The 72,089-nt window shown below is 40.6% G+C and overlaps 4 protein-coding genes across 4 annotated transcripts; 1 reads left to right on the top strand and 3 right to left on the bottom strand.

The window, feature by feature from the left end:
* Positions 1 to 29,076: 29,076 nt before the first annotated feature.
* On the bottom strand, positions 29,077 to 31,902 carry LOC131244043 (putative pentatricopeptide repeat-containing protein At3g11460, mitochondrial). Its single transcript, XM_058243710.1, has 2 exons — positions 31,577 to 31,902; positions 29,077 to 31,326 (listed from the first exon to the last, which is right to left on the bottom strand). The coding sequence occupies exons 1-2, from the start codon at positions 31,900 to 31,902 to the stop codon at positions 30,546 to 30,548; spliced, it is 1,107 nt and encodes a 368-aa protein (XP_058099693.1). The 3' UTR covers positions 29,077 to 30,545.
* Positions 31,903 to 33,002: 1,100 nt separating this feature from the next.
* Positions 33,003 to 40,292, top strand: LOC131242546 (oxysterol-binding protein-related protein 1C-like). The gene is made up of 5 exons (XM_058241254.1): positions 33,003 to 33,236; positions 33,317 to 33,457; positions 38,446 to 38,676; positions 38,805 to 38,918; positions 39,763 to 40,292. Exons 1-5 carry the CDS (start codon positions 33,018 to 33,020, stop codon positions 39,931 to 39,933), a joined length of 876 nt encoding a protein of 291 aa, XP_058097237.1. The 5' UTR covers positions 33,003 to 33,017; the 3' UTR covers positions 39,934 to 40,292.
* A 2,777-nt stretch (positions 40,293 to 43,069) lies between these two features.
* Positions 43,070 to 46,659, bottom strand: LOC131242545 (putative pentatricopeptide repeat-containing protein At3g11460, mitochondrial). Its single transcript, XM_058241253.1, has one exon. The coding sequence runs from the start codon at positions 46,419 to 46,421 to the stop codon at positions 44,487 to 44,489; it is 1,935 nt and encodes a 644-aa protein (XP_058097236.1). The 5' UTR covers positions 46,422 to 46,659; the 3' UTR covers positions 43,070 to 44,486.
* Positions 46,660 to 49,128: 2,469 nt separating this feature from the next.
* On the bottom strand, positions 49,129 to 66,736 carry LOC131242544 (oxysterol-binding protein-related protein 1C-like). The gene is made up of 10 exons (XM_058241252.1): positions 66,014 to 66,736; positions 65,556 to 65,912; positions 63,357 to 63,456; positions 61,513 to 61,961; positions 58,350 to 58,505; positions 56,115 to 56,282; positions 55,894 to 56,034; positions 50,768 to 50,998; positions 50,535 to 50,648; positions 49,129 to 49,670 (listed from the first exon to the last, which is right to left on the bottom strand). The coding sequence occupies exons 1-10, from the start codon at positions 66,542 to 66,544 to the stop codon at positions 49,500 to 49,502; spliced, it is 2,418 nt and encodes an 805-aa protein (XP_058097235.1). The 5' UTR covers positions 66,545 to 66,736; the 3' UTR covers positions 49,129 to 49,499.
* Between the last annotated feature and the right edge of the window lie 5,353 nt (positions 66,737 to 72,089).

The raw sequence follows: 72,089 nt of genomic DNA, 5'->3' as shown, positions 1-72,089 counted from the left end.
TGGGGCACTATGGTGTTTGTGAGAAATCTACGCCCTTCACATGTTTTTTCAAATCATTTTATGATATGAGCCCAAAAATGAGGTAGATCCAAAGCTCAAGTGGACCATTGTAGACACCACACTCATGCTAGCAACTTGACAAAGTGTGGACGATGCTTATGGACTAAACCTAAACCCTGAACCCTACTTAAAACCTTAGCCATTTCTAAGCTTAACCCAAACCGTAGCCGAACATGAGCCATTATCCTACACCCTAGCCGAACCCGAACCATTATCCCAAACCCTAGCCAAACCCGAGCCATTATCCCAAACCCTAACTGAACCCGAGCCATACCCACGCCATCACCCAAAGTTGAGCCATATTTGAGCCATCTTCGAGCCAAATCTCCAAAAGCAAGCCCCTAGCCACTCTTGGAGCCAAACAAGCCCATCGGCTAAACCACGAAAGCAAACAGAGAGAGGCGGTAATCCAATTACCGCCCGACTGAATTTCGAATAAGTACAATCAAGGGCGGTAATCCAATTACTGCCTCCTCTCGAAAAATGTGCCCCCAAGCTACAGTTGTTACTCCTTTCAAAAGTCAACTATGTTGCGTTATTTGACCCCAAAATTCCTCGTATTTATCATTTTACTAAGCCCTTTAAACCTATAAAGAAGTGTCATGTGGCATCTCCCTTCCCTCCACCAATTCAAAGCTGTCACATCATCATTTACCCACCATAATTTCTAGAATTACCAGAAAACCATCACAAGATGTTATAAATATTGCCTTCCTTTCTTCATTTCAGAAAACCAACAACTACCAACCAACAAAGAGAAAGAGAATAAGGGAGAGAAAAAGAGAAAGAAAGTAAGTGAGTGAGAGTGAGAGGGAGTGCCTGAATACCCAAGCTCCCATCTTTTTTAGCCCACTGCCCTCTAACCTCTTCAACCATCTTTTACCCTACCAATCCCACTTAGGTCAATCCTTTCCAACCATGGTATGCCTAAACATCTAAGCCATTTCAAGTGCAAGCCAAAGATTGAGCCATCATCAATAACATTCATACTTTGTTAAATCGCATCATTACTTTCCATCTCAACCCCCCTGCTCCTTTAAGTTTTCCATTAAATGTATGCTCTGTGACTTGCAAGAACTTCGGATCTTGTCACATTAGAAATTCATGGTAGCCTAGTTATCTTACATATCATGCTTGTATCATCACATCTCCTCTTAACCTCATTTCTACTCTAGACATTTTTTGTACGTATGCTCTGTGGCTTGTCGGGATTCCGGACTCTGCTACATCAAAAATCTTAGTCCGTCTAGTCTCATTTTAATGTTTTACATCCAATCATCTTATCCCCCAAGATCACCTTACCACACGAAGTAAACACTTTACACCCATACGGGCAGAGAAGGTGCCTAATACCTTTCCTCTTTGTAACTGAGGTCCCTTACTCGAAATCCCATGTCGCAGATTAGAATTCAACTGAAAGCAAGAGAGTCTCCAGATTCTTCGGCTTCTACAGATTTTGCAAGTTCTAGCCGATTGCGGGATTTCGAACTAATTGGCTAGTGGTGACTTCAAGTCTACTACATCAATTCTAATAAGCCGATACAGCCCTGAAACAAAGATAAAAAGCGTGGGCGCTGATTTCCACCGTTCACAACCACATAACTGAAAATAGCAAAGATCATACACATGTAGTTGAAAAATTCATGGGGTTGCAAAAGCTTTAGATCAGGCTAATATTTTTATTCTTTTAGTTTATCCTCGTGATAAAGACCTTATGAGCATTTGAGCCACTTTATGAACGACTTAGATTGCATGTAAACATCAATGGAGGCTGTGGAGCTCAGAAAGGTTTAAATGGTAAGCAACCCATTTCCACTATTTCCAGTCATATGACCCACTTGAGCTTAAGATCTATCTAATTTTTTAGTCTCATGTCTTAACATGATCTTTCAAAACGGATGGACGGAGTGAATTTCCCACAAACATTATGATGGGACCAACATGGCTTCCAGTGGTAGGAACTTACTGCAAAGGCTTTTGCTCGAAATACGCATTAACGTCATGGGATGTGATGTGGATTGGGGAGCGGGACCTAGTAAGAGACGACTGGCCCACTAGGCCCCACAATGATGTATGTATTTTATCCACCCCGTCCATCCATTTTGAAATATCATTTTAGGGCATGAGCCAAAAAATGAGGCATATCAAAGGCTCAAGTGAACCACACCACATAAAGTAGTGAGATTGAAAACCTACTATTGAAAACTTCTTTGGGGCCATAGAATTTTTTAATGTAACTCATTCTTTGGCCCATGAAATTAAATTCTGAATCTAATGGATGGAGAGGATTTGACACATATCTAACGATGGGCCCCACAACCCTTAACACATGACAATCTCGACCCTTAACATATGACAGCCACGACGTAGACCCTTAACACATGACAACCACGACCTAGACCCTTAACACATGACAACCTCGACCCTAAAAAAATTATATATGTTCATTCTCCTTTAAGGCAATACATTATAAAATTCAAATTCTATCTCCTTCATTGTCTTCCAAATTATTGATAAAGTGTCTTTAGTCTGGTGCAGTGATGTTTGGTCGACCGAGGAATCTTTGGGTCAACTGAAGTACACTGTAATATTCCCGATTGACTGAGATCTATTTCGGTTGACCGAGAGACTCCGTTGATGTCTTGGTCGATCGAAAGTGTGATCGAGCAGAATGCATATATAAGCACGGGTTTTTGTTTCTAATTTCGTATGAAAGTGTATAAATATCTTTATAATACGGTATTAAGATTAAGAATGAAAGTATAGCTTAGCACGTTTTCAAGAGTTTTAAGGGAGAAGTTAGGGTTTCTCATTTGTAAGTTGTTTCAAAATTTGTAACTTTCTGATTACAATAGATTATTTGTCGCTTGGTGCCATGGTATTTTCCACAAGAGTTTTTCTATGTAAAATTTGTGTTTTCTTTATGGCTGTTTGAATTTTTCTTTTCCTATTGCGTTGTGTGATTTCATCTGAGGTTGTTTTTGTGATGGACAAGTCCTATTAGAGCTTATCGCGTCCTCAACACATATGATAACCACAACCATTCCATTCCACCTCAAATCCCTTCCAACAATTACTCCTTCACATGACAACAACGACCATCCCTCTTTATCCATAATCAAAAGTGGCTTTCATCTCTAAAAAAATATCATTTTATATATAAAAAAATCATTCAAAATGTTTTCCACTTATCAATGGCTTCCATCTTTGAGAAACGTGATCGTCGAAGTAAAAATAACACTCGTTTTAAAGGTTGTAAAAGTTGTTGGTGATGCTCATATGTCGGTGAAGTTTATGGCGGTGACTGTATGCCGGAAAACATATTTGAAAAGGAAAAAAAAGAAAGTTACAGATAAATAGCAAATGAAGAAGAAGAAGATCCGTGGCAAGGACAATTTCATTTCAATTCAAAAAAAAAAAAATGATCAAAGAACCATTAAAGGCATTTAAAAAAAATAAAGGCTTGCTTTTGAGGTTGTTTGGCATGACCACGAGAGTAATTTGATCAGAATCTCTTTTTATTTATTTTTTATTTTTTTAAAGACACATCAAAGACATTCAAGCCATGACCTCAAAGGTTTTTTTTTTTATATATATATATCTAATCCAGCCGGCCAAACAGGCCCTTAGAGTCTACCAGCCGCGAAAGCACGAGGACCTAACAATGACCTCTTGTTGAAACAAACGGTTGAGTGTTGAAACAAATGCTTGAATAGTGCAATCTATTGATTTGAGCTGTCCAATAGGTTGGCACACGTGTCATAAGCTAGCATGAAAAATCACATCGATGGGAGGATTCGAACCACCTGATAAATGGACGGTCAACACGAGGTCATGAGTTATATGATACTCCGGCAGACTTTGATGAATGATACACAAGCATTCAGAATTTATATACAAGGTATACATTAGCTCAAATTAAATGGACGGACATGTTGAACCCACTGTCGATTAGTCGGGCTGAAAATCAGATAGGTTAAACCATCCTAACCTTTGATTGCTAGACACCTGCTTTGAACGGTTTACTTTGACTTACTCGCACGCCACCTATGAAATTTCAACCTAATTTCTAGGTGCCTGTGTATCATCCATCACACTCTGTCAGAGCATAGAAGATTTTTAACTTTTCTGAATGGGAGTTTCACTGCATCATTCTCTTATTATTAAGATGCTAGTTAAAAAGAAGATAAAGGTGGGTGATATTTGAACGAGCCCACATGTGAGTTTTGCAGCGTTTAAAAATGGTGGTGACTCATTCTATTAAGATAGAACTAACGGACATTTATTCAGACCATCCAAATTGCTGGTCCCATTGTGGATGGGTTATATCTGTAAAATCAGACTGATCCGTGGTCTTACCATCCAATTCACGGCTCTCAGATGGATGATTAAAATTAAAACAGTGAGTGGTCCAAGTTGATTTGAAAATTCGTATTTTTATTATCATATTGTCACTCCATATTTTCTTTCCTGTTCCATCCACATTTGGGTCAGTGATTTGGACGGTCTGGATTGTCATACAAGTATGCCGTGCACACGTTTGACAGTGACCTCTATTTCTTAAACGATGCAAAACTAATAAAGAAGTATGTCCGTCCGCATGAACCTTTCTTTTGCTGTGGTGAATAAGCAGGGTGTCCCCCCAATTCTAAAAGTGGATGAAGGAAAGAAATGGATGGTAAGTTCTGCGGGCCACCATACCAAGTTACTCACCTGTTAAGTGAATTTATTGGTCGCAATCCAGCACAATCTGCGATTTAAAAGAGGTGGGCCATATTGATTTCACAATGCGAGTCAGCGTGCGAGCTACACATGAGCAGTAGACAATGAAAAGAAGTTTGCAGTTCCATTAATAAATTTAGAGATGTACAAGAGTGGAACGGAGTCAAGCTTGGCACAGTTTTACTCGGCTCGGCTCGGTCCTCCTCGTGCCTGACGGCCCGCTTAGCTCGGTTTAGGTAGCACCTCAGGCCAGTTTAAGACAAGTTTGAGTTGGTGGGGGCATTTTTCTTAAACACTTTAAGTACACTTTTTATTTCTCACTATATATAAAACAGCAGCAACAATTTACGTGTATTTTATTAAACATTCAGTGGATGGCATGAAAATCAAGACCCAAAGGTAATTTTACCATATAAAGTTTTTCTTTTAATAGTGATTTGTTTCATATCCAAACCTTCTTCGTTACCAACCGATTCCATGGAGAATGCATGCACCCAAAACAACACTTAATTGAGTCATTTCATCAAACACCTAGTAAGCAACATCATTATCAAAATAGATGAGTCATCAAACTAGTTCAATCCGAGTACAATTCAAGTTGGGGTCCAATTTGAATCAATTCAAGGTCGGCCAAGCTTAAACTTGGCTAGAAATCTTTTCAAGCTTAAAAGATCAACACAACTAGGCTCGAACTCAATTCTTAACAGAGTCTAATCAAACTTTTTCGCAGCAAGTCGCGCGAGTTAACTGAGCTAACTCGTTCATGTAAAACTCCATCCATCGCCGATAGAGACTAGCCAACCAAACCCTACCGTTGGACTGCACTCACCCATTAGGTTCGTGGCATGATGTCAAGGTCATTCCACTCCTGAGTCCCACCATATATATATATGTGTGTGTGGCCAAAATCAGACTGGCCAATCATTTGATGGATGGCTAGGATTCACAGACAAATGAACATCATATGAATAAATGTAAGGTCGTTTCTCCTTGCTTGTTAAAGAGGAAATGAGCCATGTCAGTCAATGGTTCACTCCACTGTCTTCTTTGTCCACATTGACACTTAAATGGGTGGACCCCACTGTCTTCTTTGTCCACACTGACACTTAAATGTCTGGACCCTACTGTCTTCTTTGTCCACATTGACACTTAAATGGGTTGGTGCAACTCTCCTAATTAAAGCTTTTTTTGGCATCTTAGGCCCATTTACAACTGGGGTATTGTTCTTAAGGACTGATGGTGACCGTTCATAGTAATGGTCCCATAGGAGCTGGGCATTTAAACGGTCGCGATCACCATTCTATTCGATTTCCAGCCATGATTGGACTAGACACCTAAAATTGAGCCACTGGACCATATCACTGGGATGGTCTCAACCGTCCATTTTTCAAAATGAATTATTTCCATCATTATCTCATATGTAATTCAATGCGGGCTGTCTAAAAAATAATCAATAGCTCAATCAACTCCAATCCTCGGGACAGATCATCCTTTCATCAGGATCGTTGGTCCCGGGCCCATTCACAAAGTACCCAGAAGATGGACGGTTTTGATAATCGTGACCATCCTTACCGTTTCTTTTGCAGGTCACCTATTGTATAGATGGCCACAGTCCAATCCTTGATTTTTGGGATATGGGCCTATCCCTGTGATGTCCCACCAGAACAACGGCTCCAATCATCACATACTTGCCACGTGCACCATTAGAAGAGTAGCGCATGGAAGTTTTATTCAGCGCGCTGCATAGTAGCATTCCTCTGAAGCTAACTGTACATACAATGTGCGGTCATGATGCATCAGAACGTGAATGCAGTGTCCATTGCTCTGGATTGAGATCTGAACCATGAATTTGAAGCTGCCCACAGCGGATCGGTGATCCCAAAATATCTCCAGCATCAAACGATTTTAACACTTGGATCCACGGCCAACAAATAAAGGGAGAAAACACAACGGTTCCAAATAAGAGTCGTCGATAGGATAGATAGAAAACTCAATTGACGGTGAGGATCAACATATCATTGGTCTCGATCCACCAAAAACATGGCCCTACTTGTGTGAAATAGAGATGTACAGGAATCCTACTCACCTTATGTTGCATGTAACTTCGGGAATTACCTACCCGACCGAGTTTGGTAAGGACATGCAGCCTACAGGAATATGGGACCCGACAAGAACCAAACACACAACCGATACGGATGTTTCGGATCCCATTTCACCGACATCGGGTAACATCACACGAGTATTGATACAAGTTAGCATTTGAGTTTGTGTTTGGACACCATCAATTTAGTTGGACTCAAAACAATGTTAGAAAAACATTGGCACATGATTTTTTGGTTAGGTGTTGAAAGGTTAACTCAATCATCCCCACCTATTTCAAAGTGTGCCACACATGTATAGTTATCCAAGCCGTCCAAGTTGTGTGGCATGTTGTGGATGGAGAAGATCTAAAAAATCAAACTGATCGAGCAATACTAACCATCCAATTGGGGGCTATCAAATGGAGGAGGGAATTTTTTAACTTGTGGTGAACTATCATAGGATAATTCTTTTGGAAAGGAGATTAGAGGAGGATCTTTGGTGGAGGAGGATCTTTTCTGATTGTGGAAGAATAGAAGGTGGATGAGGTATTAATTATAATAAACAAGCTGGTGGGCCTGGATACAGTGCAAGTCTGCGTTCGGTTGGGACCATGTAGTAGCAATCCAAGCCGTTGAATATGGATCTCATACTGGATGCCCAGAACCAAAAAATTTTAACCCTTCAATAAATGACCAATAAATAGATATTAACGGCTAGGGTCTACTTGGATTGAGTTACATCAGTGATGTATTATAAGTGCAACGAGTCTAAATTTGTTTACCATTCTCCTCAAGCCTCTGACTTTGATTGATAATACTCATGTTTTGATAGGCTTTGTAAAATTATAATGATGATATGTTTACATTACTTTAATATTAAATTATATAAAAATAATAATAATACACTAATGTACATGTTTAGATAAAAGATTTTCAACCCAATATAGCGTAAAATTGGATTATCTCTTATTAAATTTATATTTGACCATCAAATTATATGGTTAAACAAATGTTGTAAAATTATAATAATGACACTTTTATGAGACATTATTGATTAAATTCATAATCCAAACAAGCCTTTTATATATCTAAAGTGGTAAACGTAGAGCAAAAATTTTCAGAGAATTATTGTCAAGTTTTAATTTAATTAGTTTATTTAGTTGTTAAGTATGTTTTAATCAAATGGAATTAAGAAAGTGGTTAGAAAATTTATTTCATAGCAGAGATTTAAAAAAAAAGTTATTTCCCAAAAGGAAGTAGTTATATCTTTTAGTCTCTTCCACTATTTCCTCCATGTGGTCTTCTATTTTGTTTTTCATTCTCTTCTGTGCATGACAAGATCCAAGATCCTCGTTACATTCCTATTAACTTGGTTGTATGTGTTTACACAATTTTATTAATCATAAGGTAAGATGTGTGATCGAAAACTTATATTTAGATTTTGTGTGCGATTATGATATGCGGGCATGTCAAAGTCATATTCAATTAAATGTTTGACTGAAGCGCGGGTGGCCCTCGTACCAAAACGAATGTGTATGATCAGACTCAAAAATTCAGTTATTGAGTCAGCCACCAGTAGTGATATGCAATCAAGAGATATGCCGAAAGTTAGGATTAGTCTTCTCTTATGGATTCTTTTTGCGTTACAATTTCAAGACTTTTCTTTCATTAATAATTATAATTAATATTTCTTAAAAGAATGAAAATGTAAACAAGTAAAATTGAAGGCTAAAACTCAAAAGTTGCGCTGATGGAGCAATACTCACCATCCAACCAAGGGCTATCAAATGGGGGAAGGAATTTTTTAAACTTGTGGTGAACTATCATAGGATACTCTCTAGGAGGGATGTTGTCATTTTTAACGTTTGGAGATTCTTTTGGAAATGAGATTAGAGGAAAATCTTCATGGAAAAGGATATTTTTAGTTGTGGAAGCATGGACGCGGATGTCCTGCGAAAGCGTTTCGCAGGAAGTTCCTGCGCTGGGAACCCAGGTGGGGCCCACTGCGATGTTTATGAGAAATTCACTGCCTTCATCCGTATTTTGTGTTAATTTTAGGATACTAGGGAAAAAATGAACCGGATCCATTGCTTAAGTGGGCCGTTGACGTGAGAATTAAACGTCCACCGTTGAAATATTCGTGGGCCACATAAGTTTTGAATCATGTTAATAATTGTGTTTTCTGTTAATCCCAATAGGAATGAGGTTATGAACAGTATAGATGGCATTTAAACATCACTGTCTACCACAGGAAGGTTTCAACGGTCGGAATTTTCCTAACCAACTGGACGGAGTGGATTTCTTACAAACATCACGGTGGGCTCCACCTCAGTTTCCAGCGCAGGAACTTCCTGCCAAAGGTTTTCGCAGGAAATCCTCGTCCTGGAAGCATAGAAGGTGGATGAGGTATTAATTATAATAAACAAGCTGATTGGCCCATTGAGTATAGATCCCATAGTGGATGCCTGCGACCCAAAAATTTTAACCCTTCCACAAATGACCAATAAATAGACATTAATGATTAGGGTCTACTTGAATTAAGTTGCAACAGTAATGTATTATAAATGTAATGATTATAAATGTTTTGATATATCACCTCAATTCTTTTTCTTTGATTGATAATATTTGTGTTTAGATATGATTGGTAAAATTATAATGATTATATTTTTACATTACTTTGATGCTAATTTGTAGAGAAAAATATACTGATGTATGTATTTAGATTTTTAAAAAAATAAAAATTACTACATTATAGTGTAAAATTGTACAACCTCTTATTACATTTGTATTTGACTGTCGATTTATATTTTAAAACAAATGTTGTAAAGCTGTAGTAATGACGCTTTTACAAAGCATTATTGATGGACAATCCAAGCAAGCCCTTTGTATATCCAAGGTGGTAAATAGAGAAAAGATTTCCAGAGTTATTGTCAAGTCTTAAGATATTTAGTAGTCAAGCATATTTAACTTAAATCAAATTAAGAAAGTGGTTCGTAAATTTACTCCAGAAATAAAAATTAATTTTTTTAAAAAAAAATCTTATCCCTTATATTTTTTAATAAAATAGTTTATATCTTATAGTTTTTCAGTTTTCTCCTCTTAATACTTTCTTATTTTATTTTATTTTTTCTTCTTCTCCATAGATGCCAAAACTCTCTTCCCCATAATCTTAGATATATGATTTTCTACTAAGTTTAGATAATAGAATATTAGGTACCAATTCTCAAACTTGGAGTACATTTCCAACCATTCAACAGCTAGGATCTTCTAATATCGGAATTTGCTATGCATTCCATACACCGTGGGGCATTGAATCATTATAGTATGGCCCCATTTCTACAGCTGGAGATCGATTGAGATTTTTTATTATTATTATTATTATTATTTTGGGTACAAGTAAGTTTTACAAGGAAAGACAACCAGGACCGAACCCTCCATTATTTGGATCCCATGTCTTTGTTGTGTTTGCTGACATTTGGGATTGTGAACATGTGGGGCCATAGATCAGTAATCCAAGCCATTGAGTTGATAATCCTCCCTACAGACGGTGGATATGTAAAACAGCAGCCATATTGTTAAAACCTTTCAAACAATGGCCTACAGTTTGATGGTTAAGGAAAACATACTAATAATCCAGATTTAACAAAAAGTAATCCCTCAACAAAGAAGGTTGGGATTTTCTAATATGGGTTATTTTCTGAGAATCCCATGTAATCAACTCAACGGCCTTGATCACTGAATTGTGGTCACTCTTGTCTTGTGTGCGACTCGGATTGTTTTGTTGCAAGCCCCCCTTTTCCTCTTTTTTCTTTATTCAGGCAGTTAAAATGAAAAATAGTCAACAACCCAAATTCAACAAGGAAATTTGTATCAATCAGAGGTCAGGTTCACCTAATCAAACAGATATTAGGGCCATGCCTCATCTAGAACAGGTCATCTATTTGAGTGGTTTGGATTTACTTATTTGGATGGCACATATGCAGGTGGATAAAGTACAAGTGCATGTCTCTCTCATTCGGCCAGCTTATCAAATACAAAGCCCCTACATCTTATCTGCTGTGCAAACCAGATGTTCGACCGAACATGAGGTGAGCCCACTCCCCTCCCATTAGTGTGGTTCTAGAAAAATGCAGTGGGCCACCCCCACCCATGTGAAGTCCTTGGACGGCAACCTAGCATGATGGGACCGTTTGTGTGTTTCTAGTAAACATGAAGTGGTGATGCAACTCCCAACTTGAACACAGACCATATAAAATGCTTTTATGTGAGAGAGAGGGTCGTCGCAGACCACAGTGAATTGCAAGAGCGTTGAAAACAGAAGTCTTCTTACTCATAGAGAACTGATAATGGGTGGGTCCCACACGTTTTTAGGGGTGGGGATGGATCAGGTCACCCCGTTGATTAATTGGCCTGACGTACTTCTGAGGTGGGTTTGAGCTAAGCCAAATTGGCAGTGGACATTGTTTTAATAAATGGTTGTCTTGTAATCATATCGGAAATTACATGAAGGTTGGCTTGGATTCATGGAAAGCAAAGGGAAGAAAATAATGTTTCATCTTTTACTTTTATTTTTTCTTTAAGTCTTTCTTAGTGAGAAATTATGGGAAAATAAATTTCTCAATTCTCAAGGGTTAAAGCCCAAATGCACCGATGTTCTTTTTTTATTTTTATTTTTTAAAATTTTTTCTTAATCTTTTTTTAATTATTTATATATTTCAACAATGAATGAAACTTAAAAATTAATTTTAAACTAGTTTATTTGAATCTCTTTTATTTTTTTGATGGAGTTAGCTTGTTAGTACACACCCCACTGTTAGTACCTACACGTTATGTTGTTAGCCACCCCTATTAGGGAATCAATATCAAGACCTTGGTGTTGAAATGAGGGTATCTTCACTCAATCTACCACTTGAGCTATGGATCAAGGTGTATAGAAACAGTATCCATCTACCACTAAGCCATTGAGCCATATCTCAAATTAAATTTTACTCAATTACTTACAAAAACATCAAAAGAAGTCATAGACCAACATTTATTTGACCCACCAAATCATGATTAATTTGTGTTTGATTAGAGCCTGCACACACATACACACCAACGCACCGAATCTCACAGGAGCTTATAAGCACTTTTTATACATGTGATGTGGGTGCAAAATCTTAACATTCCATATGATGTGTCACCTATGAAAACCTCCAAGGCTCAACTTCCAACCTGATCCAAAACTTTAATGGACCATGGTAAAAATAAACAAATACCTTCCTTGATTTGCCAGTCTTTACTGTAGTCTAACATAGTTTTAAATAAGGCTGAAAGTTGGATATTGAGAGATTCATTGGGTGCTCCATCACATTGACCATTCAGATTTTATGCCCATGACACATGTGCAAAGGTATGCACAGTTGCTCACATAAAAAGGCATGCTGGTGAGCATGACATACACACACAATAGAATTTTATCGTGAATTTTTTACATTTTCCTAATAAAAACTTCCTCTACGAGCCAGCACATGTGTTGGATCAGCTGATAGCATCACATAGTGCTTGACAGTACGTTGGAGTCGTGTTTCGAAAATGGGGGTCGAGCTTGGGTTGAACCCTACCCAACTGGGCAAGCACGTATAACTTATCAATGGATTAAGGAGATGTCAATCGAACCCCTAGTGTATATATATTTGTAAGTGTCTATTGAACTCAGTGTCGTCGAGCTAGGATGGATGGGGTCGGTCGAGCCTGACTTAAATTCTAATTAAGTAGGTTGAGTCAAGTTGGGGTCGGGCTTGATAAATTCTCAGTGGGTCAGGTCTGGCCACTAAGCAATCAAATTGCAAGTCAGGTTTCAGTCAGAACTCCCGGCCCGTTGGTCAATGGGTCAGACTCCGACGGCCCCGAACCTGACTCATTTCCAAGCCCCCCCCAACCATGGTGGCCAATAACCGTCGGATTGCAAATTCCTAATGGCTGGTTCGCTCTGTCATAATCGCACTTACTACCCAACGGAAGTGGGCCCCACCTGCAGGGCTGTTGTTGTGAGTACACCCGTCCATCACCCACTTAAAATCACAAGTCCCAAACACGTAGAATCTCTCACATGGATGTTAGTCGAAAGGCCCGCATCATGCGTAGGGATGGATGACGTTGACTCGTGAGACTGGTGTGGGAAGGTTGTAGTTGCACCATACACTGCAAAAGTACGGTATTACATATGCGTGCAGATCCCTAGCGTACACGTGGCATACATATTTCTAGTCTACTTGTTAAAATCATGGTCCACTTTGGACAGATGTGAACCCAGAAAACACGCTGACTAGAAGATTCCAACCACGTGGTTATTAGACATTTGCTAACGAATTCCAAGTTTTGAACCGTCTGATTAGTGTCCAAAAAACGGATGGTAAGATCATCCATGAACTGTGTACTATTCTCTACGGACCATCCATCGTGGGTTTCACGATTTTTACGGTTTGGATGGAGGCACCTACGTCCACATGTAATATTTGTTTGTGCATGTGTGTGATAATATCACACTCTGGCTGTTTATGGTATAAAAACCCTTTTTAGCACAATAATACAAAACTCCATGACACGTGGCACGTCGAGGTGGCTACTCCCCCTGCCACCAGCCAATGGCTGGTGGTCGGTGCTCTGTGGGACCCACCATGATGTATGTGTTTCATCCATGCCGTCCATCTATTCTTCCAGATCATTTTATGGTATGAGACAAAAAATGAGGTGCATCCCAATATCCAGTGGACCACATTACAGGAAACAGTGTTGAATGAGAGTCAACCATTAAAAACCTTTTGGGGGCCATAAAAGTTTTGGATCAAAATCATTTTTGTTTTTTTCCCTTCATCTAGGCCTTTATGACCTAATCAACAGATTGGATGTCAAATAAACAGTACAGTGGGCCTCAGGAGGATTTTAATGGTGGATATCCAATCACTATTATTTTCCTGTGGTGTGGTCCACCTGAGATATATAATTTTTGTGTTCAGGCCCTAAAATGATCTGTAAAAATGGATGAACGGAATGGATGAAACACAGACATCATGGTGGGGCCCACAGAGCACCGACCATCAGCCACCGGGCTGATGGCAGGGGAGCAGCCAATCCGTTTACGAAGAAAAATGGGAGGATTTCAATGCACACGTGGCTCAACGTGATGTGTCCACACATTATCTCTCACCATTTCCGAATTCCGATAGCCGGAATCTATTCGGATCTTGAAAAAGTAAACTTTGAAAGGAGGACCACGATTAACTCAGCCACACCGTCCAAATTACAGGCCATCATCTCCAAATAAAATAAGACTGATTGGACAATATTACAATCTGATTAATTTGTCGAATTCCGACCAATATCAAATTCTTAATTCAACGGTCCACTAAATGTCCGCCGTTCGTTCATTTGAGGAAACAAATCAGTGATATCTAAATTGGGAACCGTGATATTCATGTTTTTATTTAAGGGATTTGTTTGCCACGTTCGCCTGGGTATCAACCATCGCAGTTTTTCTCCTCTCGCCGTACATTCTGAGTATGTATGGTTTTCAGTTAATCTCCATCATTAGACGTGTTCTGTGATGATTGGTGATTTGAATTTTGATTCCCCCCAGTGGCCTGGACACGTCCAAGAAATGGCGTTATGAATGAATCACATGGATGGATCACATGCAAATGGACGGTCCAAATTAAATGCTCTTAATGGCTTAGGAAGTTGGTATTTGTCAATTAAAGAGTAATTACTGATTTACGTCAAGGAGCCGTGGGTGTGAGGGACCATCGGGAAAGAGGTATGATTTGATACTCTGGCAGAGTACGGGGGACGCAGATTGGCTCATGACCGGGTGGCACGCATCCGTGGGCCCACCGTGATGTTTGTGTTTAATCCTTGACTTCCATCCATTTTGCTATGTCATTTTATGGGCAGTTTAGCTGGTGACCTAACACGAGCCAGATAGCCGGTGTAAGCTCTATGGCCCGACCATGATATATGTGTTTTATCCACTCCATCCATCATTTTGTTAGATTATTTTTAGGGCTTCATCCATCCAATTTGCTCGATTATTTTTAGGGCATGAGTCCAAAAATAGGCAGATCTCATCTAAGGTGAACCACGCAATAGAAGAACAATATTGATTGAATGTCTATGGTTTAAAACCTCCTTAAGACCCATTGTAATATTATTTGCCACCTCTAACAGTTGATAAGGTCACACAGTCTTGGAGTAAGGGAAAACATAAATATTAACTTGATCCAAAGCATCCATAGCCCCTAAGAAGTTTTCTATAGCACGCATTTGATCCTTTGGATTTGTATCATTTTTGGGCTCATACTCTACAATGAGCTATAAAAATGGATGAACAGCATGGATAAGATGAATACATCAGGGTGGGTCTCTCAAACCTTTGACACTAGCTAGTTGCCTGGTGCTGGGTTACCAGCCTAACGGCATGCCTTATTTTAGGGCATGAGCCAAAAATTGAGGAAGAACCGAAGCTCAAGGGGACCTCACCACAAGGAACAACAGGGGATTGAATGCTTACTACCCAAAACTTCTTGGGGCCACATAAGCTTTGGGTCTAGTTGATATTTGTGTTTTCCGTCCATATGCATGTATAATAGCTATTTACATATAAGAGTATTCGTATCTTTCCAATAAAATATCCTTCCCCTCTCTCAAACCAGGATAAAGACATCTTAGGATAAAGTTTTGTTGTCCATTTATTTTGCTAAATCATTTTAAGTTATGAGTAAAAAAAATGAGGTCAGTTCAAAGCTCAAAGAGAATACACCAAAAGCAATGATGATAATGACACCTACCATTAAAAACTACCTAGAGCCATTGAGACATTTATCTACTATCCAACTTATTCATAAAGTCACACAAACTTTGATGAATGGAAAACATGAACGTCAACTTGATCCCAAACTTATGTGGCCCCAAAGAAGTTTTAATGGTGGGAGTTTAATCCCCACTATGCGCTCCACTTCAGCCCTGTATCTGCCTCATTTTTGGGCTCATACCCTAAAATGATTTGCAAAATGGATGAACAATATGGATAAAACCCATCCATCATAATGGGCCCCATAGAGCCCTTGCTTAGACCAAGCCCCTCAAAGCAAAGGCAAGATGCAATCCTTCAATCCAAAGGCCAAGTTTGAAGTAAAAGTAAAGGAAAAAAAATGTTAGTAGGCAGATGCTTGGGAAGATGTTAGGTAGCTGGTTTTGAGAGAGGACAAAGCGAGTAAGAAAAAATGAAGAGTCACCTTCTCCCGTACAAATTGATGGATGAGCTTAATGTGCTTAATTTGTGCATGGAAAATAAGATTGACAGTCATGTAGGGTGTGTTTGGATTGTAAGTCATTTTCCTTCAATTAATTATGCCTTAAGTAGTTTATCGTAGTTTCTACTTTGTGCATAAGTATGTTTTGTAAACAATATACTTATTAGGTAAGAAGCCCCCTGTTAAAAAAGTTAATTTTCCTCCATTAATCCCTCTCTTTTTCTCAAATTTTCAAATCCTTTCCTGGTCGCAACCTAACAAAGGCTTTAAATCTCTTAACATCTTTCTTTCTTAATATCTCATTCTCTCTCTCCCCTCTCTCCCTCTCCTAGCTGCGGCAACCGCTGCTAGATCACATGCAACAATCTTCCTCCTCCCTCTCAACTCGAAGCCGTAACTCTAACTAGTAAAAAGGAAGAGACCATGATAAAGGGAAGAAGATGTACAATAAAATGCAATTTTATTATTATTATTATTTTTTTTGCTTAAGCCGATAAATAATATTAAGGTGTTCACCATTTTTCTTTTTCTTTTTTACTTTTTGACAATTTACCAAACTAACTTTTGTAGCTTAAATAGTTGACTTGTTGTTTTCAGCTAAACAAAATTGACTTATTCCCGCACACCAACATCACAAAGAATAAAAGAAAGCCAAGTAAATTCTGCTGTGGTAGAGGCCACAGAGCAATAGCCAGCTTCAACACTAGAACGACGAACGGTCCTCCATTTCTTAGTACTCAACGAAATACAATTAGATTTTCTGAAAGTACAGAAACCAACGCTAGAACTATGAGTATTAGGGCAACCAGCCCAATCAGCATTAAAAACATGGAAGACAAAATCTCCATTTGTTGAAGATTTTCTCAAGTAGTCTTAAACTCTTAATACATTCTATTATAACCAAATCTAATACAACTGTATTGAAAAGAAAACTAAACAGCTAGTGTACATGTTTAATGGCCACTTCCACCTAGTAAGACCACTTCCACTAAGACTTTCTAAATTATTTATTTATTTATTTATTTTTTCTCATAATCAATCAATTCTATATTAATCTTCATGGTAGCCAAAAGAGAGCTTCTATGATAAAAGGAAACTAGGCTTCAAAACTAGATAAAAGAGAAAAAAAAGGTTCAATCCAAGATGAAGATAACTCACATAAGCATCAGCAGATGTCATCACTTTTGATATATTAATGTTAAATAGAAATGTATTAATTAATCTTCATGGTGGTTAGTTTCTATACCACCAATGTCCTACGCAAGTGGTATGTTAGCGAGAAAGATTGGATAGTACCCCAATTCGTGGTACTGTGCAGTGATCCGTCCTGAAATGGGATCAGATATATATACTTAGGCCAGTTCCTCTATATAATTTGTACAATACCTTATTACACAAGCACTTGTGTGGTGTCCACCATGAAGTGTGCATGATATCAACTCCATCACGTTCTCTGTGTGGCTCAAAATTAGCCATTTATCCAATGCTATGATTTCATCAAGCTCTACCTTCTTAAGGACATGGTGGGTGTGATTTTTGGTTAATAAGTGGGTCCCACTCCTGATACAATGCCAATGTTTTGAGTCCTTGACAGATGTATAATACATTATTCAAATTTCAAGGTAGGTTGCATGGTATAAGGGGTTGATATCTGATACAGGACAAAATCAAGAACACCCACATACATGTGAATGGTGGCTAGAAAGTTTGATCTAAGCTTCCAATTAGTGTCATAGCTTCCGTCGACGATGACTTTACAATACGTGACTTTTTCTGTGTATATAATATGTTGTTGGAAAAGAATAGATGGGATCTACATGATGACAACACTACCAAATATCATGTTTTAAAGTTAGTTTTGAATTTTAAGTTAAAATCTATTAATTTTAATAAATTTTAATATTTGTTATTTTTAAGATATTTTAAAATTTGGAGTCCTAAAGTGGCTTAAAAGTATAAATATTTATCATCCTAAGAAAATTATTAATTTCAAGAAGTTATAAATTTTATATGGTAGAAATATGAATTTTATTTCTCATTTTTTAAAGATTTTTCTCTCAAAAGCTATTTTCCAAAAAATAAAAGGAGGCGTGCTCTCATTTCTTCAATCATGCATGCACCCTCTACATTAGTATAAGTTTAGAAAATCTGCATAGATTAAAAAACCCAGCAAGGAATCTTGAAAATCTTCTCAGTTTAACGTGGACAGCTGTTCTACTTCTTCTAACCGTTCCTATGCGGATCACAAATTAAAACGCTGAGACAGACCTATTGTGGAGACTTTTAAAACCAAGTCCATCCACGGTGGGCTGCAAAAGACCAACGGTCTGAATTAAGAAATCAAGACCACCAATTGTCAATTTAAAACCGCCTGCTCCGCAAAACGCGGGATCGGGTATTGTCTTGCTTGTCAGTTTCTCAGAATTCCTCATCATGCCATTATGGCAAGATTGGTGGAGGATAACGAGCGTATCCCGTATGGTCTGAATTCAGACCACGATGCTTCGTTGATGGACGCGGATTGCGTCCTACATCTGCCAAGACCGACTTGTACTTGTAAGGGCTCCGTGGGGCCCACCGTGATGTATGTGTTTTATTTTATCCACGTTGGAAGCGGATGGACTGGCGTATCATATACACGTGTCATGCAAAGACGAGAACTCTGAGTTGTACCAACGGTTCAAAGGATATTAAAGTCACATGGCCCTACAATACTGTATTTATTATATCCACACCGTTCATCCATTTTTTGAGATCATTTTAGAGCATTAGACAAAAAATGAATCATATCAAAAGCTCAAATGGACCACACCAAAAATAGCAGTGTGGATAATGATTTTCACCCTTAAAAAATTCGTACAGCCCACATAACGTTTATTTCCTATCTAATCTGTTGATAAGGTCAGAAATACATGGACGAAGAATAACGAAAAATTTCATATTGATCTGAAACTTCTATGACCCCCAAGTGGGTTTCAATGGTTGAGGTTCAATCCCTCACTGGCTTTTGCAGTGTGGCCCAATTGATCTTTGGATTTGTCATATTTTTCTGTTCAAACATTAAGACGAGCTCACCAAATGGATGGACGGTTTGGATATCATACACGCCCCATGATAGGACCCACAAAACTTGCCGACATAAATACACCAGCTATATAGCTGGTGTGTGGTACACAAGCCAATCTGCTTCCATCTAAGATGTCCATCTATTTAAGCAGATCATTTTTTAGATTCAAGTCTCAAGTGGACCACAACACAGAAAATAGCAGTGATCGATGCCTACCATTGAAAACTTCACGGGGCAACAGAAGTTTTTATCAAGCTGATATTTGTGTTTTCCATTCATACATGCCTATATATTCCTATTAATAGGCTAGATGTAAAATAAACATCATGTGGGCCCTAAGAAGTTTTTAATGTTGCTGTCATTATCATCACGGCTTCATTTGGCGTGGCCTACTTGAACCTTTGATGTGCCTCTTGGTCTCACGCCTTAAAATTATCCGTTAAAATAAATGGACGACATAGATAATACACATGCATTACGGTGATGATACAATCCTCACTCCTAATAGAGAACAAGGTTAAAGATACACTGGCATAGTGTGAGGGATGATATGCAGGCATTTTGAAATTGCATTCGTAAGATAAATGTAATTTAAATTAAATCGTTCAAAATTTGGGTCAGATTTTAGATGTATGACGAACCAAAAGTTATGCTTATTCGATTGCTGAATATCAGATTGGCGGACGGTTGAAATGAAGAGAATCCAATGGTCCAAATTTCCGAAAATGGATGTCCACGATTTAGAGTTGTAGATTTGTTTAAACAATTACTTTTGGGCCCGTGACTTAGAGAGTTATAAAATTTAGTCGGTTTACTTACTTTTGAGTTTACATAAGCCTGAGTATCAAGCATCATAAGCTGCCGGAGTATCAAATATGTGGGACGTCAGTTCTATGAAAATCAGGTGATACAACCAATAAATGGGCCACACCTGTTATGTTGAATAAGAGCGTCGGTTATCCATTGATTTCAATGGTGTGGTCCACCTCATGAGCAAAACGTTGCAACCTTTTGTCTTGGGTGATCTGCGTGGTGGAACCTATTAGTTACATGGTACTGATGTTTTAGAAAAGTGGCATGTTATTGGGAAATAGGGAACGCTACCACAAGTTACGGTACATCGCCTGTATATGATGATGAGTCCACTCGAAAAACGATGACCGAAAGCCAATACTGAAAGCAGAAGTTCGTTCCACCAGCTGGCTGTAATTTAATTTTTGTACCAGGAAATATTCGTGGCCCCAGAAAGTTGATGAACGGCTCAGATCACTCACGTAGGCCATGTACTATGCTGGGACGGTTGCGCTTCTCGATGGGCCGCACATGGATGGTAAAAAATCAAAGATGGATTCATTGTGCTGTTGAATCAGTCAAATCGTGGGATGCGAAATCAATGGACAGACTCCTATGCAGATAGTTTACCACCATTTAGAGAATGGTGATCACTGTCCTCCTCCCACATGGCACCCAAATACGCCTATCTAGACCGTCCGAATAGTGGTGTGCAGTAACAACTGAATAAATCTCTACAAGCACACTGATCACGCAATCGTAACCGTCCAATTGATGGTAATAGAATCGATGGTGAAAAGTAAAATAGTTACCTGGATTATGCTCCATTGTCCATCGAAGACGGAAGCGGATTGGCTGGTGTACCACACACAAGCTATATAGCTGGTGTAGATACGTGTCTTGCGAAGACGAGCGCCAACGCTCGTGTCCAAAGGAGATCAAAGTTACATGAGCCGTTCATCAATTTTTTGAAATCATTTTAGAGAATAATCCAAAAAATGAATCATATACAAAGCTCAAATGGGCCACACCAAAAATAGCAGCGGAGATAATGATTTTCACCGTTGAAAAATTCTTAGGCCCACCACAACGTTTACTTTCCATTGAATTTGTTCATGAGGTCACAAATACCTGTATGAAGAGGAAAAAAATTTCATGTTGATTCAAAACTTCTGTGGCCCCAAAAGGGTTTCAATGGTAGACATTCAATCCCCCACTGCCTTTTGCAGTGTGGTCCACTTTATCTTTAGATCTGTCTTATTTTTAGTCTCAAGCCTTACAACGAGCTGGCCAAATAGATGGACGGTTTGGATATAACACATACCTTGTGATAGGATCCACAAAACTTGCTGACGTCAATACACCACCTATATAGCTGATATGTGTGGTACACCCGCCAATCCGCTTCCATCGAAGACAGGCTGGACTGTCCTGCGGTGGGAGAGTCACCACCATTTGATAGAATGGTCGTGCACCAAATGAATAGGTCTATAGGGATAGAGGCGAGGCGTATTGCGTTAGGTAAGGACGAATAGATTCTCTGGTCAGCTGGAATCAAAACAATAAGGAATTTAGGGGATATGAATCTAATGAGGTCACAATCAAACGGTCGACATTTCAAGCCATCTATAACTCAAGATCTTCAGATGGCGTCAGCGAAACGTCCCTTTTGATTTTGATAAGATTGCATTTGCATAGCGCCTCGTTTTTTGGAACTCTTTTTAGTTGGACCCAAAGCACATCGAGCCCCTCAACCACCTTCATCTTGTCAGCGTAATCCCAGTTACCCGCCTAGTGGGGCCCACCTTCGATGATCCAACTTCCCATCCCTGATTTACATGGGCCACCAAACTATGCTAGAATGAGGAGCACGTGGTCTACCTAATCATGTTAATCATGAAGTATGAAACCAGGCTTTAATTACAACCGTTCATTTTATTAGTAGAGATCCTTATTAAAAAATGGGTTGGCAGTCAATCAAATCTAACATAAACCCTTAGACCGAGCCCAGTAGTTGCAGCCATAACTCATACGAAAATCCGGCGGGTTGGGTTGGTGCTCAACCCTGAGCCCAGCCCAACCCAACGTGCCTATACCTCAACTTTAACTTAACCCAACCAACCTCGGGTTGATAATTCTCAACCCAAGCCCTACCTAGGCGGCCACAGTTGGGTAGATATATGCTATTATTTTCATTATTATATTAGTTTATTATATTTTCAATACACATTTAATTTTTTGTACTTATAATTTTATTAATTATATACGTAGTTATTTATTGTAAAGAAGTTCATTTTTTTTTCTAAACAAATAAGTTAAAATATAAGATAACTACTCCTTTAAAAGTTGGATTGCATGTCAAGCAATCTATTTGGGAGAGAGAAATCCGGCGTATCTTGTTAGCTTGAGTCATCAGAAAAATGACGTGGACTAATGAAACCCGATGGTATTGGAATTTCATGTGCCTTCAACATAGATGATCTGCACTCAATTATAATTAATTTATAAAGAATTTATATATTAATCAAGTTCAGGTTAGGGTAGGCACCCCGAGACCTTAACCAGAGCCCAACCCAAGTTTTATTGGGTTGGTGTTTGTATGGCCCAAGCTTGAGACCAAACTTGATACATCCTGCCCAAGCAAAACCCAATGTCGGGTCGATCATGGGCCAGTCGGGTTAAACCTGCCCAACTTTCAGCCTTACTCATACCCATTTATCAACTTAGCAACTGACCCAACGACGAATGGCCTAAAATAAGACCATCTATTTATTAAGTGGGCCACATTATAGAAAACAAATGATAACCAATGGAAAAGCTTTAAATTCATTTCGTGGCATATATTATGGTTGGATTGGCTTGAACTTTGGGTGTGCATTTTTATGTGGGGTGACCTTGTTGGATGAGTTTGATGACATACACATTAAATACTTCATGGTGTACTATGAAACTTTTATATATATTCACTAGTGGGGCCCACTTAATTTTGAAATTGCTTGACTTACCTGTTGATTGTATTGGATGGAATAAAAATAAGTGTACACGTTCCAACTTGAAGCTTCTGAGGTGGGAAACTCATCCCTAATGTCCCAAATTGTTTCCTTTTGGGTGGCTATTTGAATTATTAATTAGGCGATATTTAGGAATCTAGGTCTAAAATTGGGGCCAGTATTTAGTGGACGGTTTGGATGGCACTGGCCCATCACAGTGGAATCCATACAAGTCAAACCTGTGGTAATTACTACAAGTTATAGTTCAAACAATCATTTCCCTTACCCTGAAATATCGCTGAAAGGAAGATCCTAACCGTCCCTGATTTGAAAAGGCTTTGGCCCCTGGATTTAGGGCTGTCAATGGGCCAAGTCCACCCTTCCGGTTTGGGGCTGGGTAAGTATTTAGGCCGGCTTTAAGCACATCATACATGATGTGACTCCAAAATCTGAACATGAGCAGTCCATGTGAAGCAGCACCTCGTGAAACCCCTCGTGCCCAACCTCCATCCAAAACTTTGGTGGGTCAAGAAAAATGAAAACAGTTTCTTCCATTGATTTGCATTTCTCTCTATTATGGCTCGCTAGAATTTTACACAGGCCGAAAATTTGTCCCTTTTGGTTTCATGGGATTCCACGTTACATGGACTGCTTGGATTAGACGCCCATAACATGTGTGCAAAGGTGCACCTGCTTGGTAAGCATGACACTCTCTCTCTCTCTCTCTCTCTCTCTCTCTCTCTCTCTCTCTCTCTCCTTCCCACGAGGTCGGACTCCATAAGCCCCATGATGATGTGTGATGGATATCTATGCATCGCATTTGGTAGGTCTCTTCTAGATTATGAAATGTGCCAAAAATCAATCATATCTAAGACTCAAGTAGGCCACACCAATTTAAACCATTAGAAATCATTACTAAAATATCTAAAAATGCTTGGTGAGGCCCACTTTAGTTTTAGAATGGCTTAAAATTTACCTCTTATCCAAGTGGGACACACACAATGGAATGGCTCGATGTCTAAACTACATCTCATTGGGTCTTATATACAGTCAGAAAGATTTCAATGGGCTACATCCACTCTCAGCTCTTTCCTATAATGTGGCCTACATAAGTCATGAATTTTTAGTCCCATGGTTCACCATGGAAGGGTGCTTTTGATTAATGGAATGGATATCTATCACCCCTTCATGGTAGGGCGCACAGAGCTCGACCTCACGGTAACTTTTCCATATATATATATATATATATATATAAGGCTTATATAGGGGTGGGCATCGAGCCGAGTCGAGTCAAGGTGGGCCAAGCTCGGCTCGGCTTGTCCATGCTGTACTCAAGCTCAACATTGAAGCTTGGCTTGTTTGCCAAAGCTGTCGAGTTGAGCTAGTGGTTCGAGTCGAGTCGAGTCGAGTTTACCTTGAGTCGAGCTCGAGCTTGTTGGGTGAGAGAGTAATGTATTCTGCTCTTGATCCTCCTCCATTGATTCAGAAGAGAAGCTAAATAAAAAAAAAACTAAAGATGCATTTTATATGACGCTCCACCAAGTGAAATTCATTTTTGGTTTGGTCCCACAATCGAAATAGAGTGTAGTCCATCTTTCAGTAGTCCAGAAAATCCATCTGTGTGGACCCTATGATAGAAGAACCATGGGCTAAAAGCATTTTCAATTGTATGTTCTGAATTACCCATCATCAAGGCCATACTTTCCAATAGATAGGATTTTGAACAGACTTGGGACCACAAAAAAGTAGGACCCACCTGTATTATTGCTACTCAGACAAAAGCATAGTTTCCATTACCTTGTAGATGATTTGAAGACTTGTAGCTCACAACATATTCAGGAAGGATATGTTTATTCATTTGAGTGCTCCATATAATATACCATTTTAGATTCAAGCGATCGTCGACATCAACATCAAACTCTTCGCTATTGGGGTGAAAGCAAAGAGATCCCACTTCAACTTTCTCTGCATTCTCAACAACTTTAATATATTTATTAATCGAGCCGAGTTGAGCTTGAGCTCGAGCTGAGTCAAGTCGAGTTGAAATGTCTCCTGGTCGAACTCAACTCGAGCTTCAAATAATTAGCTTGACTCGGCCTGAATCGGCCATTTAAGCTGAGTCAATCCAAGCTTACTCGAGCCGAGTCGAGTGAGTTTTTCGAGCTAGCTTGACTCGTGAACAGCCGTAGGCTTATATGCTGGTTTTTGCTAGTTGTTAAATTAAAATGAATGTGTTTAAGAAGCATATAGCCCACTGGAAGCACTCAATCTGTCGAAATGAAATTTTGGCCGTTCGGGGAGATATTTGAACGGTTTGGATTTTTGGATGATAAAAATATGCCCATATGCACGCTTGCACGTGTACGGATGAGAGCGTAAAACATATAAGTTCCTGATTATCAGGTCCCATGTAGCTTGGGATTTTTACGCGCTACGTAAAAGAGATGTAGTAGATTTCGGGTCCTTTTTTGTCCCCACGTTGGATGTGGATCCTTGCTGTATCCTTTTCCCAACCGCTGGTTCACATGTCACAACTGGATGGTCAGGATTGTCCAGATCATTCTGCATGCTTCTGGGCCAATAACGAAGGGTTTTGCCCAAAATGTCTGAGCAATCCTAAACTCGGATTAGTAGCCACTCTTTTCTCGAGAATGGGACCATCAGATTTTATTTTTTTTTATTTTTTCATTTTTTTCATTTTTAACCGTCCAATAAAAGTCTGTCCCAATCCGATCGCCTGATTATCAAATAATTGTAAATTTTGGCCTATGATAAATCCATACTGGGACTCGAAATTTGGACAGTTCAGTTGAAATGCTGTTGGCAGCGCTCTAGGCAAAACAAGCGCCCCAAACGTGTTGACCATCACACGTGCTAAAAATCTGGAATCTTCACAGCTGCAACCTCGTGTGTCCCAGTCTAAAAATCAGGTGGGCCACAGTAGGCCATGCATGTTGGTAGATTTGTAGATTGGCCGATTGTTGTACTTGTGAGGTCCACCTGATGAGTTGACAGTACAGATTTTGGGGAGATGGAAATTTAACTGTGGGCCCTGATATGACGAACGGCTAGGATGGGCACGCATCCATAACGTAGGCAAGTGTAGCATTCACGTATTGTGACGCGTGCAAACGTGGGTCTGCAAATAGCAGTGCTCAACCAGGTATATGACGAAAGGAGGGAGGGAGGGGTGCTGATGTGGCTGGTGATATGTTAAAGACCAGCAGCGGATGTAAATGAGCCAATGGTCCAATGGGCCCACCTAGCACCTACCCCATCCACATTGACCTGGCTTTGGCTGAATATCAAGAATATTGCAATTGGCGCTTTGGATAGACAGGATGGGCTTTGGGTTAGGATAAAATAGCTTTTCCTTCCAAGGCAAATCACGACTCTCTATCTATGCCCATTTATGGATATTTAGGCCCAAGCATTATGATCAATGTCAGGACCAATGGGGTGGGCCCACCCCCTATTTTGGGGACGAAAAACAAACAGGTTCGGCCCGAGAGCCAGCCTTTCAAGGAACTCAACCCATCCCATCCTCGTTTCGTTGGGCTTTTTGATAGTGAGAGCAAGAGATTAGGATTGACTGTGATGGACGGTTTGATTCGTCACTTAGGATTTCGCCGTCCACTAATAGCACATTTGCATCTCTTAAGTCTGATAAGACATTGAGTAGCTGAGCTGAGACCTGAAATGAGTGCAAATTTCACAGTATGGATGCCAGTCTTTCCATCCTTTTTTTTTTTTTGTTTTCTTTCTGGCATTTATGGGCCAGGCCCTGGCCTGTGAGATCCATCATTTCAAAAGATCTGGCCCAATAGCTTCGCAGGAACAATTCAAAATCTGGGCCTATGACAACCATCGGCCTCGAGTGTGGAGACTTACCTGACACTTGGGTCTTGAATTTTTATTTTATTTTATTATTTATTCATTTATTTTTTATGATCATGCACTTACATCCTCGTTTGCAGTGTTTTAAGTCAGATCTATGAGCATCTGTCATATAAAAAATAAAATCACAGTTAGAGCTGGGCAGAAACCGACCCAATCCAAACTGAACCGAAGGCCTGGATCAGTGTGGTTCGAGTAGGATCAGGCAAATATAACCGTTCATCAGATCGAGTTCGGATCAATATCAATCCAGACAAATCCGATCCAGACCAGATCTATTAATAAGTTATGTAAATTTACTATTTTACCTTAACCACACACACACACACACACACACATATATATATTATTTTAGATTTTTTTTTTTTTTTTTTTAATTTATCAAAAATAAAAAATAAAAATCAGGACCAATTCGAACCGTACCCAATCTAACCCAACTCAGTTTCCCTGACCGAGATGAACTCAAATCAGATCAGGCCAACAATGGCCCGGATCGGTTTAAGTCGGATGTCCCGGACTCGGTCCTGGATCGGATCGAGTTCGGGTCAGCCTATGTAAATTTCAGATCGAATTGAGTTGGATCCAATCTGATCCGACTTGGTCCGATGCCCAGCTGTAATCACAGTTACACATGAGTACCTACTAGTTCCACAACTATACATAAAACTCAAGAATTCAGTATATAAGTTGTGTGCGGCTTAACATTGCAATTTTTTTCATAGTTATGTTTAGTTGTGAAAACCATTTGTACTCATGTTTATAAATTCCAATTTCTTCCCATCGGGAACAACTTGCATTACATCAAATGCTCATGTTCCGCCACTTAAAGCTGCAAGAAAATGCCATAAACAACGAAGTAAATGCAAGATGGTCTGCTGAATAGCATCAGGACGGTACAGGAAGGCTATACTGATGTATTGAGTCCTCTAAGATATTGAAATAATTAAAAGATAAAAAGAATTACATAAAATAAACAAATTCCCGTTACATCAAAAATTTTGATTGATACCATTTTATGGGTAATGCATCAGCTTTGTATTTAACAGGCATTCTTCAATGGGTGAGGGGAAATACTCCCAATCTCCGATAAAAATAGCTCAAGATATACCTTAATGAACTTTGAAAGTGGGGCACCACATCCTGATGTAGGACAAATTCAAGAACAATCTCAACATCCAATATTGAAAGAAACCAGGCAAGAAAGTTTGATCTAGAGTCTAGTGCACACTATAGCTTCAGAGGCCATAACCTTGTAACTGCTTAATTACCGATTTTGTGTATATGATATATAGTTAAAAAGCTATCGGCAATTGGTGGTCTTCGACGAGGAATGCCTAGTAAGCACGAGTCATTAGCTCGCGTTGATTACGTCCCTTCCCTTTGTACACACCGCTTGTCGCTACTACCGATTAAATGGTCTGGTGAAGTGTTCGGATCACAGCGACGTAGGCGGTTCGCTGTCGGCGATGTCGTGAGAAGTCCACTGAACCTTATCATTTAGAGGAAGAAGTCATAACAAGGTTTTCGTAGGTGAACCCATGGAAGGATCATTGTCGAAGTCCATCGAGTAACAAGACCCGCGAACCAGTGACCCTAACGAGACGCGCGTGGCTCGGGGAGTGTAGCACCGCTGGCTGGCGAACCTGCGAAAGGATCATTGTCGAGACCTGTTGAGCAGCGAGACCTGCGAACCAGTGACTCTAACAAGACGCGCATGGCTCGGGGAGCGTGGCGCCGCTGGCTGGTGAACCTTCTTAAGTGTGTTTGGGGACAGGAAACTCCACATCTGTAGGCATGGAGTCACATGGGTACTCTGCATCCATAGCATGTCCATGGCATTTTTGGTGATGATCTGCTTCACATTCAGCCAGTGCTTAGCTGGCTGCATGCTGTAGACATCAACTATAGGCAAATCCCTACAAATTCCCCTTTCCAATTACTGTACACTAGTTGTGCAAGGTGGAGGGTGACGCCAGACTGTGTTGGCATGTCTAGAGTCTGTTGGTAATCATGCATTGATAGGTCCCCTGTTATTCAAGATAGCACTGGGTGGGACCATGCTAGCATATGAGCCATCTCAATGATGTGACACCATACTCTATTTTCATAAGATGATACACACCAACTAACAATCTGCCACGCACCACATCACATGCCCATATTAAATGACAGCAATGGAGTATCAATCCTCATGCTTTATTTGTGAAGTCTCTATTACTCGGCAATCGAAGCCCAAAGACAAATGAATTAGCTCATGCTTAACTAGCCAAGCAGATTAACATCCCCGCATCTTCTTGTCTCTCCCATATTTTAATGAGTATTTCACATTTTGGATGAAATTATGAAGATTGACCTGCTGGATCATAGGTAGTGAGTGCCTCTTGGTAGCTGGAATCAATAGTTTCTCTACAATGAGAGACCATTAATTGATGAATAAAGAGCCGAAGCAAGGGCAGCAAGGGCAGCAAGGGCATCAGCTAACCTATTTTCATCTCTAGGAACATGCTTGAACTCAATTTCTTTGAACCACTTGATTAGGTGCTCAGCTAGTGCTTGATAAGGCATGAGTCTGGGTTCCTTTTGTCATGGAGAACCAAGGATGTCAACTACCAAGAGCATGGTTAAGAGAGGAAGGTTGATGTCTGGTGGGCAGCTAATCATAAAAATTTCAGCAATCCATCATCTAAAAACCAACCCAAATTGCTGGAAGAAAGTCTTAGATGAAAGACAATGATCACATCATTGAATCTGAGGGCATCCTGCGAGCTTGACTTTGCAGGAGAAAGCATTCTCAACATCCATAGCCATGAGAATACCTTGCATCCATAATGTTTTAAACACATTTCTAACTCTTCACCATGAGGAAGCTCAATGACCTTTGCATTGTAATGTTTTAAACACATTTCTCATCCTCCACCATGAGGAAGCTCTAGTACCTTCACATTGTAGAGCCCATGGCCCACAGCCTACAATCCTTTCCATCCTTACTCGTATAAATGAACAATGTCTTGGTACTGTAGGGGATGCTCTACAACCTGACATTATTATGGGGCACACTCCACAAACTCTTAGTCACGGAGTCTGTTAGCAGTTCAATTGTGTTTACCATTCACACCTTACACTGTCTGCTGAAGATACATCCATACCATTTACGTTTCGTCACCAGAGAGTCACCAAGGCATATGAAGTTTCAGTCATATTTGTAAATTGCAATGGCCAAAACATGGCAATGTTATTGACAGTAGGGGCATGAAACCCTTATAAATGCATCTTTAATGCTCCTACTTCAAGCGATTTTACCTTGTCATGCTTGACCAAGAAGAGAGACTCACTCTCATATATCACATGCCTCGCTTTTGGAGGACACCAACATATCAAGAGACTCGTAAGCATCCGTGGATAAACCCATGTTTTGTTTCTCAGTCCTACTATCGAACTCCAAACGCACCCATGCATATTCCATAATTTAAGACCCACTTTCATTTGCATCATGCGCTTGTATCCTACCCAAGGGCTGTCCGTCAATCCCCTTCTGATGTCAAAGCAGCCACCAACACGGCCTTTCTTAGCAAACATGGAGCCAATAGTTCCTCTGCAGTCTCTGGAAGAGAGAATCAATCCAAGCCATCCAGCTTTGCCAACTCTATCACCAGTAATCATTGCAAGAACAAACACCATCTTCAAAATGGTGAAAATGGGTTGCATCTCTAACAATGATTGCACGGTTCACAATCTTTGTAATCGATTTTATAAACCAATGACAATCTCCACATACCCTCAAGTTTTTTATCACCACTATCTCCTCCCCTGCCTTTGTGTTTAAGAGCCCAAACACAATCGCCAGCTTCTCACTGTGAACTCCCATTGCCATTACAATATCGTCACCTTCGCCACTTCCATTATTTGTATCACCATTACCATCCTTTAATGCATTCAGCGCTTTCACCGAATCCTCTAACCCATCCAACATCCTGTAGATATCTTTGGCCTGAGGATGCAATCTATCGCCTGCTAAAAAGAGGTGAATCCTCTCCTTGTGCTCAACGTAGCTACACCCAGGTTCCTTCTTAAGCCTTCTCTCTCTCACCATCCCTTGAATCCTTGCCACACCATCCAAGTTTCCTGCTTCCACATATATATTTGACATCAAAACATAATAACCAACAGACCCGCATTTCGCATACATGGTAAGCAGACAATTCTCAACGGAGGCATCGACATCCGTACCGAACTTAATATTGTAGGCATGGAGGGACATCCCAGAACCCAGCAACATCGGGAGAGCACATGATGGTATCAAACTGAGCATTGTCACTACTGTGAAGGGGATGCCAGTACGGCGCATGCGGCGGAAGAGAGCGAGGGCTTCCAAAGGTCGGGAATTGAGGGTGAACCCGGAGATAAGGGCGTTGTAGCAGACGAGCAAGCTGGTATTAGACGGGACCTTACTCTTACCCGGGTGGTAGACTCCCAGGAGTTTCAACACCGGGTCAAGGGTTCGAGTACCCACCAGTGGTGAAATCCCATGGCGTGCGTGTGTGGCGTGTGTGTGTGGGGTGTTTGTGTGCGTGTGTTAAAAAAAATAAAAAAAATAAAAAATAAAAAAAGCTGGTATTAGACGGGGGAATTTCGTCGAACAGGTTACAGGCCTATTGAAGGAGGTAGCATTTCGAGTACATTGAGATGAGAGACGTCTGGGCGAAAGGGTCGAAGAGGCATCCGGTCTTGATGACGTGACAGTGGATCTGAGCGCCGGACAAAGGAAGTGAGAGAGCAGCGCAGGATTTGATAGCAAAGGGGAAGGTGAAACGGTCGGGGGAGTGTCCAGAGAGGAGCATCGTGCGGTAGAGATGGAGGGATTCCAAGAAGTGGCCCTCTTTCGCCAACAATCTCAAGCGAGAGTTCCATGAGCTGCTGCTGCTGCTGCTGCTGGAGTTTCTTCTTTGGAGAGAGAAGCAACAACGGATTCTCGTTGTGGTGGAAACGATGGAGCGTTTGATCATGTCATGAAGGTACGTTGCAATTGTGGCACTGGTGGGCTTCTGGGCTCCTTAACTATCCAACCATTAGCAGCACTAAAATGGTGGGACCCACAGATTGGTCAATCTGGACTAAGTATATGTGGATAGGCTGGCAATGGATCGGAAATCAGTACCATTCCCCACGTATCGCCTGATATAGCTATATCGTTTATGGAATTAAACATTGGTCGGATCAGCCTATCAGCTGGCGAGTGCAACCCCATTTCTCTGAGTCTCTGCCCAATCCATTCACTACTTATATAAAGGCATGCAGACAAGAATGTAGACAGTAATGGAACCTGAAAATTGTGGTCGGGCCATTTCCAGTTAATAAGAATATAGTCCGTTCCCAGCTATTCATTTTCCATTGTGTAACAAGTAACAAGAATGCAATGCATTTTAACTGCCCGTCTCCGGATGGATTGGTGTAAGTTCAGGTCACCCACGACAACCCCGAATATCAAACCATGAACAAAGAAATGTACAAGTGAAAACCACATTAGCAGCCATTCGCTCAAATGGGTTGGACCTGATCAATCAATCATCCATTCATTCTTACTTGGTTTTTGTTTTCTTTTCTTTTTCGAATATTGCTTATACCAAGGCTCCTTTCAGTTATGGGTTTTTGGACCTCCTTCCAATTAATTAAATGAAACTTATGACCTTCCTCCCTTCCTTCCCATGGGAAATTTCTTTGGATCCTTTATAGAAAATAAAATGAGAGAATAGACAATGCATGCTTCATAAGAGTGACTCTGCCCCCAAGTGACAGATACGACCTTTTCCACTTAGAAAACTTTTTCTCAATACATTCCAAAATGGGATCCCAAAAAGATGCTTCCATTGCTCTACCCCCAAGAGGAAGACCTAAATCAGCCCCTTTGCAAATGACTTGACCAAATGCAAATGGACAATTCTAGCAGGTATAGAATTGGCATCTTAGGTTTTCCTACTAATTGGTGCTTCTTTTCCATCCTTTCCTTTTGATACTTGTATTTGTATTTCATGGATGATATAGTATTACTTTTCAATCATTCAGAACATAAACTTTGATGTATGTATTTCACTAGATTCTTTTTTCCATTTATTGTCCTGTAATGACTAGTGGTCAAGTTACTTTCTCAAACATCCATTTTACTTGGAGACAGGTCAGTCATCACCCAATGATTGTTGCGTGCCACTGTGAAGGCAGAGGATGGAAATTTTGGGGAGATAGTAATCTAAAAAGCAAATTCTGGGGTCGTTCAATTCAACTTGATCCTGTTGGTGTTTTAACTCTCGAGTTTGATGATGGTGAAATTTTTCAGTGGAGCAAGGTAAGAATCATGAATGAAATATGCTAGGTTTTGTTTCTTATTGAGGTGCAAGTTGAATACTTGCTAGATTCTTTCTTCAGGTCACAACGTCCATTTACAACCTTATATTGGGGAAGCTCTATTGTGATCATTATGGTACCATGCGAATAGAAGGAAATCGTGAATATTCATGCAAGCTAAAGTTTAAGGAGCAGTCAATCATAGACCGAAATCCTCACCAGGTGATTAATTCATTGCCTCGTCTCTTTATACTCTTACATGGCGATTTTATATACATTTATTCCTTTCCTCCATATGAAGTTCATTGACGAAAAAAGAGAGTCAATCTTTAGCATCAGTTAATTGTCAAAATACAAGCAATATTGTACACGTGTTAGCATATTGTTTTCTGTTACCTTAGAATTTAATTTGTTTGGTGTTAAAAGAACATGATACAGCTGTCCTATGTTCAGTAGGCCTGTGTTGTTTGTGGACTGCAATATGGCTACGGGGAGTTGAGGATGGCATTAAGCGCATTTTATTTGCTCTTGTTTAATTGTCATGGAGCATATTCTAAAGCACTTCTTTCTTATTTTATTTTAAGTAGCTTGATTAATCGTGTTTGTTTGAAAGTAGCTTGTGTCAATAATTATATATTAGAAAAAGCTTGTGTCTAATAATCATGATGATACGTGTTAAGAAAACAAAGGCAAGAAAGACTTGACAAAATATTTGATAGGAACCATGAGCTGGTCTCTGTACAAGTAAGACTTCCCAGGTGCACAAGATGGTATATGTCAACTGACTTTGAGATATTTGACTAAAGGACCAAAGCCCCTTACGTAGATACAAGCCTTGGATCATTTTCTACATATGGCAGATGTTTGACAAAAGCATCATCCAATAACATGATATAAAACATAATAAGCAAACTAAGCAAAATGTTGATTCTGCATTTTCTACATAATTCAAATTCATACAAAGAAACTTCTGAAAGGCTTGAGTTTGTGTTCTTAACATTAACCCCCAAATTCTACAGCTAAAAATATATATAATCTTTGGGTTGATGCCTTTCTGATGATCCAGCTATATTTCCTTTCGCAGGAAAATAGGTCATAATAGCCGAACTTGACGTTCATTGAATTATTGGAATGCCAAACCCAGAGAATCCAGCCAGAAATATTAAATGAGGTGTTCTGGGAGTGTGGAGACCCAAGTGCAATTATGCACCAGAATGGTGTACACAACTCATAGTTGATGGTGACGAACTGACAAAGATTTCAACAAAGAAGAAAGGTTATGATAGAGGTTCTTGACTATCCTGACCTGGTGGAAGATGAAGTATCGCCGTAGGGGCCTTTTGCTTGACCTGGCAGAGTACGCTGATTGCATGCGCACATAAATTGTACACATGGCGTACACATATCTCATACGAAACCATCCAAATTGTCAGCCTTACTATGGAGGGGTTATCCCAAAAAATCAATTGTCCAAATTCAACAAACAAACGCCCATTAAACAGAGGTTAGGATTCTCCTATGAATCTGATTGCCAGGCTATAACTGATCCACAGTTGCTCCCAGGATTTGGGCAGTTTGGATTTGGTTACACATGTGCCATGTGTACGATGGGTGAGTGCATGTATATGACTCTCATACTTTGCCAGCTTATCAAGTAACTCCTCTCTTGTGCACTGCCTAGTTGCATGAAGACCTGACATGCACCTGCCATTTTCCATCTTTAGTCTCAGACTGTTGTACCCATATGCATGTCTTGGGATTTCCCTATTTTGTCGTACTCCTGTATCTTGGAGTTCAAATTTCCACACCACCTCAACTTGCATCTGCTTTGCTGCTTACAAGAGCAATGTACCTTTCAGTCCCTTATATCAACCTTTTCATGAAAGCAGTTGTCTAACCTCCTAGATGTCATCTTGTCTCTCTTTGTCATCAAACCACTGCTGATAAACCTTACATCTCTAGTTTGTGGGATGCTCTTGAGATAACATTGTCTAAGGTTGCTGCATTGCAACTTTATTGTATTTTTTCAGTTTTGGCATAGAACTTAGGTACAATAGGACCTCAATTAGGCCTTAATTGTCATGGTGCATAAGGAGTCTAATACTTCAGAGCAATATTCATTACATTTTCTTAGCTTTCGCGACTGCTGCTTGTTTGACAATTTAGGTTCAAGAGCCAAGGCTCATAGGGGGTATAACATAGACTTGTATTTGCTTCAATCAACTTGTATGCCACATTTGAGATTTCTGTTATACATGTTAGCTTGTCAGTGGAAAAGTAAGATTTCTTGAATTTTGAGCTCTGACTAATATGGTAGAAATCATTACTAACTCTCCATAGTAAATCGTGTGTCACCATTATCCATAGACATGCAGTGGTGGACACGGAGAATTCTAGATGGTAAATTCACTGTACATCCATACAAATATATCAAACATTAGAATGTTATGTTTTGGCAGTATCTTGTAATTATTAGTCTCCTCCGCGAGATTCCTTGTTTTCAATAATGGGCCCCTCATCTTCTTTTCTGTTTGTTGTAGTTTTGGAAGCCTTGTGTCGGATTTTGGTGAGAGGTCAATCTGGGGTGTTTTTCATAGTTTTGAAGCGGCTAATGTTCTCCAGCATGTTAGCCATCTCGAATTCGTTGATGATACCCTTATCTTTTGTGAGGTCAATGGGTCCATGGTAGATAATCTCAGGAAGATTATGTTTTGAGGTTGTGTCGGGCCTTGAGAGTTAATCTAGGTAAAAGCAAGTGATGCAGGACAATAAACCACTCACTCTAAAAGCTCGAACTGATAGAGCATGGCAATTTAATCCCTTTATCTCATATAGCCCATGCCCCACATCCATGGGTTAGGTCCTCGGCCGAACCGTCCTCGCGGGCCCCAAATCACACGGGTTCCGCCTCACACGGGCCCCAAATCACATGGGTTCCACGGGCTTCCCACCCTGCGTGTGCCCCCGCATCCCACAAGCCACTCCACTCAAGCCCGGTGTGAAAATGCCCTTGCATTAGCAAGCTTCTTGGGATTCACAATGGAGGATGTTTCTAGGTTGGCTGGTATTTTTGGGCATTGGGCTAGGTCTCTCCCTTCTTCTTACCCCAAATTTCCTTTCTGTGTTGGGAAGCCTACAAAACATTTGCAAGATAAGGTGATCTCCCATTCCTTTGGGTAGAATCACCTTACTTAAGGTTGCCCTCTCCAATCTCCCTCTTTATTTCATGTCTTTGTTCTGGTGACTTAAGTTTGTCATTGCTAGGATTTATTTATTTATTTATTTATTTTGAGAGATAACGGTTGTCATTACTAGGATTGATAGGCTTAGGATCCAAGGGAAATTTTCATTTATTGAACTAGAAGGAGGTGCATAGGCCTTTTGCCTAAGGAGGAGCTGGAATTAAGTGTCTCGATGATGTTAACTCAACTTCGCTAAGCAAATGGGTTTGTAGATGGGGGGTGGAGGGTAGCATGTGGAGGAACATTATTGTTGGCAAATATGGCTCTGGCATGGGTTGGTGGATGAAGGATTCGTCTCTTCATCGAGCATCCCATCTTTAGAAGGTTGTTGCTCAGGTTGTGGAAAAAATGCTTGATTGCTTGGTTTTGCCATTGGGTATGGAGTTTAAGTCAGATTTTTGGATGATGTTTGGTGTGGGGAGTGCACCCTTAGATCGGATTTTCCTAGTTTGGCTGGGCTGTCCTATTGTTGATGTTTCTATTGTCCACTGTTTCTCAGTCTCTATGGATGGGTGTGTGTGGATTCCTCTTTTTTTTTTTTTTATTTAAAGGTAAGGATTTTATCACTGCAGAAACAGGAATAAAACAGAAACACCTGTACTTAGGGAGCCCAATCCCTGGACATGACAAGCACCTGGGAAAAGACTCCATCCACGGCTTCGGAGAGATTCCTAAAACATTGATTTTTCTTCCCAACCAGATCGCCCACATCACAGCAAGAAAAAGGATCCCCCACTTTCTTCTTCCCATCACTCCTCCAGGATCAATGTGCTATTCACACATGAGCACTTCCATGGTCAGGGCCATCACCCACGCCACTCCTGAGAGTCTGAGAATGCTCTACCAAATATCTGACGAGAAGGGACAGTGAATAAAGAGATGATTCATTATTTCCTCGGAATGAAAGCAAATGAGGCAAACGTTAGGAATACGCATTCCACGTTTTTGGTGGTTGTTGACAGTGTGGATTCCTCGTTGTCGACGATATCTATTTGATTCAAAGATCGATGATGTGGTTCAACTTTTTTCCCTCTTGTAGGTGATCCAGCCTTCTCCAAGAGTGAATTGACTTGCTCATTTGGATGATTTACAAGGCTAGTATCTTGTCGATGAGGTCTCCGTATTCTCTCACCTCCCAATCTGTGAATTAGAACTTTTGCAGCCATATAGGCCCTGTCTAGTCCTCTGGTGCCCCTCCTAAAGTCTTAGCTTTCGCCTGGCTCGTTGGCAGAAATAAAGTCCTTACGATTGACAGTCTCTGCAGAAGGGTTGTGATGTGTTGCCTAACATTTGTCTTCTTTGCTTCAAAGACGCAGTGTCAGTGGATCATCTGTTCATCCATTGTCTCTTTGCAAGGGATGCTTTTAGTATTCTACTTGCTTTTAATGTGTCCTGGGTGATGCCTAGCTCAATTGATGGTCTGTTTCTCTTTTGGCATGAGAGAGGGCCAGGGATAAAGAGCATATGCAGGTGGAGTGTCTCTATGCTCACCATTCTCTGGTGTCTTTGGGGCGAGAGGAACGATCATTGCTTTTGCATTGGAAGTACTTATCTTGGGGTTATTGACCATGTTAATTTGTGTATCAGGGATTGGGTGCCTTAAGTGGTTTGATCGTATTTTTCTTCTATTCCTTTTGCTTTCTTTTCCCCCTTTGGCTTGTTGGCCCTGAATAAATTGCACTATCTTAAAAAATGATAATGATAAACCTAAAGAATATTATTTATATGTAAAGGTGCAAAAAATTTCAACAATAACAGTAGCAGCAGCGACAATAACAAAATAGTAACGATATGAGCTATATACCAATATAGCTGGGATAAGGCTATAATGATGATGATGACAGTGCAAAATAGCCAGGACAAGGCTTTGATGGTGAAATCTATGGCATCCTTTCATGCACATAGTGATGATTGTGACAATTTGCCGCTTATGAACAATGTTGGCTTATGGTGGAAGTTCAATTGCAGGTACAAGGTATAGTCCAAGACAGGAATGGAAAAACGGTGGCCACACTACTTGGAAAGTGGGATGAGAGCCTGCATTATGTGTTAGGCGATCACTCTGGAAAGGGCAGAGGATTGGAACAATGGTATGAGGCCTGCTTGCTCTGGAAGCGCAGCAACCCATCTCAGTTCCCCACCAGATATAACTTGACACACTTCGCCATTACACTGAATGAGCTCAAACCCGGATTGAAGGTAATGATGAAACTCGCATGTGTTTCTAACTCAAGCCCATATTCCTGCTGAAGTCTAGATGCTTTTTCGGTGGAAGGAGGCCGTTTAACTGAAGATGTTTTTTTCTTTTTTCTTTTTTTTGTATGCAGGAGAAGTTGCCCCCCACAGATTCAAGGCTAAGGCCAGATCAGAGGTGCCTGGAGAACGGGGAATATGATATGGCCAATGCGGAGAAGTTGCGACTGGAGCAGAGACAACGACAGGTGAGTTTCTGTCTTATGTATTCCTATCTTCTCTCTTTCCTTCTTTCTTCTTTCTTCTTTCTTCTTCTTTGAATTGCTGTCTTACAACTGCATTTCCATTCTTTTTTGTTCTTGTTCTTTTCTTATTTCCCCAATTGATCCTTACTATTGTTTCATAGAGAAATGCCAAGGCCACCTTGCAGTGCTGGATCTCAGACAAATCCTACTTGTGCCATGTATGTGAGATCCAAGCCATTGATCAGGCTGACTGTACTGAACATGCATCATGGCCTGAAAATCAGGCCAGTTGGGTCATCAGGTGGGCCTACCATTTAAAAAGAAAGGGGTTGCAACTGCACGCTGGAGCATGTCTATCTCTAGTCCATGAGCTAAGGACCTGAGTCCAGTTGTAGCCCAGCACGTTGCCTATGAACCAAACGCCCAGCACACCAATGTTAAATAAGTCAGGCCAAGTGTTATTGGGCATTTAGGCAAAAGATGCAAAAGCCCAGGCACAGGGTCACTTTGATAATAGGACTGAATCAAAGGCCCCAGTCCCGACCATGGGACTTGAGATCCGTAAAAACCTGGCCCACCACTGCTCAGCTTAGTCGAAATGTGACTGTTGGAAAACAGACAGTTTGAAGGAATGGCAAGTGGTCTACATCCATGTACACAAATGGCTCACTTGGTGACTAGACCAAGCCTAGCTGGGGCCATGGCACATGCATGGCAGGGCCTGGATTCCATGCCCTTGCTTATAATGATTGGATAGTACATGCCATAAGATCATTTAATTTTACTATGGTAAGTAAAAAAACATGCATTGATGATGGCTAGTAATGTGGGGGGATTGGTGAAACAGGCGAGGAAGATGCAAGAGCAGGGTTGGAAGCCACGGTGGTTTGCCAAGAAGAAGGGAAGCGAGACGTACCGGTACATTGGTGGGTACTGGGAGGCTAGGGAGCAACACAAGTGGGAGGCATGCCCCAATATCTTCAGCCAAGCGTCGACCACTGATCAAATGTTGGTCTGAGAGGTGAGCCAAAGGCTGTGTGACCTGTGACCATTCGCCTTCTGTTTTTCTTCCTCTTGTTGATCTATTCTCTTTTGGTTCTCCACGGATTGGAGCATCTTGAGATGCTGGTGGCCAATGCGAGTGCTCTCCATATTTTGAGCAGTTGAGGTGCTGAATGGCAGTGCAATACGTGTGGAGCTGAAGGTGTCGCTGGCAATGTAATAGAAGTTGTTGTTGGCTCTCTTTCTCTCTCTGTGAACATTTTCCTGTGAGGAAAAAAGAAAAAAAAAGTATTATTTTCTGAACATTTTCCTATGAGGAAAAAAAAAGTAATATTTTTTCATATTTTTCAATATTCAATCCAGTTTTCATTCTCATTTGGAGTGGGTCCCACTGTTCTAACTAAAATGGCCTAATTAGGCTGGTGGGGAACCCATTGGTTGCAGAGGAAGGTTGCACTGCTGCAGTAAAAGTCGTAAAGCCCAATTTGCAGATTTTTCTTTTGGGGTTAACAGAGACCAAAGTGAAGAGTGGACCAGCTGGGGAATTGACGGGGAATGATCATTGACAGTCTATGCATGTGGGCTTAGAGGGCAACATGGGGGTTTGACGTGGGGTGATCATTTTCTTCGAAAAAGAAAAGAAAACAAAATCGAAGTAAGAATGGATGATTGATTGATCTGGTCCAACCCATTTGAGCAAATGGCTGCCAATGTGGTTTTCACTTGTACATTTCTTTGTTCATGCTTTGATATTCGGGGGTGTCGTAGGTGACCCGAACTAACACCAATCCATCCGGAGACAGGGCAGTTAAAATGTATTGCATTCTTGTTACTTGTTACATAATGGAAAATGAATAGCTGGGAACGGACTATATTCTTAGGGCCCGTTTGGATGCCTGTAAGTTCTTTTAAGCTGTGACTTACTTGTAAGTCACAAGTGAAAGTTACTTACAGGTAACCTATTTGGATGTAAGTTAAGTTACTTACAGGTAACCTATTTGGATGTAAGTTGTAAGTCACTTATAGGTTTGGATAACCTTACAGGTAGAAAGTTGTATATTCACATCAAGCAGAGCTTAGATTAGGGAATTGTTCTAAAATATTATAATCATATAAAAAAACATGGGATCAAATATATTATTTTGTTAAGCCCATCAAGATGAATATTTGAGATAATTATTAAGCTAAACCAATCATCAAGTGGGCTATAAAAGCAAGGCCACGAATTCAAAATATCTATAATATGGAGTAATAACTCAATTTAAACATTGAGAATAAACTTTCTCAGTGATACACTCAGCAACACAAACAAGGTGGGCCTAAAATCCCCGATGGAGAAACGGTTGGGCGGAGTGGATATATAACACATCATCAAGGTGGGCCCACGGCAGCGGTAACACCCACTACCGTGTTACCAGTAATGCAATCAGACTGTGTACTGAGTTGCTGGTATATTTTTATTACACGAAGTAAATCCAGTTGGGCCCACTGTAAATGTATACGGTTTATCCAATCAGTCCATCCATTTTTTTCATCTAAATGTAGAAGTCGAGCCATAAATTTAAGCATATCCAAAGCTCAAGTGGACCATACCCCAGGAAACAGTGGAAATACTGATTTGGACTGTTGAAACCTTTCTAGCGCTCATAGTGATCTTTATTTGTCATCCAACATCTTCATAAAATCACAAACACCTGGATGAGGGAAAAAAAAATTCAGCTTGATCCATAACTTCTGTGGTCCAGGTCGGATGTACCGGACTCAGTCCCAGATCGGATCGAGTTCGGGTCAGCCCATGTAAGTTTCAGACCGAATCGAGTTGGACCCAATCCGATCCGTCTCGGTCCGATGCCCAGCTCTAATCACAGTTACACATGAGTACCTACTGGTTCCACGACTACATATAAAACTCAAGAATTCAGTATATAAGTTGTGCTGCTTAACATTGCAATTTTTTTCTTATTTATGTTTAGTTGTGAAAACCATTTGTACTCATGTTTATAAATTCCAATTTCTTCCCATTGGGAACAACTTGCATTACATCAAATGCTCATGTTCCGCTACTTACAACTGCAAGAAAATGCCATAAACAACAAAGTAAATGCAAGATGGTTTGCTGAATAGCATCAGGATGGTACATGAAGGCTATACTGAATCACTGATGTATTGAGTCCTCTAAGATATTGAAATAATTAAAAGATAAAAAGAATTACATAAAATAAACAAATTCCCATTACATCAAGAATTTCAATTGACACCATATTATGGGTAATGCATCAGCTTTGTATTTAACAGGCATTCTTCAATGGGTGAGGGGAAATACTCCCAATCTCCGATAAAAATAGCTCAAGATATACCTTAATGAACTCTGAAAGTGGGGCACCACATCCTTAGCATCATGACATGCTGATGTAGGACAAAGTCAAAAACAATCTCAACAGCCAATATTGAAAGAAACCAGGCAAGAAAGTTTGATCTAGAGTCTAGTGCACACTATAGCTTCAGACTGCCATAACTTTGTAATTGGTTAATTACCCATTTTTTGTAAATGATATATAGTTAGAAAGCTATCGACAAGATTTCCATAACTTTGTGAACCTTCTCGAGTGTGTTTGGGGACAGGAAACTCCACATCTGTAGGCATGGGTCACATGGGTATTCTGCATCCATAGCATGTCCATGGCATTTTTAGTGATGATCTGCATCACATTCAGCCAGTGCTCAGCTAGCTGCATGCTGTAGACATCAACTATAGGCAAATCCCTACAAATTCCCCTTTCCAATTACTGTACACTAGTTGTGCAAGGTGGAGGGTGGAGCCAGACTGTGTTGGCATGTCTAGAGTCTGTTGGTAATCATGCATAGATCCCCTGTTATTCAAGATCTAGCATATGAGCCATCTCAATGATGGGACACCATACTCTGTTTTCATAAGATGATACACACTAAATAACAATCTGCCAAGCACCACATCACATGCACACTGACGTGTAACAATATGCATATTAAATGACAGCAATGGAGTATCAATCCTCAGGCTTTATTTGTAAAGTCTCTATTACTCGGCAATCGAAGCCCAAAGACAAATGAATTAGCTCATGCTTAACTAGCCAAGCAGATTAACAACCCCGCATCTTCTTTACTCGGCAATCGAAGCCCAAAGACAAATGAATTAGCTCATGCTTAACTAGCCAAGCAGATTAACAACCCCGCATCTTCTTGTCTCTCCCACATTTTAATGAGTATTTCACATTTTGGATGAAATTATGAAGATTGACCTGCCGGATCATAGGTAGTGAGTGTCTCTTGGTAGCTGGAATCAAGAGTTTCTCTACAATGAGAGACCATTAATTGATGAATAAGGAGCCAAAGCAAGGGTAGCAAGGGCATCAGCTAACCTGTTTTCATCTCTAGGAACGTGATTGAACTCAATTTCTTTGAACCACTTGATTAGGTGCTCAGCTAGTGCTTGATAAGGCATGAGTCTGGGTTCCTTTTGTCATGGAGAACCAAGGACGTCAACTACCAAGAGCATGGGTAAGAGAGGAAGGTTGATGTCTGGTGGGCAGCTAATCATAAAAATTTCAGCCAATCCATCATCTAAAAACCAACCCAAATTGCTGGAAGAAAGTCTTAGATGAAAGACAATGATCACATCATTGAATCTAAGGGCATCTTGCGAGCTCGACTTTGTAGGAGAAAGCATTCTCAACATCCATAGCCATGAGAATACCTTGCACCCATAATGTTTTAAACACATTTCTAACCCTCCACCGTGAGGAAGCTCAAGGACCTTGGCATTGTAATTTTTTAAACACATTTATCATCCTCCACCATGAGGAAGCTCTAGTACCTTCACATCGTAGAGCCCATGGCCCACAGCCTACAATCCTTTCCATCCCTACTCGTATAAATGAACAATGCCTTGGTACTGTAGGGGATGCTCTACAACCTGACATTATTATGGGGCACACTCCACAACCTCTTAGTCACAGAGTCTGTTAGCAGTTCAATTGTGTTTATCATTCACACCTTACACTGTCCACTTAAGATACATGCCTACCCTTTACTTTTCTTCACCAGATAGTCACCAAGGCATATGAAGTTTCAGTCATATTTGTAAATTGCAATGGCCAAAACATGGCAATGTGATTGACAGCAAGGGCATGAAACCCTTATAAATGCATCTTTAATGCTCCTACTTCAAGCGATTTTACCTTGTCATGCTTGACCAAGAAGAGAGACTCACTCTCATATATCACATGCCTCCTTGCTTTTGGAGGACACCAACATATCAAGAGACTCGTAGGCATCTGTGGATAAACCCATGTTTTGTTTCTCAATCCTTCTATTATCGAGCTCCAAATGCACCCATGTATTTTCCATAATTTAAGACCCACTTTCATTTGCATCATGCACTTGTATCCTACCCAAGGGCTGTCCGTCAATCCCCTTCTTATGTCAAAGCAGCCACCAATGCGGCCTTTCTTAGCAAACATGCAGCCAATAGTTCCTCTACAGTCTCTGGAAGAGAGAATCAATCCAAGTCATCCAGCTTTGCCATCTCTATCACCAGTAATCATTGCAAGAACAAACACCATCTTCAAAATGGTGAAAACGGGTTGCATCTCTAACAATGATTGCACGGTTCACAATCTTTGTAATCGATTTTATAAACCGATGACAATCTCCACATACCCTCAAGTTTTTTATCACCACTATCTCCTCCCCTGCCTTTGTGTTTAAGAGCCCAAACACAATTGCCAGCTTCTCACTGTGAACTCCCATTGCCGTTACAATATCCTCACCTTCGCCACTTCCATTATTTGTATCAACATTACCATCCTTTAATGCATTCAGCGCTTTCACCGAAGCCTCTAACCCATCCAACATCCTGTAGATATCTTTGGCCTGAGGATGCAATCTATCACCTGCTAAAAAGAGGTGAATCCTCTCCTTGTGCTCAACGTAGCTACACCCAGGTTCCTTCTTAAGCCTTCTCTCTCTCATCATCCCTCGAATCCTTGCCACACCATCCAAGTTTCCTGCTTCCGCATATATATTCGACATCAAAACATAATAACCAACATTCATTGGCTCGAACCCAATAACACTCTCGAATGCCAACTCTGCCAGTTTGATGTTGCGGTGGATCTTGCATGCACCTAGGAGGGCACCCCAGACAGCACCATCGGGCTTCACTAGCATTGATCCAATTAGCCCACATGCATCCTCAAGCCGACCTGCACGTCCAAGAAGATCAACTACACAAGCATAATGTTCAGGTCCTGGACGCAGACCATAATTCTTCTCCATCTCCGAAAAATACTCCAAGCCCTTCTCTGTCAGCCCTGCATGGCTGCATGCCGATAGGACACTGACAAATGCCACAGAATCTGGTTGGATACCTGCCGCTCGCATCTCATCAAAGAGTCGCACCGCTGTCTCTCCATAGCCATGCATCCCATAGCCAGAAATGATTGCAGTCCAAGAGATAACATTCCTGTCAGGCATACTATCGAATAGCTTGCGAGCATGTGCCAAATCCCCACACCTTGCATACATATTTATCAATCCGTTCATCAGAAAGACATTGAAACCAAACATGCTACGGGCAATGTACTGTTCAACATCCCGGCCAACACGTCGGGCACCAAGGTTTGCACAGGAGGAAAGAATGCTGACGAGGCTTACAGGGTCAGGCTGCACTCCGGACCTTTCCATCTGGCGAAAGAGATCCAAGACATCAGCAGCAAGGCCGTTCTGAGCATACCCAGAGATCATGGCATTCCACGAGATCAAACCCTTCACAGGCATTCCATCAAACACCTGCCGAGCAAGATCAACAGACCCGCATTTCGCATACATGGTAAGTAGACAATTCTCAACGGAGGCATCAATATCCGTACCAAACTTAATATTGCAGGCGTGGAGGGACATCCCAGAACCCAGCAACGTCGGGAGAGCACACGACGGTATCAAACCGAGCATTGTGACGACTGTGAAGGGGATGCCAGTACGGCGCATGCGGCGGAAGAGGGCGAGGGCTTCCAAAGGGCGGGAATTGAGGGTGAACCCGGAGATGAGGGCGTTGTAGCAGACAAGCAAGCTCTTATTAGACGGGGGAATTTCGTCGAACAGGTTACGGGCCTGGTGAAGGAGGTAGCATTTCGAGTACATGGAGATGAGAGACGTCTGGACGAAAGGGTCGAAGAGGCATCCGGTCTTGATGACGTGACAGTGGATCTGAGCGCCGGACAAAGGAAAGGAGAGAGCAGCGCAGGATTTGATAGCAAAGGGGAAGGTGAAACGGTCGGGGGAGTGTCCAGAGAGGAGCATCGTGCGGTAGAGATGGAGGGATTCCAGGAAGTGGCCCTCTTTCGCCAGCAATCTCAAGCGAGAGTTCCATGAGCTGCTGCTGCTGCTGCTGCTGGAGTTTATTCTTTGGAGAGAGGAGTGACAACAGATTCTCGCTGTGGTGGAAACGATGAAGCGTTTGATCATGTCATGAAGGTACGTTGCAATTGTGGCACTGTTGGGTTTCTGGGCTCCTTAACTATCCAACCAGTAGCAGCACTAAAATGGTGGGACCCACAGATTGGTCAATCTGGACTCATTATATGTGGATAGGCTGGCAATGGATCGGAAATCAGTACCATTCCCCACGTATCGCCTGATACAGCTATATCGTTTATGGAATTAAACATTGGTTGGATCAGCCTATCAGCTGGCGAGTCCAACCCCATTTCTCTGAGTCTCTGCCCAATCCATTCACTACTTATATAAAGGCATGTAGACAAGAAAGTAGACACTAAGAACCTGAAAAATGTGGTCGGGCCATTTCCAGTTAATAACATATATCAATGCACGTTTCCCTCTGTAAGGGCCTGTTTGGATGCCTGTAAGTTGGGTAAGTGGGAAGTCACTTACAGGTGGTGTTTGGGGGAGAAAAATCACCTGTAAGTCAAAACTGCAGGGGGTGGGGTTGAGAAGTCACTTTCCTGTAAGTCACTTACAGGCTCAACGGTCGGTTTTTTAAAAAGAGGGGAAGAGGGAGAAACGCACCAAAGGGGATTGTAGGTTTCGTCTCTCCATCCCAAGCTCTCTCCTCGTCCCTCTCTACAATCTCTCTCCCCCTCCCTCCCTCTCTGCAATCTCTCTCCGTCTCTGCAATCTCTCTCTGTAATCACCGCCTTCCGTCTCTCCTCCTCCTAGAACGGTAGGGTTTCATCAACCCTTTTTTTTTCTCTTTAAAAACGGTAGTGGCCTGACGTTAACAAGGCACGCGCACTTATACGCACCTGCGCATGTGCGCATTTTTTCACACGTGTCATGGACCGCTAATCCTAATGGTCCATGTGATGCAGCATCCCATGAAACCACCTAAGACCAATCTTGGCCCTGATTTAAAACGCTGGTGGGCCATAGAAAAGAGAGATGCAAATCAAGGCAGGAAAATGTTTTCTTTTTTCATGGCCCACCAATGTTTTAGATCAAGGTAATAGTTAGGTCGGGTTTCATGGGGTTCTGCATCACGTGGCCCGTTCAGATTTTAGACTCAAGTCACGTACGATGAGTTGTCAAAAAGTTCTCAAGAGGACTCTTGCCAACTTGTGCGCTGCCAAGTATTATGCGGGAAGAGTGCTGAGTAATGCGTAGACTGCGTGGTATATCATGCATTTTATCATTGAGTGCTGAGTAATGCGTAAACTCTGTGGGATCAACCATGATATATGTGTTTGATCCGCACTGTCCATCCATTTTAATACTTGATTTCAAGTCCTGATCCTAAAAATTAGCTATATCCAAAGATCAAGTGGACCACACAACAGAAAATAGTGTGAATTGAGTGTATACCATTGAAAATTTCTGGGGGGGGCATAGAAGTTATGGATCAAGCTGATTTTTTTCCCTCATCCAGGTGTTTGTGATCTTATGAACATGTTGGATGACAAATAAAGATCACTATGAGCGCTAGAAAGGTTTCAACAGTCCAAATCAGTATTTCCATTGTTTCCTGTGGTATGGTCCACTTGAGCTTTGGATATGCTTAAATTTATGGCTCGAATTCTACATTTAGATGAAAAAAATGGATGGATTGATTGGATAAACTGTTTACATTTACAGTGGGTCCAACTGGATTTACTTAGTGTAATAAAAGTATACCAGCAGCTTAGTACGTAGTCCGATTGCATTACTGGTAATACGATAGTAGGTGTTACCCCTGCCGTGGGCCCACCTTGATGATGTGTTATATATCCACTCTGTCCAACCGTTTCTCCATCGGGGATTTTAGGCCCACCTTGTTTGTGTTGCTGAGTTTTTTTACTGAGAAAGTTTATTCTCAATGTTCAAATTGAGTTATTACTCCATATTATAAATATTTTGAATTTGTGGCCCCACTTTTATAGCCCACGTGATGATTGGTTTAGCTTAATAATTATCTCAAATATTCATCTTGATGGGCTTTAAAAAATAACATATTTGATCCCATATTTTTTTATATGATTATAACATTTTAGAACACTTTCCTAATCAAAGCTTTGCTTGATGTAATATACAACTTTCTACCTGTAAGTAACTTACAGGTTACCTGTAAGTAACTTAACTTACATCCAAATAAGTTACCTGTAAGTAACTTTCACTTGTGACTTACAAGTAAGTCACTTACAACTTAAAAAAAAACTAAGAGGCATTCAAACAGGCCCTAAGAATATAGCCCGTTCCCAGCTATTCATTTTCCATTATGTAATAAGTAACAAGAATGCAATGCATCTTAACTGCCCGTCTCCGGATGGATTGGTGTAAGTTCGGATCACCCACGATACCCCCGAATATCAAAGCATGAACAAAGAAATGTACAAGTGAAAACCACATTGCAGCCATTCGCTCAAATGGGTTGGACCAGATCAATCAATCATCCATTCTTACTTTGTTTTTGTTTTCTTTTCTTTTTCGAAGAAAATGATCACCCCACGTCAAACCCCCATGTTGCCCTCTAAGCCCACATGCATAGACTGTCAATGATCATTCCCCGTCAATTCCCCAGCTGGTCCACTCTTCACTTTGGTCTCTGTTAACCCCAAAAGAAAATCTGCAAATCGGGCTTTACGACTTTTACTGCATCAGTGCAACCTTCCTCTGCAACCAATGGGTTCCCCACCAGTCCTAATTAGGCCATTTTAGTTAGAACAGTGGGACCCACACTAAATGAGAATGAAAACTGGATTGAATATTGAAAAATATGAAAAAATAATACTTTTTTTTTCCTCATAGGAAAATGTTCAGAAAATAATACTTTTTTTTTCTTTTTTCTTTTTTCTTTTTTCCTCACAGGAAAATGTTCACGGAGAGAGAGAGAGCCAACAACTACTTCTATTACATTGCCAGCGACACCTTCAGCTCCACACGTATTACACTGCCATTCAGCACCTCAACTGCTCAAAATATGGAGAGCACTCGCATTGGCCACCAGCATCTCAAGATCCTCCAATCCGTGGAGAACCAAAAGAGAATAGATCAACAAGAGGAAGAAAAACAGAAGGCAAATGGTCACGGGTCACACAGCCTTTGGCTCACCTCTCAGACCAACATTTGATCAGTGGTCGACGCTTGGCCAAAGATATCGGGGCATGCCTCCCACTTGTGTTGCTCCCTAGCCTCCCAGTAACCACCAATGTACCGGTACGTCTCGCTTCCCTTCTCCTTGGCAAACCACCGTGGCTTCCAACCCTGCTCTTGCATCTTCCTCGCCTGTTTCACCAATCTCCCCACATTACTAGCCATCATCAATGCATGTTTTTTTACTTACCATAGTAAAATTAAATGATCTTATGGCATGTACTATCCAATCATTATAAGCAAGGGCATGGAATCCAGGCCCTGCCATGTATGTGCCATGGCCCCAGCTAGGCTTGGTCTAGTCACCAAGTGAGCCATTTGTGTACATGGATGCAGACCACTTGCCATTCCTTCAAACTGTCTGTTTTCCAACAGTCACATTTTGCTGGGGCTGGAAGTGGACTAAGCTGAGCAGTGGTGGGCCAGGTTATTATGGATCTCAAGTCCCATGGTCGGGACTGGGGCCTTCGATTCAGTCCTATTATCGAAGTGACCCTGTGCCTGGCCTTTTGCATCTTTTGCCTAAATGCCCAATAACACTTGGCCTGACTTATTTATCATTGGTGTGCTGGGCATTTGGTTCATAGTCAACGTGCTGGGCTACAACTGGACTCAGGTCCTTAGCTCATGGACTAGAGATAGACATGCTCCAGCGTGCAGTTGCAACCCCTTTCTTTTTAAATGGTAGGCACACCTGATGACCCAACTGCCCTGATTTTCAGGCCATGATGCATGTTCAGTACAGTCAGCCTGATCAATGGCTTGGATCTCACATACATGGCACAAGTAGGATTTGTCTGAGATCCAGCACTGCAAGGTGGCCTTGGCATTTCTCTATGAAACAATAGTAAGGATCAATTGGGGAAATAAGAAAAGAACAAGAACAAGAACAAAAAAGGATGGAAATGCAGTTGTAAGACAGCAATTCAAAGAAGAAGAAAGAAGAAAGAAGAAAGAAGGAAAGAGAGAAGAAAGGAATTCATAAGACAAACTCACCTGTCGTTGTCTCTGCTCCAGTCGCAACTTCTCTGCATTGGCCATATCATATTCCCCGTTCTCCAGGCACCTCTGATCTGGCCTTAGCCTTGAATCTGTGGGGGGCAACTTCTCCTGCATACCAAAAAAAAAAAATCATCTTCAGTTAAACGGCCCCCTTCCACCGAAAAAGCATCTAGACTTCAACAGGAACATGGGCTTGAGTTAGAAACACATGCAAGTTTCATCATCACCTTCAATCCGGGTGTGAGCTCATTCAGTGTAATGGCGAAGCGTGTCAAGTTATATCTGGTGGGGAACTGAGATGGGTTGCTGCGCTTCCAGAGCAAGCAGGCCTCAGACCATTGTTCCAATCCTCTGCCCTTTCCAGAGTGATCGCCTAACACATAATGCAGGCTCTCATCCCACTTTCCAAGTAGTGTGGCCACCGTTTTTCCATTCCTGTCCTGGACTATACCTTGTACCTGCAATTGAACTTCCACCATAGGTCAACATTGTTCATAAGCAGCAAATTGTCACAATCATCACTATGTGCAAGAAAGGATGCCATAGATTTCACCATCAAAGCCTTGTCCTGGCTATTTTGCACCGTCATCGTCATCATTATAGCCTTATCCCAGCTATATTGGTATATAGCTCATATCGTTACTATTTTGTTATTGTCGCTGCTGCTACTGTTATTGTTAAAAAATTTTGCACCTTCACATAGAAATAATATTCTTTAGGTTTATCATTATCATTTTTTAAGATAGTGCAATTTATTCAGGGCCAACAAGCCAAAGGGGGAAAAGAAAGCAAAAGGAATAGAAGAAAAAGACGATCAAACCACTTAAGGCACCCAATCCCTGATACACAAATTAACATGGTCAATAACCCCAAGATAAGTACTTCCAATACAAAAGCAATGATCGTTCCTCTCGCCCCAAAGACACCAGAGAATGGTGAGCATAGAGACACTCCACCTGGATATGCCCTTTATCCCTGGCCCCCTCTCATGCCAAAAGAGAAACAGACCATCAATTGAGCTAGGCATCACCCAGGACACATTAAAAGCAAGTAGAATACTAAAAGCATCCCTCGCAAAGAGACAATGGACGAACAGATGATCCACCAACTCTGCGTCTTTGTAGCAAAGAAGACAAATGTTAGGCAACACATCACAACCCTTCTGCAGAGACTGTCAATCGTAAGGACTTTATTTCTGCCAACGAGCCAGGCGAAAGCTAAGACTTTAGGAGGGGCACCGGAGGACTAGACAGGGCCTATATGGCTGCAAAAGTTCTGATTCACAGATTGGGAGGTGAGAGAATACGGAGACCTCATCGAGAAGATACTAGACTTGTAAATCATCCAAATGAGCAAGTCAATTCACTCTTGGAGAAGGTTGGATCACCTCCAAGAGGGAAAAAAGGTGAACCACATCATTGATCTTTGAATCAAATAGATATCGTCGACAATGAGGAATCCACACTGTCAACAACCTCCGAAAATGTGGAATGCGTATTCCTAACGCTTGCCTCATTTGCTTTCATTCCGAGGAAATAATGGATCATCTCTTTACTCACTGTCCCTTCTCGTCAGATATTTGGTAGAGCATTCTCAGACTCTCAGGAGTGGCGTGGGTGATGGCCCTGACCATGGAAGTGCTCATGTGTGAATAGCACATTGATCCTGGAGGAGTGATGGGAAGAAGAAAGTGGGGGGTCCTTTTTCTTGCTGTGATGTGGGCGATCTGGTTGGGAAGAAAAATCAATGTTTTAGGAATCTCTCCGAAGCCACGGATGGAGTCTTTTCCCAGGTGCTTGTCATGTTCAGGGATTGGGCTCCCTAAGTTCAGGTGTTTTCTGTTTTATTCCTGTTTCTGCAGCGATAAAATCCTTACCTTTAAAGGAAAAAAAAAAAAAAGAAGAGGAATCCACACACACCCATCCATAGAGACAGAGAAACAGTGGACAATAGAAACATCAACAATAGGACAGCCCAGGCAAACTAGGAAAATCCGATCCAAGGGTGCACTCCCCACACCAAACATCATCCAAAAATCTGACTTAAACTCCATACCCAATAGCAAAACCAAGCAATCAAGCATTTTTTTCGCAACCCGAGCAACAACCTTCTAAAGATGGGATGCTCGATAAAGAGATGAATCCTTCGTCCACTAACCCATGCCAGAGCCATATTTGCCAACAATAATGTTCCTCCACATGCTACCCTCCACCCCCCATCTACAAACCCATTTGCTTAGCAAAGTTGAGTTAACATCATTGAGACGCTTAATTCCAGCTCCTCCTTAGGCAAAAGGCCTATGCACCTCCTTCTAGTTCAATAAATGAAAATTTCCCTTGGATGCTCCACCTTGCCAAAGGAAATCCCTTCTAAGCCTATCAATCCTAGCAATGACAACCGTTATCTCTCAAAAAAAAATAATAATAATAATAAATAAAATAAAAATAATAAAAATAAAAATCCTAGCAATGACAAACTTAAGTCAACAGAACAAAGACATGAAATAAAGAGGGAGATTGGAGAGGGCAACCTTAAGTAAGGTGATTCTACCCAAAGGAATGGGAGATCACCTTATCTTGCAAATGTTTTGTAGGCTTCCCAACACAGAAAGGAAATTTGGGGTAAGAAGAAGGGAGAGACCTAGCCCAATGCCCAAAGATACCAGCCAACCTAGAAACATCGCCCGCGAGGAGAGTTTGGCCGAGGACCTAACCCATGGATGTGGGACATGGGCTATGAGATAAAAGAATTAAATTGCCATGCTCTATCAGTTCGAGCTTTTAGAGTGAGTGGTTTGTTGTCCTGCATCACTTGCTTTTACCTAGATTAAATCTTAAGGCCCAACACAACCTCAAAACATCTAATAATCTTCCTGAGATTATCTACCATGGACCCATCCACTTCATAGAAAATAAGGGTATCATCGAAAAACACCCCAGATTGACCTCTCACCAAAATCCGACTCAAGGTTTCCAAAACTACAACAAACAGAAAAGAAGATGAGGGGCCCATTATTGAAAACACTAAAACATAACATTCTAATGTTTGATATATTTGTATGGATGTACAGTGAATTTACCATCTAGAATTCTCCGTGTCCACCACTGCATGTCTATGGATAATGGTGACACACGATTTACTATGGAGAGTTAGTTATGATTTCTACCATATTAGCCAGAGCTCAAAATTCAAGAAATCTTACTTTTCCACTGACAAGCTAACAGGTGTAACAGAAATCTCAAATGTGGCATCCAAGTTGATTGAAGCAAATAGCGTACAAGTTGATTGAAGCAAATACAAGTCTATATTATACCCCCATATGAGCCTTGGCTCTTGAACCTAAATCGTCAAACAGGCAGCAGTCGCAAAAGCTAAGAAAATGTAATGAATATTGCTCTGAAGTATTAGACTCCTTATGCACCATGACAATTAAGGCCTAATTGAGGTCCTATTGTGCCTAAGTTCTATGCCAAAACTGAAAAAATACAATAAAGTTGCAATGCAGCAACCTTAGACAATGTTATCTCAAGAACATCCCACAAACTAGAGATGTAAGGTTTATCAGCAGTGGTTTGATGACAAAGAGAGACAAGATGACATCTAGGAGGTTAGACAACTGCTTTCATGAAAAGGTTGATATAAGGGACTGAAAGGTACATTGCTCTTGTAAGCAGCAAAGCAGATGCAAGTTGAGGTGGTGTGTAAATTTGAACTCCAAGATACAGGAGTACGACAAAATAGGGAAATCCCAAGACATGCATATGGGTACAACAGTCTGAGACTAAAGATGGAAAATGGCAGGTGCATGTCAGGTCTTCATGCAACTAGGCAGTGCACAAGAGAGGAGTTACTTGATAAGCTGGCAAAGTATGAGAGTCATATACATGCACTCACCCATCGTACACATGGCACACGTGTAACCAAATCCAAACTGCCCAAATCCTGGGAGCAACTGTGGATCAGTTATAGCCTGGCAATCAGATTCATAGGACAATCCTAACCTCTGTTTAATGGGCATTTGTTTGTTGAATTTGGACAATTGATTTTTATTTTTTTTAACTGCCCACTAGATGTCCACCTGTCAGCCAGTTACAATCATACCTTAGTGATATTTGGGATATAACCCCTCCATAGTAAGGCTGACGATTTGGATGGTTTCGTATGAGATACGTGTACGCCATGTGTACAATTTATGTGCGCATGCAATCAGCGTACTCTGCCAGGTCAAGCAAAAGGCCCCTACAGCGATACAACTTCATCTTCCACCAGGTCAGGATAGTCAAGAACCTCTATCATAACCTTTCTTCTTTGTTGAAATCTTTGTCAGTTCGTCACCATCAACTATGAGTTGTGTACACCATTCTGGTGCATAATTGCACTTGGGTCTCCACACTCCCAGAACACCTCATTTAATATTTCTGGCTGGATTCTCTGGGTTTGGCATTCCAATAATTCAATGAACGTCAAGTTCGGCTATTATGACCTATTTTCCTGCGAAAGGAAATATAGCTGGATCATCAGAAAGGCATCAACCCAAAGATTATATATATTTTTAGCTGTAGAATTTGGGGGTTAATGTTAAGAACACAAACTCAAGCCTTTCAGAAGTTTCTTTGTATGAATTTGAATTATGTAGAAAATGCAGAATCAACATTTTGCTTAGTTCACTTATTATGTTTTATATCATGTTATCGGATGATGCTCTTGTCAAGCATCTGCCATATGTAGAAAATGATCCAAGGCTTGTATCTACGTAAGGGGCTTTGGTCCTTTAGTCAAATATCTCAAAGTCAGTTGACATAAACCATCTTGTGCGCCTGGGAAGTCTTACTTGTACAGAGACCAGCTCATGGTTCATATCAAATATTTTGTCAAGTCTTTCTTGCCTTTGTTTTCTTAACACGAATCATCATGATTATTAGACACATGCTTTTTCTAATATATAATTATTGACACAAGCTACTTTCAAACAAACAGGATTAATCAAGCTACTTAAAATAAAATAAGAAAGAAGTGCTTTAGAATATGCTCCATGACAATTAAACAAGAGCAAATAAAATGCGCTTGATGCCATCCTCAACTCACCGTAGCCATATTGCAGTCCACAAACAACACAGGCCTACTGAACATAGGACAGCTGTATCATGTTCTTTTAACACCAAACAAACTAAATTCTAAGGTAACAGAAAACAATATGCTAACACGCGTACAATATTGCTTGTATTTTGACAATTAACTGATGCTAAAGATTGACTCTCTTTTTTCGTCAATGAACTTCATATGGAGGAAAGGAATAAATGTATATAAAATCGCCATGTAAGAGTATGAAGAGACAAGGCAATGAATTAATCACCTGGTGAGGATTTCGGTCTATGATTGACCGCTCCTTAAACTTTAGCTTGCATGAATATTCATGATTTCCTTCTATTCGCATGGTACCATGATGATCACAATAGAGCTTCCCCAATATAAGGTTGTAAATGGACGTTGTGACCTGAAGAAAGAATCTAGCGAGCATTCAACTTGCACCTCAATAAGAAACAAAACCTAGCATATTTCATTCATGATTCTTACCTTGCTCCATTGAAAAATTTCACCATCATCAAACTCGAGAGTTAAAACACCAACAGGATCAAGTTGACTTGAACGACCCCAGAATTTGCTTTTTAGATTATTATCTCCCCAAAATTTCCATCCTCTGCCTTCACAGTGGCACGCAACAATCATTGGGTGATGACTGACCTGTCTCCAAGTAAAATGGATGTTTGAGAAAGTAACTTGACCACTAGTCATTACAGGACAATAAATGGAAAAAAGAATCTAGCGAAATACATACAGCAAAGTTTATGTTCTGAATGATTGAAAAGGAATACTATATCATCCATGAAATACAAATACAAGTATCAAAAGGAAAGGATAGAAAAGAAGCACCAATTAGTAGGAAAACCTAAGATGCCAATTCCATACCTGCTAGAATTGTCCATTTGCAATTGGTCAAGTCATTTGCAAAGGGGCTGATTTAGGTCTTCCTCTTGGGGGTAGAGCAATGGAAGCATCTTTTTGGGATCCCATTTTGGAATGTATTGAGAAAAAGTTTTCTAAGTGGAAAAGGTCGTGTCTGTCACTTGGGGGCAGAGTCACTCTTATGAAGCATGCATTGTCTATTCTCTCATTTTATTTTCTATGAAGGATCCAAAGAAATTTCCCATGGGAAGGAAGGGAGGAAGGTCATAAGTTTCATTTAATTAATTGGAAGGAGGTCCAAAAACCCATAACTGAAAGGAGCCTTGGTATAAGCAATATTAGACAGAGAATTTAGGCATTGTTGAGTAAATGGCGGTGGAGATTGGGGAGGAGCTGCAATCCTTGTGAGAAATGTTATTTTGATGGGGGGGTCGATCTAATGGATGTGTTCTGAATGATTTTTGCAAGGTACGTACGCAGTTTGATGATGACAACGTGATATCTCGAGAAAAGTGGGAAAAGAATTTGCCAAAAGACTTTAGGCAAGCATCACATGAGTACTCTCTTTATAAACTTCTGTTTTAATTATAAAAAAACCAGAGAAGTAACTTACCCGGTTGCATTGTTCACCAGCGTGGTTGGCTTTACCAATTCTAATGGTCCAATTCATGCCTGAAATCCACTCACAGCTTCTAGGTGCTGAATGGGCCAGCTTTCAACAGAACTTGCTGATTTAGCAAGTTACAATGTTTTAGTTTTTTCATCAATTTCAGTAAGGAGTCTGAAAATAGCAAATTTCAGTATGTTCATTAGGGGTCCGAAAATATCAAATTTAGGTATGTTCATTACTTCAAAGTGGTAATGTATGGGTATCTTGAGTTGTATTTAGCGTTGCTATCATTCACCTTCCTATTTTCCAGGTCACTAATGTGGAGATCTGTGTTGATGGGGAGAAGAGAATAGAGAGAATAAAGGGCAACACTCCTAAACCCACCGACCATTCTCTGAACTCATGAAAACAAATGACCATGTGTTTCAGAATGAGGAATTATTAGTGCATGATAAGAAGAATCTCTCACTTTTTAGAAACAGATTCGACTCTCCCATGGATGCCATACAAAATGTTCATTCAGATCTTGTAATGGAAAGAGAATCGACTGTGGACTCCCAAACACAACAAGATCCAATACAAGCACATATCCTTTTTTACTCGGTTTCCTTTCATTTGACAAAACGTAGTAGTCTAAAAAAGTGAGTCGTATAATGGTTTAAAAGAGCAATGACCAATTTATGGAGGAAGATTCATTCTAAGATGCCACTTCAGCCCTCAGAAAATGTCATTATAATTATTTTTATGCTAATATGGACAGTTACAAAACACCCTTAACAGGGTCATGGCATATGGTTACGTAGTCTTTCTGTTTTGTCACTGTTATTTGGAAGGCTTCACTTTCACATTATCCATGAAAATGTCAAAAGTCGAAGTTTGAATCTCAATCATTTATGGTTAAGTAGTTAATCAGATTTTTGAACCAACAATATCCAGCATTTCTGGATACACATTCTCCAAGAAGTCTGAGCATTCCTAACATTATAAGATCTCCTTCCACAAGAAAAGACAAGCATCGGTGCATGAAATCACCATTGAGGTAAGAAAGAAACCCATGCCAGTTGCAGTTGTACCATGTGTGTGTGTGTGTAAAGAGAACTATAAATTTTAGCACATGGTAATTGCAGCAGATGTGCATGTATGAGGAATATTTATAAGTTGACATATGAGAAAACAGTCGGGAAAATTTGACCAACATGATATCAAGTCCAAGAGTTTTTGGGTTTTAGAGAAACCTTTTCTGAGAAAAAACGTAGGCCTTTGTCTGGATAGTCAGCTTCGTATGTCTCCCCCAAAAGTGGATTAAATGGCTTGCAGTTTCTTCCTTCTGTAGAAGCATATCCAGATACAGCAAATGCAGCAACATTTAGAATCCGCATAAGGCTATTTCCCTGCAGATTTTCATCCAGCATGTGAATATTTGAAGTAAACAAAACATACTTCCAACAAAATGAGTGGGCTTTCTTTAGTTTCCATTAGAAGTTGAATGGCATCACAACATGTACATGGATAACATCACGAACTAATATATCATCCTGATAAAAGTACTCTGTACAATGACCAATTCAAAGCAACAAGAACAGAACTTTCCACAATTTGAGCAGCTTGGCACTATCATATTGATGGTGGTTTCCGGCTGATTCAAATTGCAGACCCCACAAGGGTCCTGTCAAATTGTGAACCACACAAATGTGTCTATTATTCTCTACATGCATCGATTAGCATACTTAGGAAGTTATTTTCCAAGGTTTTATTCAAATTGGCAGTAAATCTCCTTCTATTAAGGAACTTGTTTAGCAAGCTAAGAACAAGTTATGTTTAAAACAAGAAATAGTTGTATGAAGAGCCTATAGATGCAAGCCATAACCATGGTTCTAGAGACATGTTAAGATCACTAAATGTTTCAGAATTTCTGCTAAATAATTGAGTTTTTAGCAGAGAGATTCTTCTATCATTTTCTAAAGGCCTGATGCCCTTATAAGGTAGTTATAGCCTTTGAACAGTCACATCTCTTAATTTTCTATAATTGCATTGAAGTTCTTTGAGAGAGAATTTCAAATCTGGTATGTGCAATCCACCTTTAACTTACGGTTTGTACAAGTGCCAGCAAAAAATGGCTCTGATCAGTTTTTCTCCGACAGGCACCACAGGTGGTGTCAACCCATAAGCATTCAGTGGAACTACCACCAACATCTACCATGAGCAGTGAAAATGAAGCCCAGTTACATGGCAGATGGAGCTGATCACAGTTTACAATATCATCCAGTACAACTCTGTTGTGGGATGGGGTAGTTCATTGTTTAATATTAATATATTGTCCAGTGCAACTTGGTTTCATCCAAGTTGTACCAGTTTTGATCCACAACAAAACAAATCACCAGTCCGAAATGGGACCACAACAAACTTAATCAAAATAAGTCAGGAAGAGCCGTACTGGTTTCAGTCCCCAGGCGTGTTGCACTCTGAAACCGCTATTTAAATCCACGAAGCTGATATTTGAGGCATCATACTTTCACAGTAAGGTGTGAAATGTGGATGGTTTGGATCTTGCACATGTGTGCCTAGTTGGCACATGTAAGCAGGCAGTTAAATTGATGCCTCCGAAGTTGATTCTTTCAGAAAATATCCAACAACTTGTTTCCCCAACATGATGAAATCATAAGGAATATTTAAAATTGAACTCTTTTAGGTTGCACTCAAAAGACCCTTAAGAATGGACAACAAAACTAGTCAACTCCAAACAAAAATATAATTACATCCCAAAATTGTGTCACAGGTCACTAAGCATGATGTTCATTGGGGACATCCTTGAATTCAACAGAAAGGCTTAAGTTTTTCAAATTCTTTCTTCAATGAATTCGAGTCATGCAAGACAACCTTTTTTTCTAAAGCCAAGACGCATTCAATTGCCACCCTACAACCTTTGTAACAAGGACATAACATATTCCAAACAAATGTTATGCTAGACCCTCATCAACTGGCATTTAGGGAAAGGACCTGATTCAAATTCTTCTCATAATACAGTAATATAGCATGCATTCTAAATAATCTTCTAGCTTACTATTAGCCAACCCCAATTAGTTGGGATAAGGCTTAGAGGATGATGATGATTTCTAACTTACTATTATAGGATCTATCTCCCAATTATTTTATGTAACAGCATTTATATGATACTATATATTTCAATATTATAATGTAAGTGTGTAGGCCATGGTTATGGAAGGAAGAAGTGTGAAAGAAACCAAAGTAATAGAAATATGGAAGCGGCAATTTCAAGAAGCTTGTGAAGATACATTTCTTCGAAATTCCTCAACATTGAAACATACACCATGACAAGAAGAGTTGAAAGGAGGAGAAAAATACATGCTACTTTTATTTGCTTGCATCATCATCGCCGTCATCATCTAAGCCTTATTGCAAGAAGTTGGGATCAGCTACATGAATCAATTTCCACCATACCACTTTATCATGTACCATATCCTCAGTTAACCATGGGTCCTCTAGTCTTTTCTTACCACCTCTATAAACATCCTTTTGGCCGTTGCCCTTTTAGAGCCTTCAACTTGAACCAACGTACTCCTAACCGTCGCAGTTGCTAGTCTCCATTGCAAATGGCCAAACCATTAAAGTTTACTTACCTACTGGTGTTACTCCTTAGTTCCACCAAATGCATTCATTTCTAATTCAATCCATCCTTGTCCTGCCACTCATCCATCTCAACATCATCATTTCCACGATGCTCATCCTACAAACATGTTGTTCCTTAACTGCCCTACATTCTGTCGCATAAAGTGTGGCTGGTCCTAGAGTTATCCTATAAAATTTCCCCTTCAGTTTGATGGGTATGCGTCAATCACAAAAAAAAAAAATTGCAAAGGCACATCTCCACTTCATCGACCCAACTCTAATTCTATGAGCAATATCCCATTCAATCTCTCCTGACTTTTATTTGCCTATATAAAAAATTAAATAATGTACAGAAAAACCTATGTAAATGCTACACTATATAAAATTGTGTAACACATCAAAATCACAAATGAACAAGTCTCCATCAAGCAACCAGTATTGAACAAATTAAATGCTAAATACTAGATTATGACAAACATGCAACTTAATGCTTTTATCAAGCATATAGAAGTATGCGTGGTTAAGCATAAAATTGTGGACATTATTTGATGATTCAAACAAGTTCCAAACTTTTTCAACAAAGTAAAAACTAAGTTTTGGGCGAAACAAAGTAGTCAATGAAATCTATTACAAATTTACAATTCAACGGATTCAAGTCACAAAATGGTATTAGTGAAAACTCAAACACAATAAATCATCATGATTTTTAATTATGTTAAAGGATTCCCATCAAAACTTCCAGAAATAAAATATGCCATGTCATGAACTTACCTTTTTACCCCATTCATTCGCTTGGTCAATTAGGAACGAGTATTCCAGATCTTCAAAACATCTCTGTAAAGAAGATTGAGGCTCGTTAAAGTACACAGGAAGACAAACTTTCGTAAGATCCTTTCCAATGTTATCTTTAATCATTGACCAGAGGCTGACTCCCTTCTCTTTCTCAACTGGATCGGGCAATCTTTTTCGTCGTTTAACATAAGGGTAGTTAAATCCCATAGATCTTATTGAAGCATCAATACCATTCTCAGAATCAATGGCATAATGCTCTTCATCATCAGAATCAAATGACGACCTCTGAAAATCAGACTCACTACTTTTAAAAGAACTTGACGACAGAAAATCGCGTGTATCAAAAAATGCATTTTCATCATCATCTGTTTCTTCCTCCGCGGCATCTTGTCTTTCATTGTCATCATCGGATTCTGTGATACTACCTTCTGGAAAAAAAAAAAGACATTTTGCATGCACAAATAAGAATAAAATAAAGCATATTAACTAATACTGGACAAGAAACCACAAAACAAAAATAATAACAGCTCCGAAGAACAATCTAGAGGAACAAGATCACTAAACAAGCACATCATGCAAGCATATCAATTTCAGTTAATGCCTTATATAAAAGGCAAGCATAAGTTCAAAGCAACAATTCTAAAGCAAGCTTCAATTTAGGAAGATTTCTTTGGATGAGTCAAAGAAAGAAGTACAATAATAAGAAAGTTAACCACCGAGAAACCATGAAGAAAAATGCTCTAAAATTGTTAGAAGCATGTTTGCTCTTTTTGCCATGTGAGGATGGTGCAACTACCATGCAGAATGGCGAGTGTCAAGAACAGTGGATACTCTGAAAACCAAATAGTCAGGATGTAGACAAGAAAAGATTGGTCGTAGCTCACAAGTACAGCCGTTGTCGTCATCATGGCCTTGTCCCATCTATTTGGGATCAGCTTTTCACATGAATACTTGGAGAAGGTTCAATGACAAGCTGCCCCAACTGACATCAACCCTCTTTTACCTGGGCTGGGGACCAGCAGGCACAATACTACCAGGCAGAGTTGCTTCACTCATCCAGTATAATCATGTTCAAAATATCTCCCCACCAATATTTGAGGGCTCTTTAGCGACCTGTTAAGTTGTTATAGTTCACTCTTAATTTTAACTAGCTAGTCCTGAATTTAAATCCAGGCCATGCAAAGATTATTTACCAACTTCTATGGTGGAAAATCCATGGCCACAGGCTATTTGAGTGGTTATGTTCAGGACCCTAGACAATGTTTCTTTAATCCTTTGCACTTTTCGAAGTTTGTTGATAAAAACTAGTCTATTGGAACTCACCCTTCTTTATTAGCTTAGATTTAAATTGAAATTAACCAAACCAAAACAAATAATCACATAAATATTTTTTGACGAATCTTTTTTTACTTTTATTTTCTTTTTCTAGGCTTCCTCATCTCAATAATTTGTTTTCCTCAATGTTCCCCGTTTTCTAGTACAGACACACTATGGTGTCTATAAGTTCAACAAGTCACCTCTGACACTCACGGTTACTTGGGCATTTAGCACTTGTGTCATGTCCAAGTTACGCTATATATTATGCGGGTCCCTTTCTAAATCCATTTTTCTTTTAATTTGCATATGAAAAAATAAAACTTCCATCAAGTAAGATTTAATAATAGGAAAAAGATAGATTCACAAATGCCAAGAAAAGTTGAGTAAGAAGAAAAGATTGGCCAAAACATAGATTTACAGGCTTGTAAAGATAGCAAATGAAATGGGTGAGAAATCTAATGATCATGTATAAAATTAATGGACTGCCATTTGACATGGCTTCTTACCACTACATTTGTCATTCTTCAGTCTTGAAGCAGACCTATCTTCCTTTGACTGCCTTTGGCTCTCATCAACTACAGTATTCTCCAAATCAACCTTTTCTGTCTACATAACAAAGTATTAAAAGGTGGCTTTTCAGTATTACCAATAAGAATATCTGAGCTAAGGATACTTTATGCTGTAAATCAAACAGTCATGACAGTTGGCATGAGGATGTGATATATCCATCAAAAAGGGCTCTCGAGAAAGGGGAGAAAAAAATCCTAAACATCAAGTGAAGCCCACCCCAGGTTGGTTTTTGAAACCAAAACCACAGAGGCAACAGCAAGAGAAATACTGCCCCATCAGGTTTTCAGGAGTGTAGAGTTCAATATGGAGGCAAGATAGTCAAATGCCACCCCATCCTAGTGTAGTATCATATTACTTGTGGAAGCAAAAACACCAACGCATGAGTAGAAACTCCATTCTGTTTAAGTGAAAATCACAATCTCCAAAAACTCAGCGTTAAAGATATTCCAATTCATACAGGTGTGAAGTTGCACTGATTTGGTTTTCTTGGACAATGGGGATGAACTATTATTGATCTACGTGTGGTTGGCTTTAATTCTTTTACAGGGTACTTTCTAAGCTTGAATGTTGGCAGCATAATTTATCATACAAGGCACAATTCCTTCACTTCAAACAAATGATAACTAAGTCCACATATTATATACTTACAAGAAATTTATTTTTAAAAAAAAAAAAACCTACATAAAAGGGTGGTTTCAGTATGTCTTGCCTTGTTAGTTTCTCCCTATATGCATTATTGCAACTAAAAAGTTCTATGCAGCAACATCCTTTGACATTAAGGCATTCAATATATGAAACTTGAACTTCCCAAGAGTCTCTCAAAATATTTCAGGCAACTTGCTTACATTGCAGGATGACTTGATCAGACAAACACATGCTGACACATGGCACCATCACATAAAAATGATGAAGAACTTTCCCGTGCCAATGCTGTCCAGAATAATGACAGCAGCTCAGCAGTTTGGTTCAAAATCCCAATAATCAACAGATACTTATACAAAAATGTATACCTGTACATGCAGAATCCACCCATACTAACCATTCATACAGCTCATCAGTCATCCAAGAAGCAAACAACAGACGGACATTTACATTTCGTGGCCTTTTCAGACTGAACCTAAACTGCTTAAGCACCACCACAGTTTTCTTTTGTCAAAACAATAATACCTAACTGTTTAGGATCACCTCTCTCCAGACAGAGACATGAGGTGTCAAATGTAGCTACCCAGGGAAAACCCGACAAGATAACTGCCCATACAGTTATAAATAACAATAGTTTATGAAATATTACTTCTCAGTAACACAAACTATGTTAATAAATTATTATTTAAAAAAAAAAAAGGAACAAAAAAATAAACAAATCACATTTATATAGCTTGTAAGGAAAAAGTGATTCAACGTTTTGTCTAGAAAGCTGGGTTAACAGGATTCAACACAACGGTTTCTTTTTCATTTTTCAACAAACAGTGTCCTTATTAAGTGGGTGCTTATATGAATAGGATGTATGCATGCATGCAAGCATGCATAATGATTCAACTGAAACAGCATCTTCCAGTGACAGAATTCTGGAGAGTACTATAAACAATTAGGAATGTTTAACGAGTCAAATGATGCCAGCATTTTGCATGGTCACATAGCACAATACTCTAAAGTAATCCCTGGAACAAAGCGCATAAAGAACAAGAAAGGGAAGCTAAACAGATAGAAGCAAATGCATATAGATCGCTTAAATACACAGAAGTGTTCTCGAAGTATTAAAAAAGTTGATGTTTCCTCCTGATCCACAGACTTTTCGAACAAACAATCGCATCTAGATTTCATGCAAGAAGAAATTTCCAAGTATTCAAAAAAATAAAAATAAAAAAAGAAGAAGAAGGAATCAAATAACAACTAATTCCATCAATTCAGGTCTGTTTGTTCATATTTCAAATACCAATTGCAAGAGGGCACCAGTTCCATTTTTATATATTCAATTCATCTTTAAAGAATGAAATAAATATAAAGGACTACAACAGGCATTCTACTTCAAAATTAATACCGCAAAAGGGGAGAAAGACAAAAGAATGTATCATACAAGCCATCAAAGAATTCTGAAATTCCAGAGTTGATGAGATTTTGATATGGAGTCATTATACCTCTAGCTGGCGCAGGGTCTCAATGAGGAGCGATTGTTTCTGCTTGAGAAGCACCAGCTTGTCCTGCAGTTCAGCGAACTCATTCCTCATAATCTGCTCACTGTCCTGGATTGCCGCCTCATTCAGGCCCTCCTCCAATAGCCGCTGCCTTAGCATATCTGTCGAACAGACAAAATTGTCGACCGGGGCCATGAGCTCGCTGTTCGACATCCGTGGGAACATGTCCTTCACGGCCTGCAGCACATCCTTCCAAGCAATTCGATCCTCGCGGGACTCAGCCCGCAGGTGGAGCCGCTTGGTCCCAGTGAAGATCGAGAACCGCTTGTCATCCGATCGGCTCTCACGGATCGACGAAACCTAAAACAATTACAAAAAAAAAAAAGAGGAAAACATACACCAAATCCAGAACCGTTAAGTGGAATCCTATCTTCTAACGGATAGAATGAGCAGAATCCGACCTTGAGATGGACTTCGCCCACAGGCTTCCGGCGGGATTGGGAGATGCCATTCCTGTAGCGGCGCATGCGTTTGACAGATTCCTCACCGATGAGCCTCGATCCCTTCTCCGTCTCTTGGCTGAGATCGATCTTGTCCGGACCATGGATTTTGTAATAGGATAGGACGCCGTCCTGGAGCACGAACCACCGCGGCCGCCATCCCTTGCCATAATTCACCCACTTGTAGAGAATTCCGGAGACGCCGTTGCCAACGATGTCATTCAGCTTCACCTCACGGTGATCCAGCGTCGACGATGGCTCAAGGTGGCCCACTGATCGGGACGGCTGAGATGCCTCAAGGGGACGGGGCCGGGCATGGCCGTTAGCAAGATCGACGGATTGAGGGGAGGTGCAGAGGCTGCGAGGAGCAGAGGTTAGGGTATCGGATCGAGGCGAGGTTGGCATGTCGAGAAATTCAGGCGACGGAGTGGGTGGCGTGGCCGCGTTCCGTTCCGCGACGGGTTCCGTTGACACGCAGCAGAACGGATGCATGTCGTCCGCAGGGCGGGGATCAGATCATTTGGAAGAGTGGAGAACAGGATCGGGATCAGGAGATTCCGGTGGCCGCGGGGTCACCGAGACATGCGGTTAGAGACGTGGGATGGATTGCTGTCTGCATTGAGAGAGAAGGCGGGGAAATCGGCACGATTTTGATTTTGACGGGTAACGGGGAGGAGAATGCGGGTATATGTATACAGAGAAATGCTTTGTTACTCGGTCTTTGTCATGGTTGATACGCAGGCACTGAAATTACTTTAAAATTGCATGCGAATGATTCAAATTAAAATGTCCAGATGATGGTTCCAGTCTAGATGTATAATGAAAAAAATAATTACGATTGTTTAATCACGTGACTTTCGGATATTTGGACATTACACATCAAATAGAAAAAAAATAAAATAAACGCCGATGGTCTTGCGGAGTATCAACATCCATGCACAGTTTTTCAGTTGCTGCATACGTAAACTTATTTCACAACCTAAAGCTATTAAAATAGTGTCTCTCTCTACGGATGAGTCAGATTTAAAGAGATTAGCGATCTAGTTATATATCCATGGTAACCAATTGTACGGTTAAAGTGAATAGTTTCTCCGTCCAAATTAATCAAACAGTTGATTTATGGTAAATGGATATGGCCATCCAATCATTGTGAATTTTAAAAATTATTCAATAGATAAACGATCCCGTTGTTTGGACGGTTTGGATTGAATTATTGATATGACACGTGCGCATTGACGGTGTACACGTGTATGGATAGACTTCTTCTGCCGGAGCATGGAGTAATTCTTCATTTATATGTGTATAAGCGTACGTCCTGGTTATTTATGTACGCGGTACGGATATAGCCGAGGGAGGCGGCAACTCCAAGAAGTCCGCGACGGAACGAAACCGACGATTACACCGGCGGGAGCCGGGTTCCGACGAGTAACGGCAAAGGCGAGGCGGGTTTTAAAAGGCGGTTGAGTATTGAAGGGAATTTCGTTTGGAGATTCGGGAAGAGATGCTCTCTCTTCCTGGGAAATGATATGGTAGAGATGATACTACTGTAATATGGTATATACATCCTCCACGGTACACGTGGCTAGGGACGTATCAGGTGGGAACTGTCCATCTAGTAGTCTCTGCCGTGGATGATAGATTTTCCAACTAAATATATGGATGGGATGATCCTATCCATCCGATTAGTGGCTTCCAAAGCGACAGTAGGAAACAAAATGGTTAGTGGTTTAAATTTAGTGTTGAAAGTGGATAGAGATGATGGCTGAGATTGTCTGGTGCGGCTGAATTTTGAAACATGTGCCTGATAGGAACAGTATATGAACGGGTCCGATTGATGGCTAACCACGCCAGGTGCGGTTGCGAAGATATGGAATACCATCTTACGGGTCCACTTCGGGCGGTATGGGGTGTTGGGAGACTGCCAAGTGCCAAGTCGTGATGCCGCTGCGAACCGTTGACTGCTAGGTGCACTCGCACGAATGCATTTTTGCTACTCCCTTGTCACACGTGGTGATGTAGTATACGTGTGAGGAATCCAATCGGGTAATCAAGAGGGGCCAACACAGATTACTTCATCCCAAACGAGGCTTGTGTGATCGTCACGTGGCCTAGAAATTAGAAAGATTATTGAAAGAAATTGACCAACGGTCCATGTTCATCGTACACCTGTGGTCCACCAGTGATGGGCAGCTTGGATTTCGTCAAGTGTCTAAGTTGATCTTCGTGGTCTAAGAACGGTGTAAAGGTGGCCACACAGTTCCCCCACCACGAGGAGATGAACAGCCTGGATATGGGCGAGTAGAGCGGAAGTGGAGCAATCTCTGCATTGACACGTGGCAGGGTGATGTGTCCATCGTACGCGGATTGGATACTGACCGGTTGAATAGCGAGATTAGCTACTGAAGTGACGTCACCAACTTCTGTGGGACCCACCATGATGTATGTGTTGTATCAACACCGTCCATACATTTGGAAAGATCATTTTAGAGCATGGTCCAAAGAACGAGGCAGATCCAAGGCTGGGGTCGACCCCACCACAGAAAACAGTGATAAGAGTGACACCCACCGTTGAAATCTTCTCAAGGACCACCATGATGTTTATTTCAGATCCCACCTGTTTATGGGTTAAAGCAGACATGAAAGAAGGGAAAACACAAATATTAGCTTGATCAAAACTTTCGTGGCGGTGGGCGTCACTCTTCCTACTTTTTTTTGTGGTGGGTACTCTGGAGCTTTGGATCTGATTAATTTTTGAATCATACCCTAATATGATCTCTCCAAATGGATGAACGGTGTAGATACAAAAGATACATCATGGTATGGCCCACAGAACGGGGGTGACGTCACTTCACTAGCGTGTCTCGCTGCTCAACGTGTCAGTAGCTAATCCGCGTGGCCTACAGAGACCTGTATGAAGGGACCACACAATATCAGTTCCGTCCAAAACTTTTGTGGCCTACAAGAAGTTTTTAATGATTAATCACCACTGTTTCCTATGGTGTGGTCCATATAAGATTTGGATCCGCTTCATTTTTTAGATGGTACACTAAAATGAGCTTTCAATATAGATGGACAGCGTGGATGTAAGGTACCCACATCACTGCGGGCCCCACAGTCAAGGATCCACCGAAGCCGCCGTTATTTTTGATACATAAACCGTACGCTGGGGTCATGCATATGGGTGGACCTGCTTTACACATACATATACTGTAGAGAGGTGGCTCTACCGTATCCCGGTTCTTCCGGCTCCACTGAATTATCTACCCTGTTGCACCGTTGATATAGACGATGGGGCCCACTGATCTCGCCAAATAGGGATCCAGACTTTGGTAGCCCGCCCGACCTACTTAGCCTCCTTTGATGATCGGGACCAGTCATCCCTGGGCCCACATGCAAAAGTGCACCAATTTACGTATCCGGTGGACCCCGCACTTACCTGCCAATGAGTAGTTGTAACTACGTTGGGCCGTACTGATTTTTTTAACGTGTTCCCTGTGGGCGCAGATTAGCTAATGAAGGACGTCACCAAATTATGTAGGCCCACCATGATAGATGTGTTGTATCCACACCGTTTATCTATTTGGAGAGAGCATTTTAAGGCAACAGTCGAAAAATGAGGCAAATCCAAAGTTTAAGTGAATCTCACCACAAAAAACAGTGAGGATAATGACACCACCGTTAAAAACTTCTTGGCAGAAGCATCATGGTGGACCTTAAGAAGGTTTCAACGGTAGGAATTTTCCCCTTATTATTTGTGGTGGGGTTTACTCGAGCTTTAATATATCTCATTCTTTAGCTTATGCCTTAACATGATCTCTCGGATGGACGGTGTGGATGCAACACATACATTCTCGTGGGTCCACCAAACTTGGTAAATTAAATTCAGTAGCAAGATGTCCACACAATAAATGCTTCGATCACCGACTGCGGGTTAGATATTCCCCGTTTTATTAATGACTGGGAAGAGAAACCGCTGCATCAGGTAGCTCAGGTTAGGCCGTCCAAATCACGGGTCCCACTTTACATGGATCCAGCGGATGTCATAATTGGTCTATTAAAGGACATCAATGAATGGTCCAAATTGAAGAATAGAAATCATCAAGGGTCAAAATTCAATCCAATTACAGGTTGTGATCTATCTGCAGTGGGGCCCACCATCCGTGCCTTTTGTGGGAATCAATTCGTATCTGTGATTCGAAATTTCAAGGGAATAACAGTAGTCGAGTACGACTTATGGTAGTTGTTTTAATTGGAGACATAAGACAAAAGTAGTCTTTGTTAAAAGAAATGGATTTCAAAAGCATGGTCGATGTAGTTGGGATGCGGATTTCATGCCAAAGCCTTTGCAAAAAGTTGACGTTGAAGGATGAAGGATGCTGGGTGGGTCTCACCTGCTACACCTCATTCATCTGTTTTGATGGCTCAATTTAAAACGTGTGACCAAAAATTAAATGTATCCAATACTCAAGTAGGCCACATGAGAGGAAACGGTGGGAATTTAATAAGTGCCACTGAAAATATTCTCATGGTCATAAAAGTTTTCTATCATACTATCTCTATGGTGTTTTCACTCCATCCCATTTAGTAATAATTTTATAAACGATTTGGATAGCATATAAACATTAAGGTGGAACCCAAAACGGTTGGAATTTTTTTCTCAATTTCCCTCACGGCGTGACACACTTGAGTTCTGCATCTACCTTATTTTTTACTGCAGATATTAAAATTAGCTCGCAAATTGGATAGACAGAGTAGATTTTTCACATACATTGCGGTGGCCCTACCTAGCATCGAAACTTCCTGCAACAGGCGTTCGCAGGAAATCTGCGTCCGTTGATGCTCTATGCATGCCACGTGTACAATTGCCGGAGAAATGCGGTTTAAATATAAATAGCCACCTTACCACAGTATAACCCAAAATTATAAAAAAAAAACCGCATGACTAGCCCGGGTGCCAAATCCTTAGCTTATGAACCTCCGCCCTGCATGGGAATCTAAGCCGTTCATTCAATGGTCTCCATGTGGATGGTCCCAATAATAATAATAATAATAATAATAATAATAATAATAATAAATCACAAGAAATGGAGAGGAGTGGGCGTCATCGTACCCTAAGAAAAACTTTGATACTCTGGTAGAGTGTGGTGGATGATAGACAGGCACTTAGAAATTACCTAGAAATTGCATGGAGATGTAATGTATGAGTAAAAATTTAATATTATTTCATTATCTGACTATTGGATTTGACGTTTAAAGATAAAAAATATCCAACAGTTCTATTTCAACACCGAAGTGTCCACGAATCAGCGGTTAGAATTGTTCACCGATCTTAATTTTTAGACGGTGCTTAGCGGCAGTGATTTTTTAATATTTTCTGATTAATTAAAATTAATATGTGCCACGTGTATAATTTGTGATTGCTTTCGCATCAAGTGTCACAGGGAGCTTCAAATGAATCCCCTGAATGAAAATAGACCCAACTGTTCATTTAATATTGACCGTTGAATTCAAATAGCCAACAAGATCGCTCTCTTTTATCCAATTTGAAGGCCTTCAAGTGGATGGGTACAAAGGTCATTCAATGTGATTTTCGACACATGCTCCATCCACTAGGGTCTCCAGAATTTAGACGGTCGGGATCAAGGCACATTTTTTTCTGCAGGAACGTGGAGGGTTGAGAGGCGTCCAAGAAAATTGGCCACTGACAACTCTCTCCCTTGTACAGATGGAAGCAGAAGCGGATTGCGTCCTGCGCCTGCGTGGACTATAATCCGTCCAGTATGGCTCTGTAGGACCCACCATGACGTACAAGTTTTATCCACGCCGTCCATCCATTTTTTCAGATCTTTTTAAGGTATAAATACAAAAATGAAACAGATCAACGGCTCAAGTGAACCATAACACAGGAAGCTGACTATGGGCCACCCTGATGTTTATCTGCCATCTAACCTGTTCATAAGGTTATTTGGACCTCAATGAAAGGAATCATTTTTTATTATCTTAAAATAATTTGGAAAAATAAATGAACGGTGTGGAT

The sequence above is a fragment of the Magnolia sinica genome, chromosome 4 (genome assembly GCF_029962835.1).
Source record: "Magnolia sinica isolate HGM2019 chromosome 4, MsV1, whole genome shotgun sequence".
Taxonomy (NCBI): Eukaryota; Viridiplantae; Streptophyta; class Magnoliopsida; order Magnoliales; family Magnoliaceae; genus Magnolia; species Magnolia sinica.
Note: the sequence above shows the minus strand (reverse complement) of the source record. Positions and strands in the feature narration are given on the sequence as shown.

Excerpts from the sequence above, each read along its gene's own strand:
- LOC131242544 (XM_058241252.1), bottom strand. The coding sequence starts at position 66,544 with ATGCATCCGTTCTGCTGCGTGTCAACGGAACCCGTCGCGGAACGGAAC. Across the intron at positions 63,457-65,555 it reads AGACCCTGCGCCAGCTAGAG|ACAGAAAAGGTTGATTTGGA; the intron begins GTATAATGACTC and ends TTTGTTATGTAG. Across the intron at positions 56,035-56,114 it reads AAATTTTTCAATGGAGCAAG|GTCACAACGTCCATTTACAA; the intron begins GTAAGAATCATG and ends TTCTTTCTTCAG.
- LOC131244043 (XM_058243710.1), bottom strand. The coding sequence starts at position 31,902 with ATGATCAAACGCTCCATCGTTTCCACCACAACGAGAATCCGTTGTTGC. Across the intron at positions 31,327-31,576 it reads CAGACGTCTCTCATCTCAAT|CTTGCTCGTCTGCTACAACG; the intron begins GTACTCGAAATG and ends GTCTAATACCAG.
- LOC131242546 (XM_058241254.1), top strand. The coding sequence starts at position 33,018 with ATGACTAGTGGTCAAGTTACTTTCTCAAACATCCATTTTACTTGGAGA. Across the intron at positions 33,458-38,445 it reads TAGACCGAAATCCTCACCAG|GTACAAGGTATAGTCCAAGA; the intron begins GTGATTAATTCA and ends GTTCAATTGCAG. Across the intron at positions 38,677-38,804 it reads AGCTCAAACCCGGATTGAAG|GAGAAGTTGCCCCCCACAGA; the intron begins GTAATGATGAAA and ends TTTTGTATGCAG.
- LOC131242545 (XM_058241253.1), bottom strand. The coding sequence starts at position 46,421 with ATGATCAAACGCTTCATCGTTTCCACCACAGCGAGAATCTGTTGTCAC.